A 60,948-nucleotide genomic window follows, 5' to 3' on the forward strand; every position below is an offset into this window, starting at 1 on the left:
GTTAATGACATGGATTAAACTTAAAAGTGTTTATTGAGTATATTTGTTTCCTAGAGCACATACCAGCATACCCCTGGATGTAAGAGTAGAGAAGACTCTATCTTTTTCTTTGTGCCTCAAAGAGAAAACATCAAAGGGGTATAATGGGAAGGTAAAGTGATCTCTCTTTCCTCCCAGACATGTTAGCAAAGGGATTTTGCAAAAATTGCACCTGACCATGCATAGCAGAGCAATGCACAGTTGAGTTAGTATTATTAGTGTTCATGATCTCTTAGGAACCTGATGTTGGGATTTTTTTCTGGAGATGGCAGGCCCAGAAGTGAGACTATTGCTACTCCTGTGGCATGAGTTTTAGCTTTTGAAATAATCATATCGATGCTGTGTCTTTTTTTAAAAAATAGCATTTCCCCTCAATTACATATTAAGACAATTTTTAGTATTCATTTTTACAAAATTTTGAGTTCCAAGTTTTTCTCACTCCATCCCTCTCCCCTCTTCCTAAAATGGTAAGCAGGGCTTACCTTAAAAGCAATAGGCTATGCATGTGTTATCGTGTAAAGCTTATCATATTAGTCATGTGAAAGAAGAAACAGATCAAAAGAAAAAAAAAACATGAAAAAGAATAAAGTAAGTGAAAAAAGTATGCTTCAATCTGCATTCAGAGTCCATCAGTTCTTTGTGTGGATGTGATAGCATTTTCCTTCCTGAGTCCTTTATACTTGTCTTAGATCATTGTGCTGCTAAGAATAGCTGAGTCATTCATAGTTGATCATCACACAATGCGATACCATGTACAATATTTTCCTGGTTCTGCTCATTTCATTTATCAGCAAGAACAAATCTTTCCAGATTTTTCTGAAATCTGTCGGTTCATCATTTCTTATTGCACAATAGTATTCCATTACGTGCATTTACCACAGCTTGCTCAGTCATCCCCTAACTAATGGGCATCCTCTCAATTTCCAATATTTTGCGATACAAAAGGAACTGCTATAAGTATTTTTGCACATGTAGAGCCTTTTCCCTTTATTATGATATAGATCTAGTAGTGGTATTTCTAGATACAAGGCTATGCTCAGTTTTGTTGCCTTTTGGGCACAGTTTCAAATTGCTTTCCAGGATGGTTGGATCAGTTCACAACTTCATCAACATTAGTGCCCCATTTCTCCACCTCTCACATCTTCTTCAACATTTTTCATTCTTTTTTTGTTGTATTAGTCAATCTGACAGGTATGAGATGATATCTTAGAATTGTTTTAATTTGCATCTCTCTAATCAAAAGTGACTTAGACTTCTTTTGCCCCTAGATAGCTTTTATTTCTTCATCTGAAAACTATTTGTTCACATTCTTTGATGATTTATCAACTGGAGAACTTGTATTCTTATAAATTTGACTCAGGTCCCTATATATTTGAGAAATGGGGTTTTTATCAGAGACATTTGCTATAAAGATTGTATCCTAGCTTTCAGCTTTTCTTCTACTTTTGGTTGTATTTGGTTTTGTTTGTACAAAAGTTTTTTAATATAATAAAAATGTATTTATTTTACATTTTATGATGTTCTCTATCTCATTTGGTCATGAACCTATAACTCATTTAACTTTCTCTCAAAGAATTTGGATGCTATACCGCTTGGAGCATATATGTTTAGTATTGATATACTTCATTGACTATTGATTTTAGGAAAATACTGTTTCCTTTCTTATCTCATTTAATTAAATCTATTTGTGTTTTTACTTTGCCTGAGATCAAGATGGCTTTTTTTTCTGCTTTTTAAAAAATTTCATCTGAAGCATGATAGATTAAGTGTCAGTCCCTTATGTTTACTCTATGTATTGAAATGTGTTTCTAGCAAATAACATATTATAAAATTCAGGGTTTTTTGATCCACTCTATTATCTACTTCCATTTTATGGGAGAGTTCATCTCATTCACATTCATAGTTATGATTGCTGTATATTTTTCTCTGTCCTATTTTTCTTCTTGTTTATCCTCACTTTCCTTTCACCCTTTCCTTCCTCAAGTGTTTCACTTTTGTCTACTATCACCTATTCTGGCCTGCCTTCTCATCTGCCAGTTAGTTCCCTGTGCCATCTTCATTTTTATACTCAACTGATTGTGTATATTATTTGCTCTTTGAGCCAAATAGTAAGTTCAAGTAAAACCTATTGCCTACACTTCCATCTTCCCTCCACTATAAAAGGTTTTTCACGTCCTTTCATGTGAAATAATTTACTCCATTCTACTTCTCTATTTTTCTGTAACGCGTACTCCTCTTTCTTATCCCTTTATTTTTTATGTCATTCCCTCAAATTTACCTTATATCTATACTTTCTGTCCATATATAATCCTTCTAGATGTACTATTAGTGACACAATTTTTAAGTTACAAGTATCGTCTCCCTGTGTAGGTATATAAACAGTTCAGCACCATTGAATTTCTTACCTTTTCTTTTTTTTTTCTCTTTCCCTTTTTAGGCTTCCCCTGAGTCTTGATATTGGAGAACACTTTTTTTTTTTTTTTTGTTCAGTTCTGGTCTTCTCCTTATAAAAGTCTGAAAGCTTTCTATTTCATCAAGTAACCATTTTTTCTCTTGAAGTATTATGCTTAATTTCACTGGGTGGTTGATTCTTGATTGCAGTCCTAGCTCCTTTGTCTTCTGGAATATCATGTTCTATGATCTCCAATCTTTTAATGTTGCAGCTGCTAAATTCTTTGTAATCCTGATTGTGACTTCCCAATATTTGAATTGTTTCTTTTTGGCAGTATTTTTCCCTTGACTTGATTGTTCTGTAACTTAGCTATGATGTTCACTGGAGTTTTTATTTTGGGAAATCTCTTTCCTGAGATTCTTTTTTTGTGAATTCTTTCAATGCCCATTTTGCTTTCTGGTTCCAGGATATCAGGGAAATTTTCCTTGATAATTACTTGAAAGGTGACATCTAGGTCCTACTTCTGATTATGGCTTTCAGGTAATCCAATGATTCTGACAGATCTCCTAGATCTACTCTTTTTTCACAAAAGTATTTTATTTTTCCAAATACATGTAAAAATAGCTTTCAAGGTTCATTTTTGTAAAACTTTTGTGTTCTATTTTTTCTTTCTTCTTCCCTTATTTCCTCCTTTCCTAAGAAAGAAAACAATTTGATATAGGTTAAATATGTGCAATTCTTTTAAACATATGTCCATATTTGTTATGTTGTGCAAGAAAAATCAGACCAAAAGGAAAGAAAAAACCATGAGAAACAAACATAAAGGTGAAAATACCATGCTTGGATCCATATTCAGTCTCCATAATTCTCTCTTTGGATGTGATTGACATTTTCCAACCCAAATCTATTGGAATTTCCTTTAATCACTACATTGTTGAGAAGAACCAAGTCCGTTATATCACTTAATCTTTTATTGTGTACAAGATTTTTCTGGTTCTGTTCACTTCACTCAGCATCAGTTCATGTAAGTTTTTTTTCAAGATTTTCTGAAATCAGCTTGCTCATTCTTTTGTATAAAACAATAATATTCCATTACCTTCATATACCATAACTTATTTAGCCATTTCCCAACTGACAGGTATCCACTCAATTTTCAATTCCTTGCCACTACAAAAAGAGCTGCTACAAATGTTTTTGCACATGTAGATCCTTTTCCCTTTTTAAATTTTTTTTTGGGATATAGGCTCAGTAGTGAGACTGCTGGATCAAAGGGTAAACACAGTTTTTTAGCCTTTTGGGCATAATTTTGATGAGATTTAGATTTGGGGAACCCAAATGAAATTAGGGTTTCTGGTAGTCAGGGAGTTAAATGAGGTCTAGTGACAGGTTCGGGGTTCAGGGTAGGTTTGGCTCCCCTGTACCTACTTAGGATTCAGCACAAGGGTAGGGAGTTTTGGGGAATGCCCTTCTGGTGGTACAAGAAATTTTCTGCAAAGGAATTTACAGATCCAAAAACCTAAATTGATAAAAGAGGTTTATTAGGGAGATTTGAAAGTATAAAGTCTGGTTAGGGAAATAGGTGAGGATAAAGAGAGGATGGCACTGGAAAAGAATATTCCAGTGGGCAGAGACTCCTTGAGATGCCAAGGAGGGTATAGCTAGCATGTTTGGAACCTCTGCAAAGAGAGGATTTTAGTTTGGCTCTTTTTATGAGAGATTTAGCTAAAGGAGGCCAGTGGGTGGAGTCTCAAGTTGGCTTCAGTGAGAACTAGAATTTGCTTGGTGGTGGTTGGGAAACCGGTGCAGATCATCAGAATGGGGGCTGGGATGGCCCAAGTTGGATCAGATCCAATGGGGGCTGGGACAATCCCGCATCTCCTATTGGAATTCAAAGGGGTACTTTTGACCAGGATTGTGAATCAAAGGTCCTGACATTCTGGACTGATAATGAGTCAGCCAGGAGGGAATCTGAAAGAAATCACAAATGCAGTTTCTTAAAGGGACCACAACCCGCTTCAGTTTCTGGACCTATTTTCCATGTCAGTTGTTTTTCCCATGAGTAATTTTATTTTTTATTTTTTAATTCTTTTGAATTTATTTAATTGATTCTTGATGTTTCATAGGGTCATTTATTTCCACTTGCCACTTTCTAATTTTAAAGGAATTGTTTTCTCTAGTTATCTTTCTATTTCCTTTTCCATTAGGTAAATTATATTTTTAGAGAGTTGTTTTCTTCAGTGTATTTTTTAAATCTCCTTTTTCATTTTGCCGATTCTATTTTTTAAGCAGTAGTTTTCTTTTTCCAAATTGTTGACTTTCCCTTCATAATTCTCTTGCATTATTCTTATTTCTTTTCCCATTTTTTCTTCTGTCTCTAAGATTTTTAAACTTCTTAAGCCCTTCCATGAGTTTTTTTTCTGGGTTTGAGATCACTTCTCATTTTTCTTTGGGGGTTTTGCCTGTAGGTGTTTTGACATTTTTTTCTTCTTCTGAATTTGTGTCTTCATCTTCCCTGTCACTATAATAACTTTCTATGATCAGATTCTTTTGTATTTTAATTTTTTTTTTTTTGCCTTTGCCCTTTCTTTTAAATTTGAGCTCTGCTTCCTTGGTGGAAGGGGGACAATCTCAGGCTTTTTGTGCTAGTGGCTGCAGGCCCTGGCTATTTACCTGGTGCAACATTTTTGTTGCCCTGAGGCCTTGAAGGACCCTGCAGTCTGATGCTGTGCTGATAAGGAGTGGCTAGTGCTATTGGAGGCCATAGGGGTCTGTCTTGTAATGGTGTCTGGTGGGTGCTAAGGCTGGTAAGGTGTTTCTGAATTTTTTGGAGCTACACTGACACATGTGGTAGTCTGACCTCTGGAGGGTACTTGTTTTCTCAAGGCAATATTGTGTGTGTGTGGGGGATTGAAAGGGAAGGAATCATGGTGTTGGCATTTGTTTTCTCCACCACACTGGGATCTACCACTGGTTTTGTTGAGGTGGGGCTTGCTGCTGGCTTGCTGGAATGCTTCCTGTCCTGGACTGTGCTTACCTGGGTGAAACAGTCCTTTCTTGCTGATTTTCCAAGTTTCTTGGGGTAACAAATTGTTGTGATTTGTCTTTTTGCTGGTCCTATTTTCCAGGATTTTTTGGGGGGCACTATTTTATGGTTATTTGGAGATGAACATGGGAGAGTTAAAGCAATTTACTGCTTACTTTGCTGGGTTGACTCCTGAAAGCCTGTGTCTTTTTTTTTTTAAACTGATTCTATTTATAACTAATTGATTTCATCCAACTGCCTAAAGCACAAATCTTTGTTTCTGAATTTAATTAAGAAATATGGTTGGTCTGCAATGAATTAAGTTTAGAAATCTAGTTCTCCTGTTAATTGCTTTTCTATGCTTGTGTCAAGGAAATCTGTTACCCTTGAGGGATGCAGATGGACACTAGGGAGTCTGGCCTAGTATGTTTAAACTACTAAACTATCTTTCAAGAATGTCTGATTTGTTTTCCAAAGTCTGGTTTTCTATCTCTGTCCTTGAAGATTACAGTTGGACTCAAACAATGAACATTTCTTAGTCACAGGAGGGAAGGAGGGGACTGTTGCTAGTTCATTCCCAGTTTCTATCCAATCATATTTTCTTTCATCTAGGATGCTAACCTTCCTGAAGTGCTTTTAACCTCATAAATAAGTCTTAGCTTTGTTGGGGAACCTTAGATTCTATTTATTGATAAGTTCTAGCTTTAGTATTAAATTTATCATTCTTGGAACTTTGTGCATCAATCCATTTTAATTTTTTAACTGTTATATTCTCAAAAGTGCACAGCAATTCTCTACATCTCAGCTGAGTCTTAAGTTGGAGACAGTAGAGATAATAGCCAAGAATATATACATACACACATATATACTAGTCCTAGGGTGTGGTCTGCAATTTTCTCAAAATCCATCGCAGAACACTAGAGCAGTTTAACCGAATCAAATGCTGGGGATAATGGAGACCACTGCTAAGCAGATGCACCACCCAGAAGCTAGCCTAGAAGACCCAGAAGAGACTCTTGCATAGAGAAGGCATTGTGCCTCAGAAGAAGCAACTTGTGGGGATCATAGAAAGACACTTAGGCCCCATTGTACTGAAACTGTAGGTTACCTTGGGGATATGTCAACAATATGCTTTTTTTTTCAGGTCTAGGTCACCCATTTAATTTTAAAATTTTATTATTTAATTTTTACATTCATTTATTTTTAAAATTTGAGTTTTGAATTCTCTCCTTCCCTCCAACCTTTCCCTACCCATTATGAAGGCAAGAAATGTGATATCAATTATACATGTGAAATTATGAAAAATGTATTTTCATGTTAGCCATGTTGCAAAAACACCACCAATAAAAATAAAGAAAGTGAAAAAATTATGCTTCAGTCTAAACTCAGACTCCATTAGTTCTTTCTCTGGGTGTGGATAACATTTTTCATCATAAATCCTTCAGAATAAAAAGGACCATTGTATTACTGAGAATAGCTAAGTCACTAATAGTTGCTCATCATACAATATTGCTGTTAACAATGTTCTGGTTCTGTTTACTTCATTTTGCATCAATTCATGTAAATCTTCCCAGCTTTTCCTGAAACCATCCTATTCATCATTTCTAATAGAACAATAGTACTCTGTCACAATCATATATTACAAATTATTTAGTCATTCCTCAATTGATAAGCATCCGCTCAATTTCTAATTCTTTGCCATCACAGAAGAGTTGCTATAAATATTTTTGTATATATAGATCCTTTTATTATGTTGAGATATAAACCTAATAGTGGTATTGCTGGATCAAAGAGTATGCACAATTGCATAGTAATCTGGGCATAGTTCCAAATTACTCTCTGGAATGGTTAGATCAGTTCACAAATCTACAACAATGCATTCATGTCCCAATTTTTCCACATCTCCTCCAAAATTTGTCATTTTCCTTTCCTGATAGGTGTTATGTGCTTCTTCAGGGTTGTTTTAATTGGCATTTTTCTAATCAACAGTGATTTAAGACAATCTTTCATATGACTAAGAACTTTGATTTTTTTTCTTTTGAAAAGTGTCTCTTCATATTGTTTGACTATTAATTAGATTTTAACTCTGTTCTCTATATATTTGAGAACTAAGACCTTTATCAGAGAAAAAAATTTACTGTAAAATTTCCTCTAGTTTCCTGCTTTCCTTCTAATTTTGGTTGCATGGGTTTTGTTTGTGCAAAAACTTTTTAATTTAATGTAATCAAAATTATCCATTTTATCTTCTGTGGTCAGCTCTATCTCTTTTGTCATGAACTCTTTCCTTATTCATAGATCTGACAAGATATCTCATGCTCCCCTAATATGCTTATGATATTTTGCTTTATGTTTCAATTATATACCCATTTTGACCTTATGTTAATATACACAGGTGAGATTTTCTATACCTAGTTTCTGTCCAACTATTTTCCATTTTCTCCAGAAATTTTTGTCAAATACTGAGTTCTTGTCCCAAAAGCATAGATTTTTGAGTTTCTCAAACACTAGATTACTTTGGTCATTTACTACTTTGCATTGTATGTCTAATTTATTTTACTGACATATTTCTTTTTTTTTTAAATTTTTATTTAATAATTACTTTATGTTGACACTCGTTTCTGTTCCGATTTTTTTTTCCCTCCCTCCCTCCACCCCCTCCCCTAGATGGCAAGCAGTCCTTTATATGTTGGATATGTTGCAGTATATCCTAGATACAATATATGTTTGCAGAACCGAACAGTTCTCTTGTTGCATAGGGAGAATTGGATTCAGAAGGTATAAATAACCCGGGAAGAAAAACAAAAATGCAGATAGTTCACATTCGTTTCCCAGTGTTCTTTCTTTGGGTGTAGCTGCTTTTGTCCGTCATTTATCAATTGAAACTCAGGTCTCTTTGTACTGACATATTTCTTAGCTAGTATCAGACTATTTTTGATGATTTTTGCTTTGTAACAGTTTGAGATCTAATACTGTTAGAAGACCTTCCTTCACTTTTTTGTTAATTCCCTTGATATTCTTGATCCTTTGTTCTTCCAGAATAATTTTGTTATTTTTTTCTGTTATAATTTTTTGTGGTATGGCTAATTTAGGTAGAATCATCATTTTTTATTATGTTGGTTTGGCCTACCTATGAACAGTTAATATTTCTCCTTGCTTAGACCTATTTTTATTAGTATTAAAAGTGTTTTAGAATTGTGTTCAGATGGTTCCTCGGTTTTTCTTGGCAGGTATACTCCAAATAATTTATGTTTGGTGGCACTTATTTTAAACAGAATTTTTCTTTCCATCTCTTGCTCCTGGTCTTTATTGGTGATATACAGAAATACTCTTTGGGTTTTATGGGTTCATTTTATATCCTGCAACTTTGCTAAAATTGTTAATTTTTTCACCTTTTTTAGTTGGTTCTGTAGGATTCTCTTAAGTGTACATAATATCTGCAAAAAGCAATAGTTTTATTTCCTCAATGCCTGTTCAAATTTCTTCCACTTTTTTTTCTTCTTTTATTGTTAGCTTGTAGTTAGTATTTCTAATGAAATATTGAAAAAAGAGTGGTGATAATAGGTATCATTGATTCACCCCTGGTCTTATTAGGAAAGCTTCTAGCTTATCTTTATTACAGATAATGCTTATTAATGGTTTTAGATAGCTACTACTTATCATTTTAAGGAAAGCTCCATTTATTCCTTCCTATCCTTTCTAGTGTCTTTTTTTTTTTAAAATAAGAATGGACATTTATTTTGTCAAAAGCTTTTTATTCACCTATGGAGAAAATTATGTAATTTTTAGTGTTTTAATTATTGATAATGTCAATTATGCTGATACTTTTCCTAATCTTGAACCAGCCATACATTCCTGGAATAAATCCCACCTGGTCATAATATATAATCTTTGTGATACATTGCTATAATCTCCTTTCTTCAAAACATATTTTGAAGGCATGTATTAAGTATCAGAGGTAGAGCTAAACATTGGGGATACAAACCAAAACCAAAACCAAACAAACAAACAAAAAAATCAAATCTACTCTCAAAGAGCTCTGTTGGGGATGACAAGAAAAGGTAATTTGGAAATTATCTTTGAAGGAAATCCCTGGTGTTAAGGAGGATTAAGAATTCTTCCAGAAAGTGATGTTTTGACTAGAACTTGAAAGAAGTCAGAGAAATCAGAAGATGAAGATAAAGAAGGAGAGAATTTCATTTATAAAGGCAGCCACCAAAATGTTAAGAATTGAGAGATGAAATGTTTGTACAAGGAAGAGCAAAGTGGCAGTGTTACAAGTGCAGAGTATATAGGGAATGCATATGCAAAGGTAGAAAGGGATTAGGTTATAAAGAATATGAAGCCAGAGAATTATATGTTAATCTTGGAATTAGTAGAGAGCAATTAGATTTTATTGAACAGGGGTGGGGTTGAGTTCTATGTATAGACCTATACTTTAGGAAGATCAATTTGACAGAGAATTGGAGGATGGACTGGAGTGGGGAGAGACTTGTGGCAGGGAAACCAATCAACAGACTATTGTAATAACCCAGAAATTATAAAGGTCTATGTTAGGGTGGAGGCAGTGTCAGAGAAGAGGACTGTAAAGGAGATGTTACTTAGAAACAACAGGGCTTGGCAAAAGCAGGTTAGACATGGTGGGGTGAGAGAGAGAGAAATCAAGGATAACATGGATTTTAAGTCTGAATGATTGGGAGATTGATTATACCATCAAAAGTAACAGGAGAGTTAGGAAAAGAAGGTTTTTTTTGGGGAAGATAATGAGTTCAGTTTTAGACATGATGAATTTAAGATGTCAATAGTGTATCCAACTCAAGATGTTTAATAGGACAGAAGTTAGAATATAGATTTTAGGTAGAATTATCATTTATTGTCACAATAGGAAGTTGATGATATGAGATTGCAAGTTAGGGCTTTGTAAATAGATTTGAAAATCATCTACATAGAACTGATAATCGAGTCCATGAAAGTTAATGGAAGTTTCAACAAAGAAGACTGAGAAGGTGTGGTCAATCTGGTAGGAGAACCAAAAGAGAATACTTTCTCAAAAACTTAGAAAAAGAAAAGTATCAAGGGAAAGAGGGTGATTAACAGTATCAAAAGCTGCAGAGAAGTTGAGAAGGCTGAGAAATGAGAAAAAGTCATTATTTCCAATAATTTAAATGATCATTGATAATTTTGAAAACAGCAGTTTTACCTGAATGATGGGGTCAAAAGCCACGAATATTATAGGATTAAGAGAGTGAAAGGAAAGGAAATGGAGGCATTGATTATAAATGCCCCTTTCATGGAATTTAGCTTCTAATGGGAGAAGAGATATGAGATAATAAGTAGGGATTAAAGGATCAAATGAGGGTTTTTTGAGATTATAAGGCAAGCAGCCAATATAGACAGAGAGAGATTGAAGATTAGTGAGAGAGTAGTGATCACAGAAGGGTCAGTGTACTAGAGAAGAAGGCATGGAATGGAATCATTTGTGCGTGTAGACAGGTTTGCCTTGGCAAGGAGAAGAGTTATCTCTTCATTTGAGACTGAGGTAAAAGAGAATCTAAATGATGTGAGATGAGGAAGAGGAGAGAAGAGGAAGCTCTTAATTAATGGCTTTACTTTTTTCCAGTGAAATATGAGACAAAGTTCTCAGCTAAAAGGTTAGGGGATAAGAGAACTGGGGGAAATTTGAGGACAGATCAAAAGTTTTGAAAAATCTGTTGTGATAGGGATAATGTATCAATTACAGAGATATGAAAGGATTGACTCAACTTAGTAAGGGTCCGAATAAGATTCTGTAACATAAAATTGTGTGGTTTTATGACAGTGTTATTATAATCTTTAGCTTTAGCATACGAGTAGGAGAAAGGCAGAAGATGGGAATAATTAATACAAAGTTGAAGCTTGGTAGGGCAAGATTAGAGATAGGTTAAGGGAGTAAACGGTTCAAGAGAACAGATCATGTGGAGCTGAATTGGTTTACCAAAGAATCAAGATAAGGAAGGAAGGAAAGTTCAGGGATGATGGCCTAGGAAAGAACTGATAAAAATTAGTAAAGGTAAGGATAAAGAGCAGAGTTTGAAGTTGTGAGGCAGAGGGACAGGTAGAATTGATCAAGATCAGATAGAGGAATTTCAGAGTTTATGAACATGACAATACAACAATTATGAGCAGTGGCAAAAGCAAGAGTTCTCTCGGTGTGTAGCTGTTATAAAGTAGAAAGAAACTTCATGGAAAAAGAGTAAAATTGGAAGTCAATGTATTTGACAGAATATTGGTGTATATTTTGGAGTCCTATAGTATCAGGGCAGTAGAAAAAGACTATGAGTCAGATATTTGAGAAAGGAAGGAGAGTAGACTGGAAGTTGGTAGATAAAAGTTATGGTTACCTTAACCATATGATTGTATAAACCCTCAAAGGAAAAGAGATTTACTAAATGATAGAGAACATGAAAGTGGAAACAGAGAATAAAGAATATCTTGATTCCTCCAACATAATCAGTGAGAGGTGACAATGCCATGAAAATGGAAATGAGATTGGAGAATCTGTGTCATTAGGAGGGTTCCAGGTTTTAGTGAGTATAGGAAAATGGAGGAAATAAGAAACAAAAAAGGTTTAAGATGAAAGTACATTTATCATCTTAGGAGCAGACATTCCAAAAAACACAGTGGAAAGGGTAGGTATCTGTAGAGGAGGACATTGGGAAGATCAGGTTGAGAGAGATGCGAACAAGGACCTATTGGGGGAAAGGAGAATTAGGTTTGAAAAGTTCAAAATCACTGGAATGTAAAGGATATTATGTTATAATATGAAAATGCCTAAGGATTTATTGATAGGCTTTGCTACCAGATTTATCAATATGCAGAAGTATTTTAATAACTAGTTTATTATATGATCAGAGCATAAATTCATGGCATCTAATGACCTCTGAGTACCATATGGAGTTTTAAGAATTTCTTTTATGAGGTTATAGCTACATCAGCAAGAGATAATTGGTATTTTACAGTGGCTTCAAGGAAAGATAAAAATTTATATTTCAAAGATAAACTTGTAAATTTATAGCAGATAATCAGAGAGGAAACAAGTTTATTTATCAAAGATATTAGAAGGGAAAATCTATATCAGGTAAAATAATAACCTAATCAACAAATACTAAGACATTGCTCAGGAATCGGCAAACTAGCCAAGACATGCTCATCATTAAATAGAAGTAATAAATCAGAGTCAGGCAATCCTATATCCTTAACTATTTAATCATGAGATCTCAGTACAATTTCCCCTCCCAAATCAGTTAAGTTTGTGACCTGCTGTCTCCGGCAAAATGGCAGTTATATTAAAATTCTCTTAATGACAGATGGGAGCATGGTATGTGTGTGTATGTGTGTGTGTGTAGGTGTGTTCATTCTCCTTCCCAGGGAATCAAGACAACTCATGTGGAGGGAATGTTTCTTATGTGTATTTTATTGTCCATACTTTCCGATGATGCTATGTTTATTGCTATGATGCTATGTTGCTGGTGAGCAAATCCCAAGCTTAGGGGGAAATATTCTGTTGCTACTTTTCTCATCATACCATTTTAGTAAATGCCTATTTTAGGCAAATGGTATCCTTCAGATTACCACTAAAAGGTACATACATACCTTAGTGGGAGCTTGTGAATTACAATTTCAAGAATGTAAACCTGTAGAATATCTTGAGTCTGTGGTAGTCATCCCTGGGGTACCCAATTTGTGAGAGTTGGGGATAACCTAAAGACCTCCATGTGAAATATTGGTTTTTTTCTATGTTAATGATGGAATTTAGTAATGATTTTCTATGTTAAACTCTAGATTGAATTAAGAGAAACTCAAGAAAGCACAGGAATGGGTTTTCTAGCATATACACTAGATTTCTGGATTAGGTTTTGCCTTCATCTGTGTTAAGATTGCAAGAAGTTTAGGACATAATTGAGTAAGTACCAAGCGCCATCTAGTAGTTTATAGTGAGACTGCACTCTAGGTAATCTAAATCCCAGGAAGCTCGAGGGTGTTCTGCAATCTGTTTTTTTCTTTCTCTGCTGCCATGTAAAGTGCAGGTATACGGATACAAAGAAAAACTATTGGCACCAACACCAAAATACAGCCTTTATGTTCATTAATTGCACAATACTATAACAGGCACTAGGGATACAAAGAAAAAGATGAACCCCTCTGCCCTCAAATAGCTTATATTCTTTGGGGAGTGAAGAGAAACCTGTCAGTATTGCAACATACACAGATAATAATGCTAGGGGAATTAAAAGACAAAGGGTACAAGGCTTTTTTTTTTCTTTTCTTTTTGTTTTTTCTTTTTAAGTGTCCATTATCCCTACCCCTTTTTTGTACCTTTTAGTTCTTTCTCCATGAAGCTGTCAAAATGATATTTGTAAAGTGCAAGTCTTACCATGTCACTCTTTGTTCAATAAACTACAATGGCTATTATCTCCAGGATCTAAACTCCCAGCTGCCATTTAAAGCCCTTTATAACTTGACTCCAACCTACATTTTTTAGTTGTATTAATCACTACTTTCAGGCACTGTAGTTCTAGTCAAATTGGCCTACCTGCATTCTATCACATACAACACTCCATCTCCCCAGGGGATGACCTCCATGCCTGGAATGTACTTTGCTCACTTCAACCTTTTAGAATCTCTAGTTTTTTTGAAAGCTCAGTTCAAGAGCTACTTTCTACTTGAAGACTTTCCCCACTTGCTAGTTCCTCCCCCTCAAGGTACTTTGCAAACACTTTGTATATATTTTAAATATATATATCTTTGTCAGTTCAAATCTAGCCTCAGGCACTTAATAGCTGTGGGAACCTAGGCAATGACTCAAACCTGTTTTCCTCTGTTTCTCATTTGTAAAATTAACTGTTAAAGGAAATAGCAAACTACTCCCAGTATCTTTGCCAAGAAAACCCTAAATGGGGTCACAAAGGAACAACTTAACAATATATGCATATGTTGTCTCTCCAGATAGAATATAAGCCTGAAATTTCAAGCTTATTTTTTCACTTTTGTTTATATGTTCAGTAGCTGGGGCAGTGTCTGGGATATGTAAGCACTCAATAAATATTTGGCTTTGTTCAATATTAAGTACTTAATAAATGATCAAAGAAACTTTCCTCCCCAGAAGGGAATATTATAAAGGCCCAGGGATGTCTTATTTTGTCACAATGTTGAGAAAATGTAAGCTCTATTTTACCCATTAATTTAGGTTTTTGGTTTTTAGATTTCTTAACATTTGCATATATATATATGTGTGTATACACACACACACACACACACACATCTTCATTTTGACTATTTTCTTCTGCTCCCTGCTCCATCCTCCAAATCAGAATACTGGAGATCATGACTAGGAGACTCTTAAGACATTCTAGTTTGTACTTCCCTGGTCAAATGTCCTGACCTCCACCCCTATCATTTTCAGTTTACTGTAGATATCCACTTCCTCCCTTCTTCCTTTCAGTTTTCCTTTTCCCCACCTTGACTTAAACAAACCTACATTATCAAAGCCTATTGCTCAATTATTCTATTCTCCTTCAGTAACCAAAGCTCCTTTGTCAGCAAGAATTATCCTGACTTTTATATCTGTATCCTCTCTCCCCTGACTCCACTTTAGCATAGTGTTTTATGTACTTAAATTTGCTTTTCATTGAATCTTTGCAAAATGGGGATAAAAATATCACTTTGTTCACTGGTGTTGTGAGGATAAATGAAAAATGTAAAGCAGTTTAAAGTGTTATTATAGAAGCTAGCAATTCCTGTTATATATGTGCAACAAATATTCAGAATATGAATAGCTACTTTTTATTTTATTTTAAAATTAAATTAAATATGCGTAATTTTTCAACATTGACCCTTGCAAAACCTTCTGTTCCAAATTTTCCCCTCCTTCCCCCCACGATCTCCCCTAGATGGAAGGTAATTCAATACACCTTAAATCTGTTAAAATGTGTTAAATCCAATATATGTATACATATTTATACCATTATCTTAAATAGCTACTATTTATATGGAGCTTTCAAAGATTATTATTATCCCTAGCTTACACATTTAGTAAATGCTTACTATATACCAAAAAATTTCTGTGGATGCAAACATAAAAGCCAGTTAAGTCCTTGACCTTAAGGATCTTACATTCTAACGGAGTCGGGGGCGGGGGGAACAGTACATATAGGGACTGGTGAACAAAGAAAGGTATTTTGGTTAGCGTGGGTGAAAGAAACTACAGGGGCAGCCCATTGTTATTGGCTATCTCGCTGTTCTTGCACAAGAATCTCCATCTCTTAGCATTTTCATTGGCTGATTCCGATGCCTGGAACGCCGTCTCCTCATTCCCACCTTCTTGGAAGTTCTAGCTAAAATTCCCTTTCCTGACCCCCTTTCATGCTTTCCCTGTTGATTAATTTCAACATCCTTTCTGTGTCTTACACAAAATTGTTTGCTTGTCATCTGTTATTTTAAGTTATTAGTTCCTTGAGAATAGGAACAATTTTTTTTTTTTGTCTTTATCTTCTCAGACCTCAGCAAAATATCGGGCACATATTAAGAGCTTAAATGATTATTGACTGACGTCCATTGTCATCAGATACCTTACTATCTCTGGAACAAATTCTAGGCGCTTAATGTTTATTGATTAAATGGCAAAAGGCAGCCCCTTGACATCGGTTACGTCAGTTTCTCAAAGAAAAAAGAAACTCTCCGGCTTAACGAATGTATTTCGATCTGCTCCATTACACGGGCACGTTCACACATGTACATATATGTACATATTCACGTTTCCAAAATCCACAAAGTGGCAACGCATCTCCCAGCCAATCCGAAACTCGAAACTCGGCGGATTCCCTGGCTTGGGGCAGCGCTAAGAGGCTGACAGGCCATCCCAGGACTGAGAGAGGCTGAGCCCAGGAGGCCAGACAGCAGCCCTAGGCATCCCTGAGGGTAACGCCTCAGGAAGAAATGACGCTCCGCCCGAGGTACCAAACCTTTTGTGAGCCCTGGCCCGGTTCAGCCGCCGGGCAGAAACAGCGACTGTGATTGGTGAGGATTTAAAAAAAAAGAAGAAAGCCAGTTCCCTCAAAGTAGGGATGGATCAATTTATGACTGGTTGCATTCCCCGGGTCTTGCTTGGGCATCCAATCCTGCAGCCGTTTATTGATAATCTCCCTGTTCAGATAACAGCCCAATGGGGGCATTCTAAATCAGATTGTGATTGGTCGGAGGGAATTCCGTTTCCAGCAGTAGTAAACACACCGCGACTCTCGAGATCTAGGATTGGTTAGCACCGAGGCTCTCGGAGTAAATCACACCAGGTCGAGTCCCTTTCCTCGGCCCGCCTTGGCCCCACCCTCTCCCTCTGGTGATTGGTTGCTGCGTGAGCTTTGGGAGCGGGGGAGATGAGATTGCCGAATGTCACTTCCTGTGGCCGCCGCCGCCTCAGTTTCACAACGCCGCAGAGAGAAGGGACTGGAGAGTGCTGGGGCGGGTGGGGGGGAGGACCGACGTGGGGAGGGGGGGTGGGTGGGTGGAGAAGACGAACCCACCCTTGAGGCAGCGGCCTGCCGAGTGACCGCCAGCCCCTCCTTCTTCCTTTACGGCCGTACCGGGTCGGAGCTGAGTCGCCGCCGACAAGCGGAGCTGAAGGGGCGGGGCTCGGCTCAGGCAAGGCGACCCCCAGCCGCGGGAGGGGCGGGGAGGGTAAGGCGGAGGTGGAAGGGGGGAGGAGGAAGCCGAGAAAGGAGGAGGGAAGAGGGCGGAGGTTAGCCTCGTGGTGGCGGGGGAGGGGGGGCGGAGGGAGAAAGAGGGGGTCGGGAACGCGCTCGAGGCTGCTTCACGCGCGGGCGGGCTTCGTGTGTGCACGGCGGTTAGACCGGGAGGAGGAGGGGGAGTTGTTCGCTGGGAAAGCGCACAAGTGCGAGGAGAGTCGCGCGGTCTCACGGACGGACGGCCTGGCTGTCAGTCGGGCTTTGTTTTGGCGTGAGTGTGGTTGTCAGCTTTCCGCCCCGAGGGCTCCGCGGGTCTGACTAGTTCTGTGACTGTGGGATGGATGGGAGGGAGGGAAGGAAAGAGGGAGGGAGAAAGGGAGGGAAGTGGGAGGGAGGTACGAGGGAGAGAAGGAGGGAGGAGGTTCGTACAGACGGTACTTTTGCGCAAGCGTAGTGGGAAACAGACAAGATTTGTGCTCCAGACACTGGGCTGGAGGGGTAACAAGGAAAGGGAACCCCAGGACCAGTATTCAATATATATCTTCTCTTTGGGGGTAGAGTGGTTCTCCCCACAAGTGCTGCAGCTTTTAGATTTTCTTTAGGTGAAATTTGGTTAAAACTGAAGGTTTTAAATGATGTGATTTAAGAGAGCCTTTTATAGACTATGGACTGGTGGTGAGTAAAGGATCGTCTTGTTGGCTGGGTGTGGGTATGGCAGGTTGGCCCCTCATCCTCTCCATCTAGCCTTGTGTTTATTTTTTTCCGGTGAGCAACTGTAATTCGTAGGGAATGCAGTTTAGAACCGATCTTACTCCTTGCTTTGTGAAGTTTAATTTACATTTTCCTTAAAAAGGTAGATGACAGTCATGAAAAGAAAATTTTGAGGCTTTTGAACGGCAAGGCCAGCTTTTCGAAATTTTTTTTTAAAAGATCTATTATGTCTTGAATAATTTAAAAAATTATCAGCATCAGGATAATTCTTTCATTTGGTACTATTTCTAAATCCTAAAAAGAGTATTATTGAGTACCGTCGGACTTACCTGATTAAATATTGCAGTGCTGTAGCAGTGTTGGGAAAATAAACCATCCTTGTACCATTTGTTATTTTGAATGGGATTTTTAGACTTTTATGAGGAGGAGCTAATGTAAATTTCCCTAAGCCTTGAGATTGGGAGTGGTTGGTGGTGTTGACTGTGGACTGGTGGGTTGTCTGTGGGGGAAGTGGAGCCAGGAATCGGTGTTGACTGAGAAGTCCCTGAGTGCAATGGAGGAGGAGCTGCTACTGCCAGCTCTTGCATCTCAGTGAGTCTGAGCAAAACTTAAAGAAGGGGGGAGAACCGTGGTAGTAGTGTCCATTTTGGAAATTTGCCAGGCAAGTCTTAGAGACCCTTGGAGGGAGAGCTCTGGTAGGATATTAATTATTCTTTGGAAACTGCTGATGTAGAAATTTGGAGTGAATGTGTATTGATTTTAAGTTGGTTTGGAGGGGTTGCTGTTTTGAATATAACTATAATTTCAACATTTTTCTGTGATTTAGAAAGGCAGCATATGATGAAGTGGAGTTGGCCTTGAGGTCGGAAATATTTGGTTTCAAGCCCCACCTTTGAATACATTCTAGCTGAGTTATTGTGAGCAAGTCAATTAATGTCTCAGTATTCTAGGGAAGGAATTAAAACTAGAAATCGCAGAGGCTTGTAGAGAATTAGATGAAATTCCAAGTCTAGTCCCTATCCTTATTATGTTTTTTCCAATTTTTTTTTTCAGTTGACAGACACTTATTTCCCTCTCTGTCACTTTCCTCCCATTGGGGAGGAAAAAGAAAACAAAAAGAATATCTTGATGATAAATATACATAGTCAAGCAAAACAAATTCTTGGGATTGACTTTATCCAAAAATGAATAATCTACTGGACATAATTGAGTAGTTCATCTCTCTCAAGAAATAGATAGCATTCTTCCTCATCAGAAATCTGGAATCATGGTTGGTCATTTCATTGATCAGAATTCTTAAATCTTTCAAAATTGTTTTTATATCATTTTTGTTATATAAATTATTCACTTGGTCTGTTCACTTTACTGTCAGTTCACACAAATTTCTCTGAAACTTGTCAATTTCATTACATTCATATGCCATAATTTGTTCAGTCATTTCTTAATTGATGGACCGTTTTCTATTTTCTAGTTCTTTGGTACTTCATAAAGTGTTGCTATATTTTTAGACACATGTCCTTTTCCTGTTTTGTAGATTTTTTTTGCAGGGGCGGGGGGTAAAAGCCCAATAGTTAGCCCTGTTTCATAAGATAGCCCTGTATCATACGATAAGCTTTTTTCTTTTAGGAGTTGAATGGTTCCCAAAAAAGTCCATTTATTTTTTAATAGCCTACTAGGGTCATTTAGACATTATTCTTTGTGACTAATTTTATTATTTAGCCAAACTGCCCAGTTTGCTGTTCTCCTAATAGGAAATTCCATCTTTCCTCAGATTGCCTTTGCAAAGGCTGTCTGATCTCCACACAAAATATTCTCTCTCCTCACCTCTTGGAATTCAGGGCCCCTTTCAGAGCTGAGTTCAAGTGTTACTTCCTCCACAAGGATGAGGCTCCAGTTGTTGGTTCCCTCCTTCTCCCTCATCACTTTTTGTGTCTTTCTGCTACTACTCAGACTATGAATTGCTTTATCTAAAATAAAAGATCTGTTATGTTGATATCTATTTGTTAGTCCAATTTATTTGCTTCATTCAGGTTGTGTTAACATCTGAAAGAAGTCTAACGACCTACAATTTAAGAAAATAAATATTTTGAGGTCAGTTCTTTCAAAAGGAAATGTTATAGAATATTATTAGCATATAGAACAACAGTAGTAAGTTGTTGTATGACTACAGTTTTCTTTTTTTTTTTTTTTTTAATTCAACAAAGATTTATTAAAGCTATTTTCCATGCTATGCTGAAGCATCCTTACAGATTGAGGTCCTGTCTCAGTGTCTCTTCAGTATTTTTTTTTTTTAATAACTTTTTATTGACAGAACCCATGCCAGGGTAATTTTTTACAGCATTTTTACAGCACTCACTTCTGTTCCGATTTTTCCCCTCCCTCCCTCCACCCCCTCCCCGAGATGGCAAGCAGTCCTTTACATGTTGAATAGGTTACAGTATATCCTATGTGTGCAGAACTGAATAGTTTTCTTGTTGCACAGGGAGAATTGGATTCAGAAGGTATAAATAACCTGGGAAGAAAACCAAAAATGCAAGCAGTTTATATTCATTTCCCAGTGTTCTTTCTTTGGGTATAACTACAGTTTTCAAATCAAATTACTTTTCTTGTAAATACTTGAAATACTTGTGTATTAAATTTCAAATCTCTCAACAGCCTTAAGGTAGATAGTTATATTACTATCGTCATTTAAAAGGTGAAAAATAAGCTCATAAAGCGATGCAGTAGTTGATAAAGATTTGAGATACTTCATGATTACTGAAATGTATGTAAATAGAGTTAATATTCAGCAAACTTGTCATAATGTAGTATAGAATCAGATATCCTCAGACTTGGTAAGATATATAAATACCTCACATTCGGTGAGATAACAAAGCCTTCTATATGTTTGGGATTAAGTCTTGACACCCTGTTAGCTTTCCAGTTTACTAAAAAGTACATGGTAATTTTTTTTTTTTTCTCTTTTATCTGAGTGATTTATACTTTAAAAACCACAAGTATTGGTCAGGTTTGGAATAACTAATTTGTGTTAGTGTAGCAGGTGGGATGAAATGTAACACTACACTGCACCTTTTGTTTAAGTATAAATGAACTTCAAATGTGTTGAAACACCAGCTGTCTTTGCAAAATGAACTATTGCCCTTTAACAGTTGTTTTCATCAGTGATTTATATCTCTTGGGCCTGAGACTCAATTTATAAGGTATTTTTCATTTTTATTTGATTAGAACAACCTTCTTCTAGTTCCCATTAGCCATTATAATTTTTCTGAATATTCAGATTAGGAATATTCACACAAATTAGGTATAATAATAGTTTACATTTATACTTCAGTGTCTTCATTTATATTTTCTGATTTGATCTTTAAACTATCAAATCAACATTTATTTGATCTCTACTCTATGTCAAACATTGTACCCTAGGCACTGGGGCTATAAAGACAAAAAAATGAAACAAAAAAAGCTTACTTTCTGTTGGAGAGACAACATGCATATATATAAATATAAAGAGAATAGAAGCAGGAGTGTTGTTTAGGGGAGGACACTTAACAGTTTACAGAATTAAGAAAAGCTTCACTGTAGAAGTTGAACTTTAAAGAATTTTAAAGAAAACTGTCAGTTCTAAGAGGTGGAAATGAAGAAGGAAATAAGGGAGAAGGCTTGTGCAAAGGCATGAAGATAGATATGGCCCAATGGGTGTGAGGAACAGAAAGAAAGTTATTTTGGTTGGAGATCAGTTTGTATTTGACCCTAAGAATAACAGTAAGCCAGTAATAATAATAATAATAAATATTTATATAACATTCACTTTGTGTCAGGCCTTGTGCTAAGCACTTTTTATCTTATTTGATACAATATGAAGGAAAGTATCCCCCATTTTACAGTCGAAGAAAAAGAGGCAATATAAAGTGACTTGCCCAGGGTCACACAACTACTGTCAGAAAAAATTTGAATAAAATCTTCCTGATACCACACCCAGTGTGGTATCCACTAACCTACCTAGCTATGTAGTGAATATTTGAATAGGGAATTTAATATGGTTATACTTGTGTTTAGGAAAATTACTTTGATAGCTGTATTGGAGATGGACTGAAGAGAAGAGAGACATGAGACAAAGAGACCAAGTGGCTATTGGAGTAGTCAAAGTATGGACTGTTTTTTTAGAGTTGAGAGGTGTGGAATTCTCTGGATTATCTTGATGTGTAACAATGGGAACATATGCTCTGACGGGTTTTTTCAAATCAGAAAAGCTTCAACTTTGTGTTCCTTGTGATTTATATCTGTAGGCTGGGAACCAGCCTACTTCTTTTAGAGAAGCTCATCACTAGTTTGATAAGGAATTCTAGCCACAATATCTTTTAAAACTTTTGTGCTACGCTAAGTAAGATATACTTGTCTGTTATGTAAGAAATATGTTTTTGAAGAGACTGTTCATGCTGATAATGTTGCAGATTCTTAAAATGTTGAAGTGAGTAAGATAAAGTGAAAAAAGTCCTGGGCCTCTTTTTTTCTATACCACATATCTTGGTAACTTCATTAGTTCCCATTGGTTCAATTTCATTTTTATGCAGATGACTCAAATCTATCTATCTATCTATCTGTCTGTCTGTCTTTCTGTCTATCCAGGGCTTATTATGATGTAAAAAATTTTCGCATTAGACTGTGAGCTCTTTTGAGAGCTCTTTTTTACCATTTCTTGTGTCCTCAGTGCTTAGCATAATACCTGGCACATAGTAGGTATATAATGTTTACTAATTGACTGGTCTCACTCTTGAACACTAATCCTGCTGAGCTGATATCCACTGTTTAATATACATTTCTCTATGGCTAGACCTTTAACATCTCAAACTTAGCTTGTCCAAAGCAGAATTGCCTCCCTAAACCTGACCCAATTCCATGCTTACCCATTTCCATTAAGAGTACCTTTATTCTTCCATTAACCTAAGTTGACAATCTTAGTCATTCTTGATTCTTCTTCCTTCATATCCCATATCCCATCAGTTGCCAAATCTTGTTGGTAATTGTATAGCATTTCTCACATTCTCATACATGTCCCCCTTCTTTCTATTTCTATAGCTGTTGACTTAGTTTAGCCTTCTTAATTGGTCTCCCTATTTCCAGTTTCTTCCTTCTTTAATTCACTTATCAAAATCATCATCCTAAACACATCCTAATCAAAAACACATCCTAAAATACATGACCATGTCTGTCCCCTGCTTGGGAATATACAGTGACACCTTCTCCCTCCTCCCCCCCCCCCAATTCCCTTTAGAATGAAATCTTAATGTTTGCAGACTTAACTTTATATTACTCATCTTTGTACAATGGACGTTCCAACCAAATTGAATTATTTGCTGTTTCCTGAATTTGGCATTCCTTTGCCTAAATCTGTACTTTTGCATAGGCTTTTTCCCGTACCTGGTATATTTGTTAAGAGTGTGTAGAACCATCTGCTAGAAGTATTTCCTTCTACCGAAGAAAACCATTAATAGTCTACTCTGAATTTTTAATACATCTACCAGAAACTATTAATTCATCATTATAAATTAAAGCTATTCTTAAGATATCCGAATCAGCTGAATCTCTTTTTTGCTAAGATATTTCTCTAACATAAGACATTTCAAAGTAACATGTGTAGCAATTTTGTACAAGGAAAGTGTCACAATATATGAACAGAGTTTGTGCTTAATATTTTACTTTATTTAATATACATCAGTTTTCAAAGTGTAGTTTGGGAACCTCTGGGCATCTGTAAGACTTATTTAGGAGCTGTATAAGGACAAAAATAATTTTCATAATATTACTAAGACATTATTTGCCTTTTTGTCCTTATTCATTCTCTTCTGAATGTATACTAGACTTCCAGAGGCAGCATGACTTGAGTTAAACATTTAGCTGCGTCATGAAGACTGAGTTAAAACTTTGTCTGCAGAATTATACTTTAGGCTTACTAATGGATGACTCTCCAGACATGATTAGACTTAAAAGTATAAGAACTAATATATCATTGAAGCTCTTTTGTCTGAATCCTTGGTAACAAACACTTATGTGTTGAAATATTTAAAGTATTGAATAATTTTTGAATTTCTTGGTTTAGAAAAAACTATTGACACTTGCACTGAAGGTCCAAAAATGGTGGTCGGTAAAACTGCTAGCTAAGGAATCAAGGCAGTGGCATCACACTGTACTGGTTGTCACATTCTTCATTTCCACATACTTGCAGTTTAAGAAAAAAGCTGGCTTCATTTAAGAATTCCCTTGATTAAGCAATAAAAATGATTAACTTTATTAAGTTTCAATCCTTCAGTACATGCTGCTTTATTAATATTCTGTGTGATGAAATGAGACGTATACATAAAGCATTCCTGCTGCACACCATAATGATTATCTTGAGGAAAAATACTCATTTGAATTATGAGCTGAATTAGCTGCTTTTTTTTCTTGGAACACCATTTTTGCTTGTAAGAATGACTTACAAACTAAAGTTATTCAGACGAGTATTAGGAAAGTATTTCCCCAGAAATCAATAGTCACCCTATAACTTCAATAAAGCATTTGACAGTATTTGTGACCAATAACAAAATTTAAACTTTCTAGAGAAAATTATAATTTTGGAAAACTTGTATCTGCTGCTCTTCTTCATAACTTTTAAATAAAGACTTGTCTGATATTTTTACTCAAGCAGTATTTTCCAAATGATAGATGCTTGGTATTACAAAATGTATAAAAGAGCAATTAGAAGTGCAAGTTAAAGTAATGGATTTTAATGTAACAATTCAAAAATTTATTGTTATACTTGCAGATTTCAACTAACTTTTAAGAAATTACCACTTCGAATTTTGGTATATTATGAAAGAATGATGTCCACATTTTATCTGAAAAAAGACTGGTTTTTGTGGGAGGTAATCGGGGTTAAGTGATTTGCATAGGTCTTATAACTAGTAAGTGTCTTCTGAATTTGAACTCAGATCCTCTAGACTCCAGGGTTGAATCTCTGTGAAAAGATTATCAAAATATTCCCTTTTCTAACTACATGTCTATATTAAGTTGAATTTTCCTCATAGACTTCACCTGAAACAATATCGCAACACATTAAGTGTAGAAGCACATATGAAAATTCAGGGTTCTTCTATTAAGCCAGACATTAAAAAGATAGGAAAAAATGCATAAAAGAGGGCTACAATTTCACTAACTTAAAAAAATACTTCTAATCATTTACATTTATCATTTTAAATAAATTAATAAATGTTTTTAAGATTGATCAATTTTTTAATTTCTAATGCAGTAAATGTAGATGCATATAGCTTACATCAACAAAAAACTTGTTCTCCTTTAATTCCTTCTCTATGCCATTAATCCTCTAGCTTTCACGGAAAAGCTTGTTGTCTCCTGATGACATAGTCTTGTAAGCCATTTTTCCCAATACTGATTTCATTTTCTCTCATTTTCTCTGACACATTGGTGAAGGTGAGAGAGTTAAAATATTCTTTGTTCTCCCCATTGCCATTTTCAGGCTCTCCAACTCTCACTACATCATTTAAGTAAACCTTTAGGGTACTTTTCTTTTTTCAGTTAGTTTAATGCCTGAATCATTCTGTCCTCTGCAACTCCTCCTCGTACTTTAAAATACATATTGATACTCAATATTTAAACTTGCATATTTTATTATTATTATTATTATTTTTTATTATTATAGCTTTTTATTTAAAAGATATATGCATGGGTAATTTTTCAGCACTGACCCTTGCAAAACTTCTGCTCCAACTTTTCCCCTCCTCCCCACCCCCACCCCCACCCCCAGATGGCAGGTAGACAAATGCATGTTAAATATGTTAAAGTATATGTTAAATACAATATATGTATACATATCCATACAGTTATTTTGCCGCACAAGAAAAATCGGACTTAGAAATAAGGTAAAATTTACCTGAGAAGGAAATCAAAAATGCAAGTGGACAAAAACAGAGGGATTGGAAATGCTATGTTGTGGTTCACACTCCTTTCCCAGAGTTCTTTCGCTGGGTGTAGCTGGTTCTCTTCATTATTGAACAAATGGAACTGATTTGGTTCATCTCATTGTTGAAGAGAGCCACGTCCATCAGAATTGATCATCATATAGTATTGTTGTTGAAGTATACAATGTTCTCCTGGTCCTGCTCATTTCACTCAGCATCAGTTAATGTAAGTCTCTGCAGGCCTTTCTGAAATCATCCTGCTGGTCATTTCTTACAGAACAATAATATTCCATAATATTCATATACCACAATTTATTTAGCTGTTCTCCAATTGAGGGGCATCCATTCAATTTCCAGTTTCTAGCCACTACAAACAGGACTGCCACAAACATTCTGGCACATGTGGGTTCCTTTCCCTTCTTTAAGATCTCTTTGGGATATAAGCCCAGTAGTAACACTACTGGATCGAAGAGTATGCACATTTTGATAACTTTTTGATCATTAAACTTGCACATTTCCCATGAACTACTCTTCTATTCTACCCCATCACAGCTACAGACAGAAATGCTTTTATATTCTAGCTCTTGCTATCACCCACAAATGTTCTGCTTTAATATTTATGGACTCTGAAGTTCTGATCACAATCTGTGGTCATTCTGCCTTCTAAGTGGTCTTTGTTCTCCCCATGACCTTCATTCCCTCAATTTCTTAGTCTTTTCTAGGCCATCACCCATTGTTCTCCTGTCAAATCTCAGCCCTGGATTATTCCTACCCACTGTCTTGTTTGCTTCTACAAACATCATGCCTGAATGAAGACACAGAAAATCATGGAAATATTCTGACTGGTTCTGCTCCACATTTGTTACATAATCTAATGGGGCTCCCACTTTTGCAAGGCAATTCTTTCATATGTAAATAACTTACTATTCTACTTCCCATACCAACTTTTCCAAACATTTTCATCCCTTCTCAAACTTTGCACAACTCACTCAGCTAAGAATCTTGCCTCATATTTCACTGAAAAAAAATTGAGCCATTCATCAAGAGTTCCCAATTTTCTCCTGTTCTTTCTTGTCACTGAAATGTCTTGTGCTACTTTGTCCTTCATCCCATCTTAAATCCCTCTACATGAATGGGTGACTCCATTCCATCCTGTCTTTTCCAGCAGAACTGTCCCTCCCCATCATCTGTACTCTCACTTATTTTCAATTTGGTCTACTACTTCTGTATTGTATGCAAATGTTCATGTCTCTCCAAGCCTTAAAAAAACCTCATTTGATCCATCCCTTCTCAGTTTCTATCATCTTCTCTCCTCTCTTCTGTTAGAAGGCCAACTCAAGGAGGTGCTTCCATTTCCTTTCTTTTTAACTCTCTTGCAGTCTGGCTTCTCCTCAAAGTTACTTCTGTGGGTTGTGTATTTAATCTTTTTCACCTCTACTTACTCAGCACCAAATTGTTTTATGATTGTGACTGTAGTTTGACTTTGTTTCATTAGTATTGCAGAGATTGTCACTCTTTGACTGCCAGGTCCCATGGCCTTTTCTCACTTCAACCTACTTGACCCCTGCTATGAGTCACCTCTTTTTGGAATCTTCTCTCTAGGTTTTCGGGAGAGTCACTGATTCTCTTCTGTGTGGTTCTCTTCTACACTTGTATTCTTTGCTATATCTTCATTCAGGTAAATCAGGTTTCCCCAGTGCATGGTCCTAGGCACTCTTATCTCTGTATAGTATTTACTTAGTGTCATCAGCTCCCCTGGATTCAGTTATTAACTTGGTGCTGAAAATTCTTAGCCCTATGGAGTCCAACCTCTCCTCAGACTTCCATTTTCGAATCTCCACTTATCCATGAGACCTTTGAACTTGCTGTCCAGCAAACACCTTATTTTGGACATATTCATACTGAACAGTTATCTTTTCCCCAAAACTTTCTCTTCTTTCTACTGACCCTATTACTGGTGAGGGTACAGCTATCCTCCAAGTCCTCTAGGTTCACAAACTAGGTATTATCCTTTTTTCTTTCATCCCTCAAATCCAAAACCTGTCAGTTTTACCTTTGAAACATCTTTTGTGTGTGCTTCCTTTCTTCTGGCGTTGCCACCATTCTGGGGCAGGCCATTCATTATTAATTTCCTCAAGCCTCAACTAATGCAATAACGTGGTCTGCCTGCCTCAAAATTTTCCTGTCTCTAGCCCATACTTCACTCAGCTCCCACTGGAGTCTTCTAAAGCATGGATCCAAGTATGTCATGCCCTCTACTTGATAAACTCCAGTGACTCTCTGTCACCTCCAGAATCAAATATAAAATTGTTTTGTTTTCAAAAGTCCTTCATAACTTAACCCCCAACCCTTTCAATGACACAAGACACTTCATCTCGAAACTTGGTATTTTTCCTGTCTGTTCTCCATGTCTGGAATCTTCTTCCTTTTTTTCTTCTCTGGCTTCTGGCTTTATAGGGGCTGTTTATGACTACAATGAAGGAAATTAATAAATTGACAAGACAAAAGATAAACTTGTGATGAGGAACGTAATTATTTGCTTATCTGCTAGAAGCTAAAAGCTTTTTCTTAGTTTGATGTGCCTTATTTCTAATTCTCTCATTCCTTCTTTTTCCTCATCTTTCCAAATCCTTAGTTTCTTTCCAAATTCAGCTCAAATCTCTCCCTAAAAGACCTTTTCTAATACACTTAGTTGTTAGCATTTTCCCTCTCCCAAATTGTTTTATATTTTATAGATGTATGTCTCCTCTAGACTAAGCTTCTTGTTAATAGAGACTGAATTTTCCTTTGTTTTCCCAGTGCCTAACACAGTACCTGGGATGGTTGTTTTCTTGGTAACATATCAGTATATAAAATGAGTAATAAAGGATTCTTGAGATATTTAAACTCAAGGACCCAAATAGAGCCACCTGTCAATAAGTTTTAGAAGCAAGATTGATAACTGGACTATCACAATGGAAAGGTATATTTTGTTCAAAAATAACATATAGTGGGCCTGGGAGATAATATATCAAAAAGAGCTGTATCTTCATGTACTTCAATTTAAGTGGGATCTGGGATCATGTGGAGAGAACATTTGGGCAGGGATAAAAGGAAAGTGATAATAGACATATCATTGGGAGAGATAGGACTGCCATCGACTATAGTGAAGGCAGTGGATAAATGTTTCACACAATAAAACCAACACAGTTGAGATTAGTTTGTGAAGGGGGAACTGTAGTTATTTATCTGCTGGAAGCCTCTTACTACTAAAAGGGCATTTGACATATTCCTGACTTTCCTCATTTCTATTTTTTTCTTTCAGAAGATAGAAGGAGAGATGAGGGGTCCGGGATTGCTTCAGATCATCATGGGCTAAGTAAGCTTTTGAAGTTTGGCCTCAGAGGCCATGTACATAGCATAGTGTAAGGAACACTGGGCTTGGTATCACAGAATCTGGGTTCAAATTCCATCTTTGCTAGAAGTGGGCTTTTTTATTTTTATTTTTTTCATTTATAATGGAGGAGGTTGTTATAGGTGATTTCTAAAATCTCTTTTTTCAGCTTTAAATTCTTGATCTTGTTAGTTTAATTGCTATTTATAGGTTTGTCATATAATTTGCTTAGAACTATCCTTTTTAAACATAGCCTTAGAACTGTTACCTCTCCCTTTTATTTATGTAATTGTTTTTATAGTTTGTCAGAATTTTAATATCTCTTCTATTTCATTGCTTGTGCTTGAACTTATTTTCTTATCTGTAAAGTTGACAGTTAATTTTTTTTTTTCTATATTCTCTTTCCAAATGGGAAAAAATTTTCAGTCACTGGTTTTTCTTCGAGAATTTTGTTCTAGATTTAGACATGTGGAATGTCAAATATTCATTGTTGTTCAGTATTTAGTAAGAGAAGGTTTTTCCAAGTATCAAACTATGTTAGCAGTGGTTAAGCAAAAAGCAAACAGATTGCTACATATGGGGATGCTTTGCTTTGTATGGGCTATATGTTTTCTTGAAGAGTGTATAGATTTATTTTTTGGAAATCAGCTCTGTAAATTTAAATTTAGTAGTAGAACTTGTTATTTTAAAAAATCCCTATAAGTTATTTTGAAAATGGAAGGAACTTTTAACAATAATCACTACTTAATTCTTGTGTAATAAATATGGATTTTCTTGTTATACTTAAATAAAAAGGGATTTGAAGGCAGATGATTCTAATACTTTTTCTTTGAAAACATTGTATTAAATTTGTTTTTATAGAGTTCTACCCTAATTTGTTATTCTGATTCAGTTTCTCAAAGTATGTTGCAGATTTTGCAAACTATATTTACTACTTCCTTAAAAATTATTATGCTCCCATATAAATAAATGTACATATACATACAGATACATACTTATATATGTCCATATCTATTATGTTCATATACACACACACACAAATATACATATATATGCTTTTTGGAGTTTCATACAGAGTAAGTTAAATAAGTAAAGAGGCCTCTTCCATTTGCTTCTAATTGGTTTGTGCTCACAGAATGCCACCTGATTTTATATTTGGTTAAATAAAACATGTTAAAACCTGGGGGGGGGGAGGGGAACACTTATATAATTGTCTTGTGATTATTCATTCTAATAGTAGTGGAGGAGTAGCAAGAATATTTTTTAAAATCAGTTTATTTAGTTTTAAAATGTGTTTTGTGGTATATTTGACTATATGCTTTAAAACCTCATTGGTAGCATATAAAGAATAAAAAGCATATAAAAGACTAAAAATACTTCCCATGTAGATAATACTTGAGCTCCCTGATGCTAAAGACAAAAAAGCATTCTTCTCAATCCTAGTTGTCCGATCTTTCCTTCCCATCCACCAGTCCTTCTGCCCCACAAATGTCCTACTCTTTTCAATATATTCTCTGGAACTCCTACTCTACAATTAACAAACTTCCTTTCATTTTAGACCTCTTCCTCTTCTGTTTCTTCCATCCGGCATTCACTGAGACCTGGCTCCCTTGGATGACACTACATTCCTGACGGTACTTTGTAGTACTGGTTAGTATTAGAGGCTTTTTTCTTTTAAATTACACGTTGTCTTCGCCATTTAAAATGTAAGGAACTTAAATACCAGAGACTGTTTTCACTTTTTCTTTGTATCTCTGTATTCTAGCACAGTTTTTGGCACATAGTAAGTATTTAATAATGGCTTATTGGTTTAATGATAGAATGAGGCTTACTTTCTAAGGTTCTATCCTTGTCCCATGTCCCATCTTAAAAATTCTAATCTTTTCAACCAAATTGACATTTTTTTTTAACACTGGATTTCCTGATATATGTTAGCGTAATTTATGCTTATGTGTGTTGTGTGCCAGGAAAGCCCTCTTAAATCAACGCAGTAAGTAGTAGTATAAGAATACACTTAAATAACACTGAATCACTTTGTTCTTAGAAAAACTAAGCCAGGATCCAGGAGACTCGAGGAAGTCAGTAATAAATTTGGGATAGGACATCTTTTAAAAACCATCTGATTGAGGCAGCTAGATAGCACAGTAATTAGAGCGCTGGCCCTGAAGTCAGAAGGACGCAAGTTCAAATCCAACCTCAGACACTTAATACTTCTTAGCCATGTGACCTTGGGCAAGTCACTTAACCCCAATTGCCTTAAAAAAAGAAAACAAACCTGATTTTTGAGATGATTTATGCTAGCTTAAATTGTTTATCATGATGTAGTATTTCAAAAACACTTTTTAAAAGCAAAATAAACTTGGTTTGCATTTTAAAAATAGGCAAAAATTGTTTATTTGCTGTTTTTTTAAATAATATTTTTCCCAATTACATGTAAAAGCAATTTTAGCATTCATTTTTAAATTTTAAGTTCCAAATTCTCTGTCCTTCACCTCTTCTTTCCATGAGAATAAGCTATTTAATATAGTTTATATATGTGCAGTGACATAAAACATTTCCATATTAGTCGTGTTGTGAAAGAAAAAACAGACCCAAAAGTCCATAAAAAAAATAAAGTGAAAAATATAATACTTTGATCAACATTCAGAATTCCACCGGTTCTTTCTCTGGATGTGAATAGCATCTTTCATCATGAATCCTTTGGAATTGTCTTAGATCACTATTGCTAAGAATAGTAAAGTCATTCACAGTTGATTATCATAGAGCATTTCTATTCTATATATAATGTTCTTCTGGTTCTGTTCTCTTCACTTTGCATCTGTTTGTATAAGTCTGAAGTCATTCACTTGTCATGTTTTATATCACAGTAGTATTCTGTCACAATCATACATCATAACTTGTTCAGCCATTCCCCATTTGATGAGCCATCTCCTCAATTTCTAATACTTTACCACCACAAAAAAGAGCTGTTACTGTTTAAATATGTCCTTCGCCTTAGCCCTTTTAAAAAAATCTCTTTGAGATACAGATTTCATATACCACCTGAGAGTACCTGATTGAGTTATATGTGTTATTTTGGGTAGAGCATTGGCTTTGGGACTTAGGAGGATCTGAGTTCAAATCTTACCAAAAAGTCAGATAGTGTCTTAGTGTGGCACTAGCTGTATGACCCTAGGCAAGTCACTTAATCTTGGTTGCCTTACCCTGCCCCATTCCCCCCAAAAAATTAGAAAAGAGGAGTATTTATTTACTACCTAATCATGGCTATGAGAAGTTCCTGATCTGGTTCTCTTCTAATTTCATATGCTATAAGCTTTAATTTCATTCAGGTCATATATTCATTTTGAGTGTCTTATTTTATGTTATATATCAATCCAATCCAAATTTATTAGAAACATAACTTTACCCATATAAAGCTGTATTCCTCTAATGGTACATGAATTGGCAGCCAACACAGTGTACTATATGTACCAATTATGGTATATTTGCTTCAATTTACTTTGAAGATTCAGGAGTTGGTTACCGTTTGTGATGTCCATGGGTCACTTTTTATTGTTGTCTGACTTTTATAAAAGTTAATTTTTCTTTAAGTGCAAGGGCCAATAATTTTACAATTTTAAGGATAGTTACATTACCCCTCCCCTCAAAAAAAACCTCCAGACAGACTCAATATAGCATAATCCAAAAGGGAATCTTTAGATACTATAGGAGTTTTGAGAAGGGAATATTCACCAACGTCTATTATGATTGAATAAACTGTGAAGAAGGATATAATTTGAATTTGGTTTTTTGTAATATTTGCTAAGTGGAGAGATTGTTGGTCATTCTAATAAAAAGGACAAAACTTGACTTTTTCTTGCCTTTTGAAAAGGGTTGGTTGAATGTTTACTTTAGAGCATAGTTGGAAATAGGCTGAGAACAAACTATAATCTCCTGGTATGCTAGCTTGGATTTTGATGTTATTGCTTAATAGAGTTTAATTCAGATTAATAAATCTTGATTAATCTGGAATCTAAGCAATTCAGTCAGACTAGAGACAGTTTCTCTACAATTTGTTATATGTCAAATTAGTCATGTTATAATTTTTTATAATTTTGTCTGAATTTTGGTTCCAAAAGATATGAAACACTTGATTAGGTAAACATCATTTGTCCTCTTTCCCCAATTTCTTTTTTTTTTTTTTAAATTTTCAATAGTACTTTATTTTTTCAAATACATGAAAAGATAGTTTTCAATATGCATTTTTGTAAGACTTTTGTTTTCCAAATTTTTTATCCTCCTTCTCTTACTTCCCCCTTCCAAAACAGAAAGCAATCTCATGTAAGTTAAACATTTGCAGTTCTTTTAACATTTCCATATTTCTCATGTTGTGCAAGAAAAATCAGACCAAAAGGGGAAAAAAACACAAGACAGAAACAAACATGAAAATACTATGTTTTGATCCATATTCAGGCCTGATAGTTCTCTCTCTGGATGTGATTGGCATTTTCCATCCTAAGTCTTTTGGAACTGCCTTGAATCACTGCATTGTTGAGAAGAGTCAAGTTCATCACAGTTGATCATCATATAATTTTCTTGTTGCTGTATAGAATGTTCTCTTGGTTCTGGTCACTGAGTATCAGTTTATGTAAGTCTTTCCAGGCTTTTCTGAAATCAGTCTGCTCATCATTTCTTATAGAAAAATAATATTCCATTACATTCATATAGCAAAACTTATTCAGCCATTCACCAACTGATGGGCATCTGCTCAATTTCCAGTTCCTTGCCACTATAAAAAGAGCAGCTACAAACATTTTTGCACATGTAGGTCCTTCTCTTTCTTTTATGGTGATTTTGGGATACAAACCCAGTAGTGAGATTACTGGATCAAAGGGTATGCACAGTTTTATAGCTTTTCAGATATAGTTCCAAATTGTTCTTTAAAATGGTTGAATCCTCCTCTGCAGTTTATTTTCTCCCTTTATTTCTCTTCTTTCTTGGCAATTGGGATTAAACAACTTTCTCCTGGTCACACAGCTAGAAAGTATTAATTGTCTGAGGTTAGATTTGAACTCAGGTCTTCCTGATTCTAGGGCCAGTGTTCTATTCACTATGCCACCTAGCTGCCCTCCCTCCCCCCATTTTTTTTTTAATTAAAGCTTTTTATTTTTAAAAGATAAGCATGGATAATTTTTCAACACTGACCCTTGCAAAACCTTGTGTTTCAAATTTTCCCTTATTTCCCCCTATCCCTTTCCCTAGATAGCATGTAATCCAATATATGTTAAAAATATATGTATGCGTATTTATACAATTATCTTGCTGTACAAGCAAAATCAGATCAAAAAGGAAAAAAGAAGAGAAAGAAAACAATGCAACCAAACAACAGCAAAAAGTGAAAATACTATGTTGTTAACCATACTTAGTGCCCCCTCTCTGGGTGTAGATGGCTCTCTTCACAAGATTTTTGGAACCGCTTTAAATCATTTCATTGTTGAAAAGAGCCATGGGTTCTTCAGAATTGATCATGTATAATCTTGTTGCTATGTACAAGGATCTCCTAGTTCTACTCATTTCACTGAGCATCAGTTCATGTAAGTCTCTCCAGGCCACTCTGAAATCATCCTGTTGTTGGTCATTTCTTACAAAATAATAATATTCCATAACATGCATATATCATAACTTATTGAGTCATTCTCCAGCTTGATGGGCATCTGCTCAATTTCCAGTCTTTTTTTTTTTTTTTTCTTTCTTTTTTTTTTTTTTTGTACTGAGGCAATTGGAGTTTTAGTGACTTGCCCAGGGTCACACAGCCAGGAAGTGTTAAGTGTCTGAGATCAGATTTGAATTCAGGTCCTCCTGACTTCAGGGCTGGTACTCTATCCACTGCATCACCTAGCTGCCCCAATTTCCAGTTTCTTGCCACTTCAAAAAGCTGCCCCCAATTTCTTAATAAAATCTTTTGCTTTGCTTTTATATATATAAGAAGAGATCATAATTCAAAGATTTCTTATATTTTAAAAACAAGCTGATTGTTTTGTGTGGTTGATAAGGGAATAAACTCAGGTAGCAATGTATGAATATTTTAAACACTTAAAGCAGTCTAAAAGAAATGAATAGTCTTAACTATGACTTTTTTGTAAATTTCCTTCAGGAAAAATATCACTTTTTCCTTGACAGTTTTTGGTGTTTCTAACCCTAACTTCCATTGTTGATGAATGCAGTCTTTGAATTATTTTCTCTTTCCCCACTATTCATTACTCGTTATTTCTATACTTTTGCTTTCTCAGTCTAAAAGCCCTTCTTTCTTTCTTTAACTAATCTTTAAAAAATTTTTTTCTTTTTTATTATGAACTTATAAACAACCAGCAATTATTTCAAAATAAAAAAAGAAAATAGTAAAAGTACTAAAGCCTATTACAGTTCTTAATTAATTTTAAATTTAAAAATATATGTTCAGTTCCATATTTTCTCCTTTCTACTACCCCTCCCCCACATATTGAGAAGGCAAGAAATATGATACCGATTATACATATGAAATCATGTAAAACGTATTTCCACATTTGCCACATTGCCCAAAGAATAAGGCAAGAAAATTAAAATGAAAAAATATGCTCCAGTCTGTTTTCAGAGTATATCACTTTTTCCCCTGGAGATTAGTAACATTTTTTGGTCATGAGTCCTTTGGAATTGTTGTGGATCATTTAATTGGTCAGAGTAGTTCAGAATTTTGCAGGTGATTGTTGGTTCAAATTTGCTAATTTTTGTACTTCCATTCCCCCATATAAACTTTTAAATTTATATTTGCTAGTTATTACCTAGAAATTTAAAAGACTTTTTTTCCTAGAAACTTTTCAAAAACAATTATTTTGCTAGTCACTAAATTGTAAGAGCCATAGAGGTTTAGAGTTGTAGGGAACTTTAGAAATCATGTAATCTAGTTTCCTGTTATTGAGTCTCAGAGAACACAAGAGAGGGCAAGTATTTTGTTTAATATCACTCATCTAATAAGTGGTAGAGCTGGTATTCAGTCCAATTTCTTCTGAAGAGAAATATGGTATTGTTGTGAGAGAGAAGAGAGAGAGGGAAAGAAAGGGAGAAAGAGGGCATTTAAAAAAAATTAAGTATTTAAATAGATTTAAAATGTTTTCATCATACAGAATAGCTTTGTGTCTCATTGCCCTTCTTAGGTGTTTCTTGCCTTAGGTTCTCTTCCTCCTTAAGAGATCTCTTTAGATCAGTTTTGATGAGATGCAAATGATGAGGTGTAAGAATTGAAAGAGATCCCCTAACAGCAATGGGATGCCCTTAGCTGGTGGCAGACTTTGAGAAAGAATTCGCAAACCCCAATGAATACAGGCATGACGTTTGTGGCAGAGAATGGGATTTATTATACTAAGAAGCCAGCTTGGAAGGAAGACAGGCTTCTTAGTGGGTAAGGAATATAACAAAGATGGGTTACACTGAGAAGAAAATATCTTCATCAGTGGGCAAGGATCTGTTAGGACCTCTGCAAAGATAGGTTTGACTAACCCTTGGTTATATCTGGTTCACCTTGGCCTGGGGCTGGGGAGCATTTTAGCCACTCAGTAGAGGACTATGAATTGAATGCCATCCAATTGAATGAGATATCTGAGAGTTTCAGGCTCTGGGAGAGGTTCAGAGGGACTTGATCTTCAATTTAGTAGAGGGTGGTAATTTACTTCCCTGGCCAAGATCTCCAATTGAATGAAATTACTTAGATGTTTCCCTTCTGTCCATAAGGGAACAGAAGCTCTCCCAGGGGAAAGCTTTGAAACACCAAATCACCCTTCTCTCATAGATTAAAGGGGACATAGTTTCAACCTCCCCCTCCCCCCCTCAAAAGTTAAAGGGGCCACAATTTACATTGTTTAACCTTATGAACTTTAAAACCAGAACTCACCATCTCATTTAATGTTGTGTTTATTTCCTAGAAGAGATGTGATGAGAGTTTGGAAAGTATTTATGCAAGTTTAAACTGATAACAAAGTTGTATATAACAATGCTATTAATAACATAGGCATCTTAATCTTCTTTTGTTGAAGTAAAATATCTAAAATGGTGATAGCCTTTCCAAACACAATGGAAGTATTTTGTTTAGTTTTGGTTAGCAAATTACACCATATTATTTTTCTTGGTAGCCTTATCAGGACCCATGGGTTTAATTAGAATCACTATGCTGATGGCAAGATCATCTACAAATCCAACTATATAGGTTCTCTCCTGAGATCCAGTCACCCATTACCAATTGCATATTGGACATTTTGAACTTATTTATTGCTTCTTTAAACTCAGCATATCCAGGACAGAATCCAAAGACCATCTTTCTGCTGTAGTTGTTTTTTTGTCTAGGGCACCCTCATTTTTCCAGTCTGTTTATCTATGACTTTATTTTTCCTCACTTCTGTTTATCTAGTCAGTAGACAGATCTTGCTGTTTGTTTCTGCACAGTATCTCTCACATTTGACCTCTTTTTCTCACTCATCCCACTTCCACAGTGATTCCATTGTAGTCTTTGTTGGCCTTCTTGCCTCAGGTCTCCTACTTTATTCCACACTGCTGCCAGAATGTTTTTCTTGAAACATACATCTGACCATGTCACTTCCCTGCTTAGAACTCAAATTTTCCCTATTGCCTCAAATATGTCACTGCTTTTTAAAAGTTTTTAACAGGACCTGGCTTTAAACTTATTTTTCCATCTTTGTTGTACATCATTTTCCTCCTGTGTTCTTTGGTCCAGCCAAATTGAACATTCTCTCTTTTCCATATATAATACCTTTTTCTGGACTGATCCTGGTGATTGGAAAAAACTCTCAGCATCTTTCCTTTCCTCAAGAGGAAGCTTAGACATCAAAAAGTTTTTCATGATCCTCTTGACTTTGCTTTCCTCTTCAACTACCTTGTATTTAGCTAACTTAAATTTATTTTCTTTTTAGTGTGTGTGTGTATACATACATACATATATATATATATGCGCTTCTGTTAAAGATCTTAGCTTAAAAAGGCCAAGGTCTCCCAGTTGCATTCATGGCCATTTTCACTTGTCCTCATCTATATCTTGTCTCAGGACTTGGAACACTCCAGGGGAGAGTGTGAAGCTGGAGACCTTGCATAGCCCTTCCTCACTTAAATCCAATTCACTTGCATGCCATGGCATCACCTCCCTGATGTCATCGTCCTCTTCAAGAATGAAAGGCTAACAACAACAATTTAAATAGGTATTTGGCTTTCCCTTTAGAATGTAAGCACCTTGTGAACAGGATTTTTCTTTTTTTAAAAAATTCTTTAGCACCTAGTACTGTGAGCTTAATAAAAATGTTGATTAACATTGAGGAAAATAGACTGCCTCAAGAAGAAGTTAAATAGGCTCCTTGGCAAACAGTTATGTCAAATAAGGATTGATTGAAAGAGTCAAAGAACTAGAAATGCTGGAGAAACTTAGGAACATTTGTAGCTGTAGCACCTTAAGATTTGGAAAACATTTTACATGTTATCTTATTTAATCCTCACAACACTGAGATAGGTGTTATTGTTAGTATTCTCATTTTACAGATGAGAAAACTGAGATTGAAAGAAGTGACTTGCTCAGGGTCACTCAACTAATTATACTTGATTTTGAATTCAGGTCTTCTCACTCTTTAAGTCAGTACCCTACCTGGTAGCCACCTAGCTTCCTCTACTAGGTTTTTGAAAGTCTGCCAATTGAAACAATTGGGATTTAATATATTTTGTATGGCTCTTGAGAAAGGAACTAATAATAATATTATTGATATTGATTTAACATAAGGAAGCACGACCCTTATCACATGTAAGCGTTCTAATTGGTCTCTTCTAGTTTTGCCCCTTTTTATTTATTTAATTTAATTTATTATTATTATTATTATTTATTTATTTTGCTGAGGCAACTGGGGCTAAGTGACTAAGCTAGGAAGCATTAAGAGTCTGAGACCAAATTTGAACTCAGATCCTCCTGACTTCAGGGCTGGTGCTCAATCACACTGCACCACCTAGTTGTCTCATTTTATCCCTTTTTAGACTGTCTGCCATTCAACTGCCAAATTTATATACCTAAGACCCTGTTCGGATTTGACCCTGTTCAGAAATCATCAATTAGGACTTTATTACTTCTGTAATAAATATAAAATACTTAGACTTGACATTTACTTTTCCAGATAATCATATTACTTCCCTTCATGTACCCTTTTTCTGCCAATTGACTGTTGCCTAAATGTGCCATCTCCCATCTTTGTGTTGTTGCACAAATTGTCTACCATGCTTGGACTGTATTTCTTCCTTACCTATATCATTTAAAATTTCTTCTTTTAAGACTAAGATTAGATGTCATGTCCAACAGGAAATCTTTCCTGAATCCGATGAGATACAATTTTTTCTTTTCTATAGTACTATGCTTTGTATATTTCTGTCTATGATTTCATTAGTATGGGAAACTCCCTGGTGAGAAAACTACCACCATAATCAGGTAACTGTCATGCCACTTCACATTCTTAAAAGATTTACAATTAGCTTCCTATTCCAAGAACAAGATTTTCTCTATTATTACTACAATACTATACTGAGAGGTTGTAATCTGCCCAGAATCACAAAACCAGTATGTTAAAAATGGGATTTAAATTCAAGTTCTGTTGACTTGAGGCTGTTTCTGTGTCAATGATGCCATGCTGCTTAAAATTTTAAAATATAGATATATCTATATATATAGATATAGATAGATAGCTCAACTTTGCTTGCACTTCTAAAGGCCTGAGAATATAGCATAGGATATAACTACAGAAATATCCAATTCAGGACTATCCTGAGGGAAATACAATCAGAGAGAAAGAAATCTATAGAAATAAGGTTAACATTAAAGGTTGTGATAAAAGATCAAATTATAGGCCTAGGACAGGGATAGAAATAATATATAATATATATAATATAATATAGATGTGCTCCAGGTATTTTGAAAATAGGGTTTTTTTTGGGGGGGTTATTTTTGAATATTTTTTCCAGTTAGATGTAAAAACAATTTATAACATTTGTTTTAACAAATTTGAGTTTAAATTTCTCTCCCTTCCCTATCACTGAAAAGGCAAGCAGTTTGATGATATAGATTGTGCATATGCAATCATGCAGAACATTTTCTATTAAGTTGTGAAAGAAAAGAAAAAAACCCAAACCCCACTCAAAAAGTGAAAAATACTATGATTAAATATCCATTCACACTCCATCAGCTATTTCTTTGGAGGTAGATAGCATTTTTTCATCATAAGTTTTTTGGAATTGTCATTCATCATCATCATACCGTGTTGTAGGTACTGTGTACAATGTTTTTCTGGTTCTACTCATTTCACTTTTCATCAGCTCATTTACGTCTTCCCAGGTTTACAGAAAGAAGTGGTTAATGAACTAATAATATAGTAATAGTGCAAGATTTGAAGTCAGATTTAAGGAGAATGAAAAGAATGGAGCCATTGAATAAGGGTGTATTAAGAAAAAAAGTCAAGTTCATCTGCATATACATTGAAGATCAGAGCTATCTTTCAATCTGGTATAGGTAAAGGTATAATTTTTCCAATCACATTGTATGACTGCGAGAACTGGATTTAAAGAAAGCAGAACACTATAAACTGATGTTTTTAAATTGTGGTGCTGGGAATACTTTTGAGAGTCCCTTGGATAGGCAAGGAGATCAATTCAGTCAATTTAAAGAAATTAATTCAGTAATGAAAAAAATGCAAATGAAGGTAGCCAAGCTATACCAGACCTAAAACTATATTATAAAGCAGCAGACATCAAAACCATTTGGTACTAAGAAATTGAGTAGTTGATTAGTGGAATAGGTTAGGTTCACAAGACACAATAGTCAATGATTATAGTTATCTAGTGTTTGACAAACCTGGAGACCCTGGCTTTTGGGATAAGAATTTCACTATTTGACAAAAATTGCTAGGAAAATTGCAAATTAGTATGGCAGAAACTGAGCATTGAGCCACACCTAACACCCTATATACCAAGATAAGGTTGAAATGGGTTCATGATTTAAACATAAAGAGTTAGACTATATAAGCAGATTAGAAGAACAAAGAATAGTTTACCTCTCAGATCTGTGGAGAAGGAAGGGAATTGTGGCCAAAGAACTGGAGTGCATAATTGAATGCAAAATGGATAGTCTTGGTTATATTAAGTTAAAACTAATGCAGACAAGATTAGAAGGGAAGTGGTAAAATTATGAAAAAAATTTTACATTCAAGGGTTCTAATAAAGGTTTCATTTCTAAAATATATAGAGAATTGACTCAAATTTATAAGAATTAAGCTATTTTCCAATTGATAAATGGTCAAAGGATAGGAAGTTCTCAGATGAAGAAATTGAAATCATTTCAAGTCATATGAAAAGGTGCTCTAAATCACTATTAATCAGAGGAATACAAAATAAGACAACTCTGAGTTACTACTACATATTAATCAGATTGACTAAAATGACAGGAAAAGATAATGATGAATGTTGGAGGAGATGTGGGAAAACTGGGACACTAATACATTGTTGGGGGAGTTGTGAACTGATCTAACTATTCTGAAAAGCAGTCTGGAACTATGGCCAAAAGGCTGTGAAACTGTGCATATAGCAGTTTGATCCAGCAGTGTCTCTACTGAGTCTGTATTCCAAGGAGATCATAAAAAAGGGAAAAAGACCCATACGTGCAAAAATGTTTGTGGCAGTCCTCTTTACAGTGGCAAGAAACTGGAAGCTTATTGCGATATGGAAGCCATCTGCCAATGGCTGCTGGAGGTCTAACTCAGACCTGTAGAATGGATTTCTTCATGTGAGAGGAGGATGATGATACAAGGAGACTGAGAGGTAGTTGCGTTCTCTGACCTCCCTCCTCTTCCCTCTTGCCTCCAATTTATTTCATTCCCAATCTCAAGCAACATCTGTGTTAGTAAAGACTGCTTTACAACTCCTTCTAGTGTTGTGATTCACTGTGGAGGCTGTCAAAGAATTGACCTCCCCCTTCACTTAAGCAAGGTTCTTAACAATTATCTGGTTTTTTTTTTAATAGGAGTGTGATTATTTTTCCCCCACAGCATGGTCAATAAGTTTATGCATTAGCTGTTATCTGAGTACACATGCTAAGATATCTGAGTCTGCATGCTAGGAAAAGCAAACAGCACTATAACAGGTGTCGAAGCTTGTGAGATGTCATGAAGACAAACTTTCCAACAGAGAAGAGGATTGTAGTCAGAACAGGCATTTACGTCTCTCGTTAGTCTCCTGGCTCGGCCCTTTGATATGTTGGCCCATTTAATTACCTCTACTAAAAAAAAGTCTTACTGGGTCTTTTTTCCCTTTCCTTCCCTGCGGGTTACTGAAGGAACTCTGGAGGATTCTACTCACAAACTTAGCTCTTGGACACTGCTGCTTCTTTGTTGTGTTTCTTATGTCCCATGTTTGGATGCCAAAATGTAGTGTTGAGGTTAGCACTCTGGAGGATCTTGGGACCAGCCTTGGTTTACTGAGTGGAGGAGTGAAGTAGGCACGATAGCCACCAGGATGGTCAAGGATGGAGTGTCCTTATTTCAAATCCTCTCAGTCCTTAAATACCTCAGTAGGATTACATCATTACAACACACTAAGCAAGTGCACTCTGTGCAAGTGCTAACTATAAGCACCCTGCTTTGATATGTAAATGTCTCTCTTTACAGTAAGTATCCCTTGCTTCCAGTAGAACACAGGTGGTCCCAGCCTCCCTGACTTCTCAGGAAGGGCGAGAGGCACCAAAGGGAGATATGGGGAGCCAAACCAGACATTGTCAGCAGGTTCCCTCTGGACTGAAGGGTCTTATACCTTACCCAGAGTTCCCCCATTATCTGCCCTCTACAGAAACTGAATAGATGTCCTTCAGTTGGGGAATGATTGATTAAATTGTGGCTTATGAATGTTATGGAATATTATTGTTCTATAAGAAATGATCAGCAGGATGATTTCAGAGACCTGGAGAAACCTACATGAACTAAATGAAGTAGAACCAAGAGAACATTGTACACAGCAACAAGAAGATTATAAGATGATAAATCCTGATGGATGTGGCTCTTTTCAGCAATGAAGTGATTCAGGCCAATTTTAATAAATCTGTGATGGAGAGAGGTATCTGCACCCAAAGAGAGAACTGTGGGAACTGAATGTGGATCAAAATATAGTATTTTCACTTTTTTTGTTGTAGGCTTGTTTTGTTTTCTTTCTCATTTTTTTTCCTTTTTGATCCGATTTTTCTTGTGCAGCATGATGAATGTGGAAATATGTTCAGAAGAATTGCATGTTTTACATATGTTGGATTACTTGCTATCTAGGGGAGAGGGTCTGTGGGAGGAAGGGAGGGAAAAATTTGGAACACAAGATTTTGCAAGAGTGAATGTTGAAAATTTTGCATATGTTTTGAAAATAAAAAGCTTTAATCAAAAAATTAATTCCGTTTGTTGACTGAAAAGTTAACTACTGAGGCCGAAGCTTAAATACTTGGCCTTATAAAACTGCCTTTTATTTAAGCACTCAAAGCCAGAGTTCATTGTTATCCTTCCCCTTGAATGTTAACCTTTTATTGTTGTCATAAAAAAAAATGAAAAGTACACAAAACTTTAAAAAATCAAAGAAGCTTTTAAGCAAGTTGTAGTTTCCCTGTTTTTCTCTTTGAATTCAATTTATTGTTGCTTTTACTTTGTTTGAGATCATGACTGCTACCCATGCCTTTTTTTTTAAAGTTCAGCTGAAGCATGACAGCTTCTACATCGGAACCTTATGTTTATTCTGTGTGTGTGTGTTTCTCTACTTCAAATATGTTTCTTTTAAATAACATGTTGTAGGATTCTGGTTTTTAATCTACTCTTCTATTTGCTTCTGTTTTTTAGTTGAGATCATCCCATTCACGTTCAGTGATGATTACTGTGCATTTCCTTTCATCCTGTTTTTCCCATTTATCCTTCTCTCCCTCTCCTTTGACTTTGTCCTTGCTCAAAAATGTTTTGCTTGTGACTATTAGCTCCCTGAATCAGCACTTTTCTCTCCTTCTGTTCCTTGTCCCCCTCTCATCCTACCTTCCTGTGAAGTATATTTCTATATCCTATGGAGTGTGTATGTAACTCCCTCTTTCATTCAATTTTGATGAGAGTAAGATTCAAGTATTGTATGCTTCCCCCCATCTGGAATTTGAAAGTCACATTTTTTGTTTAGCTCTGGTCTTTTTGGTAGAAATGCTTGAAAATTCTTTATTTTGTTAAATATCCATTTTTTTCCTTTGAAGGATTATAATGTTTTTGTTCAGTGGATGATTGTTGGTTGATTATAATCCCAACTCCTTTGCCCTCTAGAATATCATATTCCAGGTCCTCTATTCTTTTAATGTGGAAGCTGCTAGATCTTGTGTTAAAATAGCTCTATGATATTTAAATCATTTCTTTCTGACTGTTGCAATATTTTCTCTTTGATTTGGGAGTTCTGGAATTTGGCTATATCATTCCCCAAAGTTTTTATTTTGGAATCTCTGTCAGGAGGTGATAGGCAAAGTATTTCAATTTCAATTTTACCTTCTAGTTTTACAGTATCAGGGCAGTTTTCCTGGGTAATTTCTTTCTTTCTCTCTCCCCTTCTCCTTCCTACCTTTCCTTTCTCTCTCTTTCTTTCCCTCCCCCTTCCTCCCCTCCCCCCCCTTCTTGACAGTTTTTTGGCTTGACAGTTGGAGTTCAGTGACTTGCCCAGGATCACATGGCTACTAAGTAAGTGTCAAGTGTCTGAGACCAGATTTGAACTCAAACCTTCCTGGCTTTATGGCTGATACTCTAGCCACTGAGCTACCTAGCTGCCCTGATAATTTCTTGAAAGATAATTTCATCAAGGCTTTTTTTTTTCTTTTTTTTAATCATGGCTTTCAGGTAGTCCAATAATTCTTAAAGTATCTCTCCTTGAGCTATTTTTTTGTTTTCTTAAGTGAATATCTGTACATCTTTTTGCATTTTTTGTGCTTCTTTTCCAAGCTATTGACTCATTTTTTGTTATTCTTTTGCATCATTCTAATTTCCCAATTTTACTTCTACCTTTCATTTGATTTTTAAAATCCATTTTGCGCTATTTTGGGAATTGTTGGTCCTGACACCATTTCACCTTTTTCTTTAAGGTTTGCATATAGCTGTTTTGACACTGATGTACTCTTCTGAGTTTGTGTTTTGTTCTTTCCTGTCACCAGTGGTTGGGCTCTTTTGTTTTCATCCAGTCCAATTCTTGAATTAAAACTTTATATTAAAGTTAGGCTCTGCTCTTGAAGTAGAGGGAGCACTGTTCCAATTTTTAAGTTTTTAAGTTTTAAGTTTTTTGGTTATTATTCTCCTTCTTTATTATGCTCTGGTCTGTGAGGAACTACAAGTATCATTTTTTGCCCTGAAACTGTCTCCAGTTCTCTCCCCTGTGGCTGTGAGATCTAGTGTGCTAGTATTCCTCCTTACTGTGGACCTGGGAGTTGGACCTATAAGCGAAATCCCTGTATGGGCAATGCAACAAAGTTCTGCACTCAGTGCTGTCAATGGGATGCCTTTAATCTCTCCACTTGTTCAAGCCCTCTTACTATCTGTGGGCTAATAGCTTTGGAAGGTTCTGCTGCATTTGCCCGCAAGGCTGAGTGTGCTAGACTGTGCTCTACTCATATCCTAGTAAGTCAGACCATTCTTGTCAACTTTCTAAGCTGGAAAATTGTTTCACCCTGTCCTTTAGTTGGTTCTGCAGTTCCAAAATTTGAGGTGTTGGTTTAAGAGGGGAATTTGGGAGAATTCGGGAGAGTATCTCCCTTTACTCTGCTCTCTTGGCTCTGCCCCTCAAAAACAGGAGTTTTCATTGCAAAATGCTTTTTAGGAATATTTGAGGAATTTCATTTTACATTTTAAGAGTTAAAAGAAGAATTGGTAAGTCTTAAATGTGAAAGATTTACATTTTCTTTCCTTCCCTCTGAAGGGCATCTAGCAGATGCCTTGATAAAATCCTTGATAAAGCACCATATAAACATCAATTGAAAGCACTAGGGATGTTTAACCTTGAAAAAAGGCTTAAGAGAGGCGAGATAGTTGTTTTCAGATATTTCAAAGCCTTTCTCAAAAAGGGATTAGACTTGTTCTATTTGGTCTCAACCAGGATAGCAAAGGTGGAAGTTACAAAGAGGGCAAATTTAAGTTTGAAATAGGAAGAAATTTCTCAGCAATGAGTTATTAAGTAGGAAGGTTTACCTTGGAAAGTAGCTAATTCTCCCTCACAGAAGATCAAACAAAGGCTATAGGAGGACTACTCATTGGATTGATATAGAGGGAATTCTCAGTTCAGAATAATTGGAGTAAATTGCCTCTGAAGTTCCCTCTAACTCTGACATTCTATGATAAGATAAAGCTGAATCATTCAGCTTGAAATACTTTAAGCTTTTTTTCTAATCTAACTAAAATTATAGAAATTCTGAGTTAGAAGATTCTTAGTAGTTGAATATTCCTGAAAAAGTCTTCGCTGCACAGTACTTGACAGATGGTCACCTTGCTTGAAGACTTCCAATGAAGATTTTAACAGTACAGTTCCATGGTCTAACTTTTGGTATTTAATGATTTGACATTGGATTAAAGGCTGGAGGAGCACAAAGGTAATGATTCTTTCATTTTGTTAGGTGAATGACTCTAGAGCTATTCACCTCTCAGTTTTTGTCCTTTGATCACATTTTCAAAAGTGTTTTATTTAAATCTTAAAAGATTTAAAAAAAAAAATCACTTCTTACTGGTCCACCATCTTACGTATATTAAGAAGCAAAATTAAAGAATTCATCAGCTATGGTTGACAGCATACACAGCATTCTGCATCTGTGATCCTTGAGTTTTTGATCTACAGAGTGAGGATAACAAGTGTCCCTCCAGTAACATTTAGTATGTTATTTTCTTATCTGGATGTCTATATCAGTTATATGATTGCACAATACCACTGCAGTCATTTAAGTCTAGTATCTATTGTCCCAATCTCTGGTTCTGCTTTATGCAAACATTTAGCTTTTAGATTTTAACAAATTGCTTTGAACTGAAAAGTGAATAAAGCAAAAAAACAAAGACAATAATAAAGTTTTTAGATCATCATAAAATTAGCTTCCTTAAGATAATTACTAGCTATGTGACCTGGTTGAATCTTTTGACCTTGGTTTACCTTAATCTACTGGAAAAGGAAATGGCAAACCATTCCAATATCTTTGCCAAGAAAATCCCATGGACGATATTGACATACTATGGTCCATGGAGTTGTGAAGAATCAGACATGACTGAATAACAAACATATAGAACATTCCCTCACAGAAGATCAAACAGAGACTATAGGACTATATATATATATATATATATATGGAATTCTCAGTTCAGAATAATAACTTAATGCTCGAAATTAAAGATCTTTGTCCACTTTGTCTAATAAAATAAAGTTTATCTTTGTACTTTTAAAAAAAAAATTGGTAATATCATTTAGATCATGTCCTTGTATTTAATAGTTGAGTATAAAATCTTTTTTTGTTATAACTGTAAGTTATAATCTGTAGAGCTAGGATGTTTACAATTCTTGGGGTTATTTATAATCACTGCTCTCTTTTTCATAGTGGCTAATATAAATCCATTAAGTTTACCTCAATCTTTTAGCTCAATCATTATTTCCTTTTTCTAAGGGGTTTAAGTTCATTTGGTAAATTTGTTGAGAACCTAGCTTTATTTACTAATTCTGGACCTTTGCATCAGTCCTAAAGGTTCATTCCCATGGGGAGAGGGAAGCAGCTGAGAAAATGATAGACAGAATTCATTCTTGTGGGTCCCTTTTTTTGGTTCTTTTCATTGTAAATATCTATAGATTTATCATACACAGACACTTCAACATAGTGATATTTTTTGTGATTAATTTAACCATATCTTTGAAGAAATTTGGGCTTTAATTTAGAAATTATATTGTAATGGACATGGTCAGAATATAGGAATATTTAAATTGTGTTTTCTTTTGCACATAAGTATATGTAGAAATCATCCAATATCTAAACCTTTTTAGATTTTTGAATTTTGTTCCTCAGGTCTCATGTGTCTATATTTCTTTAATATTACTACTTATTAGCTTATGTATTTTGTTAACTTCTATTAGGATTATTATTGAGGAGACTCCCAGGGTATTTGAAACAGGAATCATTTTTGAGGCTTAATCTCAAACTAGAAAATCCATAATTTATACATATATTTGAGGAATTATATTAGCTTAATATAGTGTTGATTCAAAGTAAAGTCCGCAGTCTATTTAGAGAGCTTCTCTTCAGAGGGCTTATCTCTTACTTTACTTTAACCTTAGGCACTAGCTAGTCACATGTTAAAAATTATACTGGATTTCATTGTGTTATATAAAATATCTCAAATCATACCATTTTGGAAATGGCCAAAGATACATTTCTAAGTAATGATTATCTTAGCTGGGTATTTAGAGAGCTTTTGATTATTAAGAAACTTTTTATAGAGACCATAGATAGAGCAGAGCCAAAACTTTGTATTTTAGTTGTAAATGATATTTCAGTATCAGACTTCAGCTGAAATTTAAGTCTATGTCCAGCTAACTTGTGCATTATTATAAATTCAACTCTTAGTAATAACTTCCTTTTGTTCTCATAGATGATATTGAACTAATTAATGCCCTATGTCCTTTAAGAAGGATTTTACAAATTTTACAACATTGAAGCTTATAGTACAGTAGGTAGAATGCTACATTTATTCAAAGTAACAAAAAATGATTAAATAAGTACATTATGCTGCTGTGTGAGTTCCAGGGAAGACCACATAGGAAGTGGCATTTGAATTGAATTTTTAAGGATAGGTAGGTGTGAGAATTAAAGCAGTGTAACATTTAATAGAAAGCTGATCCTGGAGTTAGGAAGTCTTGGATTTTAATTCTGATTCAAATAGTGGCTTATTTAACTCACTGGGTTTTATTCTGAAAGAAAGATTTGGATTCTAAATCCCTTTCTAGTTCTTAATGTGTGATCCTTTGACTACCACAAATAAAAGATTGTGGATGGGGGAAGGGAAAGATGAAATGCCTGAACAAAGATGCATTTGATAGAAAATAGTAAATAGACCATTTTGGTTTTAGTATAAAGAACATGATGGATAGTAGTAGATTCTGGCTGTTTAGGACCCTGGGATGGACCTCAGCTTTTCTGCAGACATCCATCCCAGTCCCGAAGTGATGGCTCTGTCAGCTTTCTCCTTTGTCTTGTTAACTTAATGTTTGCTAGTATTTCATGATAGAATCTTGATATCCAGTGAACAAATTGCATAGCTCAGCCATCCCTGTATGTCCATAGGAAGAGAAGACATAAATATTAGAATTTTTTATCTTCTACCAGCAAACCAACACTGTATAGCTTTTGGAAGATAGCAGATAGCTACAGAAGAGATTTTGTTGAGCATTAGGATGAACTGAAAAAAGGGTGTCCAGAGCCATATTAGAAGTCATGATGCATTTTGACCTAGGATAATTTCATTCTCATGGGTACCCCCAAGAGAACAACACAAAGTTACTTGGAGCATGTTTAATTCTTTTCTGCATTCTATAACCTGATATAGGCATTTGACCCAGCATATTGTTTTAAATGAACATGAATTGGAAACATTTGAGACAAATTAAATACGAGTCCTCCTTGAGAAGCTTATGAATAATGGTTGATAGTATGCTTATCAGTTTTGCAGATGACTGCAAAGTTTGGAAGAGGAATAATTGAGATGTTAAATAAGAATTATGATGTGAATCTAATAATGGAATTTTAATAGGATTAAATGCAAATTCTTGCATTTGGGTTTTTAAAATAAACCTACAGTTGCACAAGTATAGAATAGGGAAGGCAGGACTTGACATAGTTCACATGGAAAAAAATTTGGGTCTTTTTGCACATTGTTAGCTCTGTATGAGTCAGTAGTGTTAACTGGTAGTGGGATGTTAGGCTGCATTTCAAATTCAGTTCAACATTATTTGGCACTATATTTAAGGCATTGTTTAGAACTAGGGAGGATATATTCAACCTTTATAAAACTTTATCTGGAGTTTTGCATCCATGTTTTGTTTTGGTTTTTATAGATGTTAATATTATTTTCCCCTTGATAATAGCTTTTCATTTTAAAATGTATGCAAATATAGTTTTCGACTTTGTATTCCAAATTTTTCTCCCTCTGTTCCCTCATCCCTTTTATTAAATAAGTAATCTAACATATATTATACATGTGCAGTTCTTTTATACATATTTCCACATTTATCATACTACACAAAAAAAAATCAGATCAAAAAGGAAAAAATAGAGAAAGAAAAAATAAATAACAAAAAAGATGAAAATACTATATTGTGACCAAAATCAGTCTCCATAGTCCTCTTTCTGGATGCAGATAGGTCTCTTCATCATAAATGTATTGGAATTGGCCTGAGTCATCCCCATTGTTGAAAAGAGCCACATGTCCATCAGAGTTGATCACGTAATCTTGTGTATAAATCTTGTGTACAGTGTTCTCTTGGTTCTACTCCACGTGGCATCAGTTCATATAAGTTTCTCCAGACCTTCTGAAATCATCCTGCTAATTGTTTCTTATAGAACTATAATAATCCATAACATTCATATGTTATGATTTATTCAGCCATTCCTCAACTGATGGGTATGCATTCAATTTCCATAGTATTTAAGAAAGGCGATGACACACTGGAATATCTTGAAAAGACTAGAAATCATGTCATCTAAGTTTGGTTTAAAAGTCCAGTCAAAGCAAAGATTTAAAGATCTTTAGACTTCTTTTTAGGAGATTGTTTTTATTTGACTTGGGGGAGCAATGAGTGGAAGTTGCAAAAACAGATATTTTTTACTCATTAAAACTTTACAGTACAATTATCCAAAAGTGAAATAGGTTGTTTCAGAAAAGTATTGAGTTCCCCACAATTAATCTTCAAACAGGGCCTGTGTGACCAGTGTGGGGGGAATATCATGGAGAGGATTTCTGTTTAGGTCACTCTTGAGATTCCATGATTATGTGTGATTGCAACAAAAGACATTAAGTGCCTTGTTTGTTTCTGTTATAGTGAGCTGTAAATGGACAAACTTTGTCTCTTGACTAGTATTTTCTACTTTATATCCCCTTTAGCTGTCTATCAGCTGGGAAAACCAACAGATTAGAGGTTTTAAAATATAAGATCTTTTGACTTATAACTTCTGGTCTTTAAGCCCCTTGGGTTTCCTTCAACACTTCAGTATTGATCAGTAATCTGATCTTTGAACCAGTGATCTCTTTGATGTAGGTCATTCTTTACATTAATGTAGTTTGTAACCCATTCATGTTTTCTAATCCTTTGCCTTTGTCCATATTTTCATATGGGTCTCCATAGAGGCTTCCCTTAGAGTAGGCTTTCTTATATTTTGTGGATATTAGTGCATGTAGCATTGGGCTATCTCTTTGCTTGTTTTGACCACATAACCAGCTTGCCTCCTTTTTTGAACATTTTTTCTTTGCGATTTTCCACATGCCTGCTTTCTCATTTTTATGAGAATGACATATAGATAAGAGAGATCCTTAATGAATAGATGAAAAAGGGGCAGAGAGGCAGGCTTTCCTATGTGAAATTCTGTATCAGACCATACACCATTACCATTTTATAATTGACCAAAAGGTGCCAAGAAATACAAGATCCCATTGTCTTTGTTGTTTGATTATGTCTCCTCCCCTGCATTTGACTTGATAACACAAAATTCAGCCTTAAAGGCTATTCTCCAAAAAGGCCTTTTTTATGCATATATTAGGATTACTCAAGTGTCCTTGATAAATGCAGTTATAAAGATAACTGTTCAACAACCCTCTTATTATTAAAGTCAAATGAGGCATAAAACAGAGAGATGTATACTTGCCCTAGGTATTCACTACTGTCATGGAGTCTGTCCTGTGTAAAGGTCCAAATGGAAGAAGGATTCCCTTGAGTTTAATTAAAAAATAGTCTGACTACTGTCTCAGCTGTGTAGTGTCATTATTTTCCATAAGCAATGAGACAGATTCAAGCTTGTGCCTCTATTTCTCTATTCCCTTGCCTTCACTCAGAAAAACTAAAACAATGAGAAAGCTATAGAGGGTTAGAAACCTGCCAGATGTGTTTTTGTTCCAGGATATTTTTGTCCTTTGTAGCTCCTCCCTGCTCTGGGGAGTCTCCATTGCTCCAAGAGCATTGGGGCAGAGAGTGTTGATGAAAAAGTACATCTTTGGGGCTGCTGGCCCCCTTTCCTAACTGTTTATCTCAGGAAGGTTCTGTCACTGAGCTGTATCCAAGGACACAAAGACTTTGAATCAGCCAATCACAAAGTTCCCAGGAAAGGGGGAGGTTTCTGAGAACAGTATGCTCCACTAGTTTTCTGCTAAATTAAAGAGGTGAGAATCCACAGTTCTCTAGATCTAAATTTGATATCATAAAACAATCTTAAACAATCATGTATGATTTAGTACTACTGTTAGTTTTAGGAGCTGCTTGTTTAAAACTTACTTGAAGAGTTTGGATGTTAGGGAATTTTTAATTTGTCTCTTGGTCTTTATCTTCAATTTTTGGTTCCTATTTTATCTTTTATTCAGTTCCAGGCTATTAGAGAAAATCTTTTGAATTTCTTAAACACTATCTCAAACCCTATTTCTTGTCATCAAAAAATGTATCTCTAAAGCAAAGTTCTTTGGGTTTATTTATGTATTAATAAGCATTATTCTAACAAAAGTTTCAACCAATAACTTAAAAACATAATATGGAGAGTGGGAAGCAATATTTGGATAGCCTATGGATTTATTCACCAGTTTTTGCACACTTGACTAGATTGACAGCTAAATTTGTGTTTGTTCCTGATTTGATAGATTTTTAGTTTACGTGCTTTTGCACATTGAAGTTTTCAGTTATTTCAACAGACTAAAATAAAACAGTGACTGGTTTTTGACTCTCTTTTGCAACATTTATACTTTATTCTCTCATGAAAGCCATTCAAAGCCTTAATGTTGTTTTTTTCTTTTAAATTGTTTAGGATCATGGATTTTCCTGGACACTTTGAACAAATCTTTCAACAACTAAACTACCAACGACTACATGGCCAACTTTGTGATTGTGTCATTGTGGTGGGGAATAGACATTTTAAAGCACATCGTTCTGTGTTGGCAGCATGTAGCACCCATTTCCGAGCCCTTTTTACTGTAGCTGAGGGAGATCAAACCATGAACATGATCCAACTGGATAGTGAGGTGGTAACAGCAGAAGCCTTTGCTGCTTTGATTGATATGATGTATACCTCTACACTTATGCTTGGGGAGAGTAATGTTATGGATGTTTTGTTGGCAGCTTCTCATCTGCATTTGAACTCTGTTGTTAAGGCCTGTAAACATTACCTAACTACAAGGACGCTGCCTATGTCTCCTCCCAGTGATAGAGTTCAGGAGCAAAATGCACGAATGCAGCGGTCTTTTATGCTTCAGCAACTGGGACTGAGTATAGTGAGCTCTGCATTAAATTCTAGCCAGAGTACAGAAGAGCAACAAACTACCATGAACTTATCAATGAGGAGTAACATAGAACAGCGTACTACATTTCCAATAAGGCGCTTCCACAAGCGGAAACAGTCTTCCGAAGATCGAGCCAGACAGCGCATCAGACCTTCTCTAGATGAGTCCATGATTTCAGATGCAACTCCAGAAAATGGACAGACAGTGGTTCATACTCGTGAAGAATTTTTTTCACCAGATTCTTTGAAAATTGTGGACAATTCTAAGTCAGATTCAGTAACTGATAACCAGGAAGACAATGCTATCATGTTTGATCAGTCATTCAATGGGCAAGAAGATGCCCAAATGCCCAGTCAATCCGACAACAGTGCCGGGAACATTTCTCAAATGTCCATGGCATCTCAAGCAACTCAAGTGGAAACTAGCTTTGACCAGGAAGCTACTTCTGAGAAAAATGGTTTTCAGTGTGAAAATCCAGAAGTTAGCCTCAGTGAGAAAGACCACATGAGAGTAGTGGTTAAATCTGAACCTTTGAGCTCTCCTGAGCCTCAGGATGAAGTGAGTGATGTAACCTCTCAAGCAGAAGGCAGTGAATCTGTGGAAGTGGAAGGTGGGGTGGTTAGTGCTGAAAAGATAGAACTGAGTCCAGAAAGTAGTGATCGTAGTTTTTCAGATCCACAATCCAGCACTGACAGAGTAGGGGACATTCATATTTTGGAAGTTTCCAACAATCTAGAACACAAATCCACTTTCAGTATTTCAAATTTTCTAAACAAGAGCAGAAATAGCACCTTTAATGCCAATCAGAACAATGATGACAACATTCCAAACACTACCAGTGACTGCAGAATAGATAATGACACATCTTATTTAATAAGTCCAGAGTCAGGACCTACAGGTGGTCATTCCTCTGCTACTGTCTCTCATGTGGAGAATCCTTTCAGCGAACCTGCAGACTCACATTTTGTTAGACCTATGCAAGAAGTAATGGGTCTTCCCTGTGTGCAAACTTCTGGTTATCGAGCAGCGGAACAATTTGGGATGGATTTTCCCAGAACTGGTTTGGGAATACATTCTCTCTCCAGGGCAATGATGGGTTCATCTCGAGGGGGAGCCAGTAATTTTCCAGGTTACCGTCGTATAGCTCCAAAAATGCCAGTTGTGACCTCTGTTAGGAGCTCTCAAATACAAGATAACTCAGCTAATTCCCAGTTGTTAATGAATGGGCCTACTTCCTCCTTTGAAAATGGGCACCCTTCCCAGCCTGGTCCCCCTCAATTGACCAGAGCATCAGCTGATGTTCTATCAAAGTGTAAAAAGGCCTTATCAGAGCACAATGTCTTAGTTGTAGAGGGAGCTCGAAAATATGCCTGCAAAATCTGCTGTAAGACATTTTTGACCTTAACAGACTGTAAGAAGCACATTCGTGTACATACAGGTGAGAAGCCCTATGCCTGCTTAAAGTGTGGCAAAAGGTTCAGCCAGTCAAGCCACCTGTATAAACATTCCAAGACTACTTGCCTTAGGTGGCAGAGCAGCAATCTACCTAGCACTTTGCTCTAATCCTGTTTTTCCCTCTAATTAAAACGAAGTCAATACCAATTTCAAAAGAATTTTTAACAGAACTATTGGCAGATATTTAACACTATTTTGTTTTAGATTTCAGGCTGAACAGTGGCTCTTAAAAGTTGGGGAACTTCTGTAATTAGACATAGGCACTTGTGCTAATAGGTCTTCGAGAAAAATTCAGAACTTGGAAGAAAAGGGATGCAATCCCTGAAACCCAAGTTTTTTCCTTTAAGATTGAGTTAACAGGGAGAAAGTATTTAGTACCTTTTGATCCTAAAAGTGGCACGTTTTAAGAAGAAAAAACTAAAGTGCAAATTTTTTAAAAGCAATTTTTGTAAAATTGTGTGAAACATTTAAATAAAATACCTGTACATTTAAGTTTGGTATATTATATGTCTGAACAATGATGCAAAGAGCTCTTAACTGTTACTAATGGCGGCTGTATACCTGTATGGGGGGAGCGGGGTGCCCTTCAGGATATCTCTGCCACAAAATGCTTTAAAGTATATTATAAAAATAGTTCTAGGGGTTCAGAATGTACTGTATTTTTTATTTTAGGTTGTCGCAGTAATAGACACTGCGCTATGATGGTGCTGAAATTGAGTCCATAGTAAGCATTCTTTTGGACTATTAGATGTATATACTTATACAGCAAGATCATTTGGATGTTTGAACAATTTTTCTTGTTTTACAACAAAATTGTATATGCAGTATGTACTTGTATTGAGTGATAAGTGAAGTACTGTTTCTGTATGTGCTGTTAGCAGTATTTTAACCAACTTGTTATTTCATATGTTAAAATTCCATATATATATGTATATAGTATATATATATGGGAGTTTAAAAAGAATTAGTCTTTGTCTACTTCATTCTAATAACTTGTAATTATGTTTTGTGGAACTTTCTTTTTTATCAGAAGATGACCTTTTTCAGATGTTAACAGTCAATCTAATTCTAACTATTGTTTAAGAAGCCTCTCCCTGTTTTGTTTTATTTTTTTCCTTTCAAGCTTTGAATATCCATATGTGAACCTTTCCAAATGTGATATTATTTCTTAGTTTTGTTCAAAAGTCAATTTCATATTTGTGGTAAGGGATATGTAATTTGAGAAAAGAGCTAAAATTTTTATTTCATTTCCCTTCAAAACCTCCCCATCTCCAAAGGGCCAAGAAAATGTTTAAAAAAGATGTTTCCAGTTTAGGTACAACTTTGCTTTATAATTCATTATTTCCTAAAATTTTTGTTTTAGAATTTGAGATTTCCCAAACTCTAAAGAAAGGTTAGGCATCTTTTAGCGAGTAGTACGCAAGACAGTGGCATTTTGTCATTCACCAGTCTCACCACATGCACTGATTACTTTTCTCTTTTGTTCTTACTTGCCTGCCTTTCTTTCTCTTTGCTTTGTCCTGTGCCTGTGCCTCAGGGCTATCATTTCTAGCCCTGGAAATAGCTCAGCCCTTAGTGATATTCAGAGCCAAAAAACACCACCTCCTAGAGGATCACAGTGATCTTTAGGGTTTCTTTATTTTATTCTTTAGAGGTATTTATTTCTGTAGTACTCTTATCAGACAATGAATATACAAATGAGTTCAGCATACCAGGTTTTTTGGATAAGTCAAATTGAGTATAATTTGGGCAAACACTTCAGAATCATTGTATTCAGAATAGAATGAATTGACTTAGGGCAACCCTAACATAAGAGTCGATCTGAATCTGATGTGTGTAATAAATCTCTGTGCGGTTTAATGCTCCTGAAGATATCCTGGTTCTGGATATTGACCTATCTTAAATAAGAGCTTTGATTCCCATGAAGTAAAGTTAAAAATAAAACCTATCTACGTTAAACTTGCAATGCTTGTTAGTTTGAGAAGGATAAGCTTCTATACAGAGAAGAATATGAACATTTCTTTCTGTGAATGGCTATTAAAAATGTAGCTGATTAGGTCTGCACTTAGTTTTTGACTTGACTTTCTTCTTTAAGTAGGATTAAAACTTAATAAAACATTTCCAAAGATGGAAGACACACTATGCCATATCATCAGGGTAATTATTCTGTTTTATCTTTTGAGGAGGACAGGGATTCTATTAGAGCTCTTTTTTTTTTTTTAAACAAATCCCAAACATTTGAGAAGCAGGGTTTCATGTGTGTATCCTTACTTTAACATATATGCTGTATAAGGATTAAAAGTCTTTTATCTTAATGAGCATTTTTGGAACTATTAGAAATGTTAGAGGGCTTTCCATTTGAATTTTTTGATGGCATAAATTATTCTGATTGGTTGCCCTTAATTATAAGTTAGCATAAAGAAGCAAAATATTACATGTTTATTGGATCCTAAATACATGATGTTTATCGAATCCTAAATACATGATTTTACACCCAGTGATAAACTGGTCACAATACAGTATTTTCAAATAAAACTAGCTTGTCATATTTAGGCAGCATGGCACAATGGATGGAGTGCTGGTCTTGGTGTCAAGACGACTTGGATTTGAATCCCATCTCTGATACTTATCAGGTGTGTGATCATGGGCATCACTTTTCTTGGTAACTCCCTAAGGTTTATTTACAAAGTTAGAAAGGTGTTCTGATTTAGTAAAGGGAGTTCCTAAGCCAAAAGAAGACCTTTAGGTGAATTGTAGCATTTTTTTATTTTCTGAAAAGTTTTGAATTTTGTAGCCAAAACAAAAATATTTTGGTTTTTTTTTTTTTTAACCAAACTAGCCTCATAATATTAACTAAGCTAACTCTAAACTGTTTCAAATCAGTAGCATTAACATTTTTTTTAGTAGTTTTACTCGACAATTTCTGTTTTAGGCCCTGACTCCTTGTTTATTTAGGAGGTTTATGCCCAAATTTCTTAATTTTCAGAGGTCCTTCCTGCTGAGTCATATGCTTTATCCTATTGTCTTTTAATTGATTACAATCTGGCTTCAGGGTTTGGAAAAATCCATTTGCCAATTTGGCTTTATGATGGAGGAGTGAAATGTGGACTCTGGATGCTTGTAAGATTCTCAAAAACTTAAGTTTTCTACTGATTGGCCAAATTAGATAATTATTGAACAGTGGGTATGCCATGGAATGGCTATAGAAGGGAACTGGGTTCTTGGGAGGAGAAAACTCAATGACAAATTTGAATAATGGGAGAAAAGATTGGACAGAAAGAACCAAGACACTGTGTTTAAGCTTTGGTGCTGTTACTAATTTTAAAATAAATTTTTCAAACAATTTATGTCTCCTTGGTTTCCTCTCTTTTCTAAAAAGCTTTTTCTTTAGAGGAGTTCAAGTATGAAGTTTTCTTCTTTCTTTGTTTCTTTCTATTCCCTTTCCCCAGAATGAAATATATTTTCATTCAGAAAATAAATTTCACCAGGTGAGATATGGAATTGGTTTAAGGAATAAATTCCCAACTCTTGAGTTTGATACTAAAACATATATGTATTGAGGTAGGTATTTAGGTTTCTCTACCTCTTAGGAAAGATAAAGGAACAGGTGGAATGTTGGGAAGGTGAAAAGAAATCACTTCGCATTTTTTGTTTTTTTTCTTTTACAAGTTTGGTTCTGGACAGATGCTTCATTTCAAGAATAATCCAATTTAGTAAACATTTATCAAAGCACTTATACTTGTAAAACACTCTTAGACCTTGAGAATACCATGACAAATGAAAAAGTGTCATCAAGACATTGTAGATAGAATTGTAGAAATAAAACTTAAACAGTTGTGCTGTATAGTTTCAAGCATTAACAGCTAGGCATACAGAAAGACTTTTGTTGGAGCTGGTACCCGAGATAAATTTTTAAGAGGCAAAGATAAATAGGAAATACCTTCAGGCCTGTAGACAACTTAGGTCCACACAGAAGTGAGTCTTGGAAATAATGAGCAGGCCTGTTTGGCTAGTGTGTGGACTGTGGGAAGGGAAATGTGCAGTCATTGTAAAAACATGGGCTTTCAATGTAAAACACAGACGACTGAATTACATCTCAACCAACAGGGAATCACTGAAGATTTTGGAACTGAGCAATGGCCTCATAAATGCTTTAGGAAGATTAATTTAGCATTTGTGTAGAAAATGGATTCCAGAGGAGACTGGAAGTAGGAAGATATAGATATGAGCTCTAAAAACTTACTTGTTGAATTTGTATAATTAGGTGTTTGAAGGTCTGGGCTTCCATATGACTCTATTTTTTAGGATTTCTTAGACTGTACCTAATAAACATACTTCCCAAGTTACCAGAGAGCTACTCAGCATTGAGAACATGGAGTTCATGCTCAAATGAACTCCAATTGGACTTGAGGCAAAAATATTAACAGTAGTCCAGTTAAGTGATTAGGGTCTAAACGAGGGTGAGTGAAATAAGATTGGGGGAGTTATATAGGTGAAGTTGAAAAATTAGATTTGAATAATGGAGTGAGATAAAGATGACTTTGAGTTTCTAAATATGGGTAATTGATAGGGCTCTTAGAAGAAAGGAGTAAGCTTAGAGGAAGGCTCAGGCATCTAGAAGCAGATAAGTTCCATTTTAGTTAACTTGTTTGAAATATTAGTGGGACATCCTATGTTATTGAAATATTAGTGGGACATAGGATGTTGACTGTGTAATTGGCAGTGTGGAATATGAGTTCAGAAAAAATATTGGGGAGTTTTAAGAGTGAGAAAACCCCAGGAATTAAGATTATCAAAGAAGAGAGAAGAGAATGAGGCCCAGGCTAGTCTTGGATAAATTCAAATTGGCAAATTCACATTAGGTGGAAGATGGATGATCCAGTTAGGTGGACTGAGTCTGGCAGAAGAATATGGGGGGAAAAGTATCAGAAATCAAGAGGAGAGAAATGGAATTCTTTAAGCAAAAATTAGATGACCTTTTTGAAGATGTTAAGATTCTTGTTCAGATAGTCATTTGCAGAGATTGCCAATAATCTTGGAGAATGAAATGGTGTTGAGTGGTCAAAAGCCAGATTGCTAGAACTTGGTTGAGAAGAGAGTGGAAGGTGAAGAAGTGTAAAAAATGTAGATGACCAAGTTTGTCTATGAAAGGAAATTTAGAGATGTATAGGGAAGCTTGGAGGGATGACATGGTTAGGTGAATTTTTTAAAGGATGGGGAAGAGATACGTAGGGAAGAAGAAAACAGCAGGGTTGGCAGATAAAGATTCAAAGAGACTAGAAGTCAGTGAGGAAAGAATAGATATAAGGGGAAAGAAGAGAAGGATTTATGATGAGGGAAAACTGGTTAAAACTCATGGAGGAGGTAGTAAATTATGGGCAATGTGGAATTTACATATCTTTTTTTTATACTCTGTGGCCTGCGCTACACACATTAATCTTGACCAAGAAATAAATGAAACTAATCACACATGATTTGTTCCTGGTGGAATTTAGCTAATATTGATCACAGCTTTTCTTTCAAGATAGTCATGAACCATTTAATAACTCCTTCTAGAACTTTGCCAAAAATCAATGCCAGTAGGTTCAAGAATCTAACTTTTCTATCAAGAAATTTGCTCATTTCTCTGTTTTTCTTGGTTATGATTTCTCAGAAATGGCAATTTAACAAGAATTTTTTGTTTTCAGAGATGTAATTCAAATTCCAAGTCAGGTGATT

The 60,948-nt window shown here is 35.5% G+C and overlaps 1 protein-coding gene across 6 annotated transcripts; it reads left to right on the forward strand.

Annotated features, from left to right (window-relative positions):
- Positions 1–15,303: 15,303 nt before the first annotated feature.
- On the forward strand, positions 15,304–58,573 carry ZBTB5 (zinc finger and BTB domain containing 5). Of its 6 annotated transcripts, XM_051996031.1 has the most exons (3): positions 25,862–29,191; positions 30,765–30,856; positions 53,304–58,573. In XM_051996031.1, exon 3 carries the CDS (start codon positions 53,308–53,310, stop codon positions 55,336–55,338), a length of 2,031 nt encoding a protein of 676 aa, XP_051851991.1. In that variant the 5' UTR covers positions 25,862–29,191; positions 30,765–30,856; positions 53,304–53,307; the 3' UTR covers positions 55,339–58,573. The 6 variants fall into 6 exon arrangements, with proteins under 6 accessions (XP_051852018.1, XP_051851974.1, XP_051851991.1 ...); XM_051996058.1 differs by lacking the exons at positions 25,862–29,191; positions 30,765–30,856 and adding an exon at positions 15,304–17,441; XM_051996014.1 differs by lacking the exons at positions 25,862–29,191; positions 30,765–30,856 and adding an exon at positions 17,454–17,845.
- The last annotated feature ends 2,375 nt before the right edge of the window (positions 58,574–60,948 follow it).

The sequence above is a fragment of the Antechinus flavipes genome, chromosome 1 (assembly GCF_016432865.1).
Source record: "Antechinus flavipes isolate AdamAnt ecotype Samford, QLD, Australia chromosome 1, AdamAnt_v2, whole genome shotgun sequence".
In the NCBI taxonomy this organism is placed as follows: Eukaryota; Metazoa; Chordata; class Mammalia; order Dasyuromorphia; family Dasyuridae; genus Antechinus; species Antechinus flavipes.